The sequence below is a fragment of the Thunnus albacares genome, chromosome 11 (assembly GCF_914725855.1).
Source record: "Thunnus albacares chromosome 11, fThuAlb1.1, whole genome shotgun sequence".
NCBI lineage: Eukaryota > Metazoa > Chordata > Actinopteri > Scombriformes > Scombridae > Thunnus > Thunnus albacares.
The window spans coordinates 2849968-2922056 of NC_058116.1; the positions used below are offsets into that span (position 1 = coordinate 2849968).

Below are 72089 nucleotides of genomic sequence, written 5' to 3' on the forward strand. Positions count from 1 at the left end.
AATTTGAAGATATATTTGAATTAAAATCATTAAAAAATTGTAAACCATAACTATGTACCTAAATAGCCAAATATTGAAAAAAAAGGAGAGAGACAACACTCAACACAATGTGTTCAAAATGTCCACTACTGGTGAAAATGACATCATTTGACTCTGGTTACATGTTTTTTTGACAAACTATTTTTTAGTTTTAGAGCAGTGTTCTGTTTTAACATTAATAAACTAAGCTATTAACTTAATTTTACTATGAAACTCAATTTAAAAAAACTATGTATAGCTTAAGTATTTAGAATTTTGAAATATAAAAAAATTAGATAATGTTGACTCTAGTTGTATTTATTCTATTATTTTAAAACCAAGTGTCACTCAACTGAAAAAATGGACATGGCAAAAACTGTCAGTTTAGGAACATCATGACAATTTCAAGCTAAATGAAACATAGAGTGCACAGAATATTTGTGTGATGTTATAACATGACTTTCCTAAATAAATTAAATATATTATTGAAGAAAATAGTGAGTAAAAATATAATTATCATCAATGGACATGAAATGTACCCCCAGCTATAGAATGACTCTGTACAACAGGTTATTGATCCTCAAACAACAGCAGTATGGCATTTGGGCACTTGCATTCTTATCATATTGAAGCTACTGTAATGTCTGCAGTGCAAATGAAATAGCACATAAGCCGAGATTTCATTCATTACAGTCTTCTTCCTCAAAAAAACTTTTGAACTATGGTTTGTACTGTACAGTTATGTGTAGTTCAGACAAGTTTCTTGATCTTGTGCGCAGTGGGTAATAAGTCGTAACAGCAGGTCAAAACAGGTATTTAACTACAGTAATTAGACAAAATTATATATTTCACATAACTGTCGAAAACGTACCCTAAGCTGAATTACAAACACAGTGTGAAGAATTGCACCGTCCTCAAGTATCATGGCCAGTAGAGGCTGGGTTAGCACTGAGCTACCACACCTACAGCCAGTTAGCCACTTTGAACCCAAACAATGATACTTCCTTGGATTTAGCATTCCTCCCCAACCTGTGCTCCTGGACCCAAACAGGTCTGTTTTTGAAAGGTGCAAGCAGTAATGTCGACTGGTTCTTGGTGCCGTTCCATAAAATGTATCAACATGGGATCAGTGTAAGTCACCCCTCTGTTACCTCAATAGTTTTAAGCTTTCAAGACAGGCAGCTATTTGTATTTTCTGGAGAGGCTCCACATCCTCAGAACCCCTGAACCATCCAGCTCTGTGTATTTGCTGGGAATGCTCCACAGTCCCCCTGGACTGCACCATCATACACCATCTGCTCTGCACTGCTAGAGTTGCCATTATATTTGTTTGGCAGGCCAACAGATACAGGTGCTGTGGCTAGCAGTAGACACATGAGCTAGCTAGCTAATATTTGTCATTGCTGATGAAACATAGCAAATATCAGCATCTTTAAGAAAAACAAAAAAACATCCAACAGTATTTTAATTGTGCCATGTCTTGCTGACTGTCAGATTCAGTTGAAACTAGCTCCACCTCCAGCAGCTACAACAGTAACATGCTGCTCTAACACTGATGTTTCAGTATTAATAATTTAATGTTGTCATATATAATAATATATCAGTCAGAGGGACCAAACCACTGCTGGGGCAAGCAGTGTGGCACCACCTCACCAAAGTCAATTTGGGTTGGTGGTATGGATACCTCCAAGTGAAGGTTGGTCAGGTTGTTACACAAAATACTCAGGCCAGGTTAAAAAACACACTGGGGGGGATGCAAAGAGAGGCCACACTGTCGTATTTTCCTGCCACTGCCTACTAAAGAGACATAATTCACTAATAGCAACCCTCTTATCATTCGTCTGCAGAATGTCTCTCTGCCTCTTCTCTCTGTGAAATGCATCTCCTTCTCTGCAGAATAAATCTTCCTGTTTCCTTGTCTGCAGGTCCACCTGTTTCCCATTCGCTGTTTCCTAACTGATGAACTATCCTGTTTCTTCATTGTTCTCCAGTGAGCCTTGTTTCCTAGCCAGCTGCTCATCCTGTCTGTCCACCATCTAGCATTCCTGTTCCTCAGTTACTGTAGCTATCCACTTTTCCCTAACCAAGTCCATAGTCTTATTCAGAAAGCTCATTTGCTTCCAGATAGTTTCCCCCTCACCTTTCACCTAATATTAGCCAAAAAATGGCTTTTTGCAGAGATTAGCTTTTTCCTGCTCACTACAGCTGCAGCACAGCTAGAGAATGAGTTACACCAAAAGAGATCACTCATAATTCTCTCATAAGCTGCTTAAATTCTGGATTTTAAAACTTATTTTGCAGTTGATTGGCTAACAATTTGATTGTATTGTCTTATACAAAGTAAATACACTGTTACAGTACAGATCAATGCATGTAACATTATAACCTTGTGCATGTTATATTCATTGATGTTATTGCTTTAATTCACACTTGAGCTGTGGAGGAAGAATTATGGAAATGACTGGCCTCCCACATAAAACATAGTGTAAGAGGCTCTAGTCTGTTTCCCATAGTGTTCTTTAGTCTCTCTACACCTGCAAACACCTTTTGTTTACCTTTAGATCCTATCAAGCAAGTCATGTGATCCTTTTCACAAATACACACAAACACATTTCCAAAACAAGTCTTTTGTACTTACCTTACATGCAGACAGTTTGTTTCTTGCAGAGGGATTAAACGGAGGCAGAGTGGATGAAAGATACTGCTGACCTTTACAGTTTGTCCTTATAAAAGCAGGAACACAGCTGTCAGCACGACTTGGAGTAGAGTGACTTGCCTATGCATACAAACGTAGGCTGCAGCACGTACACGGTGCTATTTCTTTGTCACCTTGGTGACAGTGCTGGCTATGGCAGTAAACACTGCTGCTGGATGTAGCAAGAAGCCACACAGAAAACTATGTCTTCATTGAAGTATATGATTTTCAAAGCACATCTTTTTCTAGTTGTTGGCCCTCCTACCACATATCAGCCTTGAAACAGAACTTTTTAAAATGCTCATCAGAGTGGAACAAATATGCGAGGGAAGAAGAGCTTTTTGGTAAACACATGGCTTATAACCATCACAGATACGGTTGCATTCAGTGTAACAAACAGCAACATTCTGCCTCCATCTCTCTGTGATCGCTTAATTTGGCCAATCACACAACACAAGGTGTCATCAACATGTCTTACCGACACAGTGTGTCCCTGTGTTGTTCACTTATCTCTTGTTAAATACCAAATATATGTTAAAAAATCATTTTTTGAGTATCTTTATATCAAAATCCCTGTGTTTTGATGATCTGGAACAGTCTTCCAGTGAGTATTTGGTCTGCTGACACTGTTGCTGCTTTTAAATCCTGTTGTAAGACGCATTTTTACAGACTTGCCTTTTGCATGATAATTAGTCTTTTCTTTACATAACACAGCTCTATTGTGCAACCACCTGATTTTATGTTTATTGTAATAGTTTCACTTGTTTTTTTTACCTTTTTTTTAGATGATTTATTTGTAAATTTCTTTTATAGTCTTTTTAATTGTGTGCTTGTATTTAGCTGTTCTTGTGTTTGTTGTTTTATATTTGTGATAGTTTTTTATTTTGTCTATGGAGAGCACTTTGTGCTCCTAGCTTGAAAAGTGCTATACAAATAGAATTATTATTATTTTCTGATTCTCTTACATCCTCAGGGGTGTAAATTATACAAAAATGTATCCAGGCAAATGTGATTTTGGGCAACTACATATAAAACTGCACTTGACTACTTGTGGGTTATAGTAGCTAGCAGGACGGGTGAGGGAAGTGTGTGTGGAGGCCACGGTCCTCTACAGCTCAGTTTCTCTCTGTAGCTCCATCGCACCGTATTAGCTAAGCCATGCCCATTTTCAGACAGCTGTGCAGTAAAATTGTGATTTGATTAAGGGTCTAAATATAGGTCATTACTGTTAGCCTGGGTTCACAAGCAGCATTTTATGACCCTCAATCAGTCATTATAATATATTTGTGCAATGTCCATTTGCTTTCTCATATAGTCATTTAGTCTAAGCTAAATGGGTATCTACTACAGTACTGGACAGAAAATGAGACATTATTGGAAAATAGTAATTCATATTGTGTTCACATCCAAAAGCTACAGCTAACATGGCCAAATTCTTGGGACTGTGGAGAATGTTAACTGGATGACTAACAAAGTAATTGTCAGTTACAGTGATGAGGTCTTCAAATTTTACCTCAGAAAAAAGCTTCAGTTTTTCAAAGAGACTGATGAATGAGAAATATACAGAATTACAAGCGGGACAGAGCCTTGCAAGAGGCTAAGTAAGGGGGAGGTTTGAAAGCTTGGGGAGGCTATTCTGAAACACAAAATAATTCATCATTAAGAGTAGGTGCTGAGACCAAGCAGAGGATCTGACCAGGTCATATGTACAATTGACTGTAAAAATCTCTTGTGTATGATGAATTGTGCTGGAGCTAAGTAAATAAGTGAAAAGATATGACTCTTAAGAGCAGTATTTCAACTTCACCTTTATCCTTTTGAGAAGATCATTGCACTCAGGGCACAATGTCAAGTGCAGGAAGGGCAAAAGCATCAAATATGGTGAAAGAAAGGCTCTGCACACTTCAGTCCAATACCAGTACAGTGGAAACCACTTATAGTGATCATTGTTGCAGTCATCAACCGCTTATATGGATCAAAAAGCTTGGGACAGAATCATTCCTATACAAATGCTGTTAAAATAATTTCCTTATAGTAATCAAGTAGTCCGCTTACAGTGCTCATTTTGCGTCTTGTCTAGCAGTCTCCAGCTCGACTAGGTGGGAGTGCAGTTTAGCTTGCTGGTTAAGTGGTTTGCTTTTCAGGCTCTCAATGGTTAAGAGCTCTGCCTTGAACCCAGACAGCTCAGGATCTGTCACCATATCTTTGGAAAACACAGTCTCTCAAGAGGATAACCCACAACTGTATTTCAGACACTGCCTTGGATTTCTGACAACCAGCAGCTGTAATACAGCAATTACCATTAGCTCCACCAGCCGTCAGCTCTGCCAGCAGTGGCGTCCACATAGAAGCTGTCAGCGGCTCAAACTGCCAAGATCAGGCCAAGCAAATAATGATCAGTTAAAAAGACTTAAAAGTCATTAAAAACAGCATTCATTTCCTATATTCAGCAAGAAAACTTTTAAAAAAGTCAAGAATTATAATCAGAGTTTGGCAAAAAACCAGATTACTGTCCAATTTGGTGCACTGGAAGTTGGAGACCTGTACTGTGTTTTGAAACAGTCATTAAATTCAGTAAATAGCGATGCTGTCCATTTCATTACTTTATATTCATGTAATTAATATACAAATGCCTATTAGATGGCAATCTGCATGAGAAATAAAGACAAAGAAAAAAGATTTGGTTATAATAATCATCTGCTTATAGTGATCAATTTGAGCCGGACAGATGCGATCACTATAAGCGGTTTCCATTGTATTAAATAATAAAGTTGAAGTTTTATTGGGCAGGGAAAATGTTTGACAAAAGAGGAACTTAAACCTTTTAATGACATCAAATAGAACACACCTGCACTTTTTCATGCAAGTACACATGGGAAATGCAGTTCTGAAACGTAGTTCCAAAGGTCCAAATATATAAAAGGTTTTACTGATACAAAATATCACAAAAACTGAGGATGAATAACTATTGGACCTGTGCCCAGAGCCTTCCTTTCTTCAGTTTCAAAACTGTCCAGAAGTGCTTGTTGTATCATCCCAGGTGGCTACCATCAGCCCGCTGCCAGTCTTTCATCTCTGCTTGGTGCTACCACATCAGAAGCCCTCCATGACATTTAGTAGTAAAGTGCATGAAATACAATAAGAGTACACATTTGCACATGCAGTCTCAAATAAGCACACAGGGCAAAGTAGATAATTACGGCACAGTTTGCCATTTTAATTAATGAATGTATTTAAATATTAATCCAATGAAAAATGATAAAGAACTAGAAATGTCTTTAGGCCACATACGAGTTTGGAATTAACAACCCTCCTACATCCACCCTCAGTTTTTATAGTCCAATTTTCATTTTCCTTCCAGCTTGCTCACAGGCACACTGTGAGAGAGCCAAGTTGGTTCAGTAAACTTGGCTGTCTTTTATAGTTTGTATCATAAACCCCGCACTGGGTTGGGCTTTGGTTGGTTTGCTTTTCTGCAAACTGTTTTTGGTTGTCAGCAAAGGATGTATGGGGGATGTAATCCAGTTTATAGTAAATATCAAAGGCTTCAATAAAGATCAAGGCCACATGCTTAAAGCTCTTAAACAAAGTTGTTTACTGCTTGAACAATTCAGAACATAACCTGGAGACTTTTCCCCATAACAGTGAGTCACTATAGAGCTAACAGTGTCTTGTTAAAAACATATGGCTCTAGACTCAGTCTTCTAGGGCCAAATAAATTAAAACAAAATAAGAAAAAGTCTTTTTGTCATTCTGGTGCTGATGACACTATGACAAAAAAGGGAAAATAAGATCCACATTGAAAATGAACACAGTTGTGCTTTACATTTTAAACAAATCAGCATCATCTTGTCTGTGAGAGCCCTGTTCAACATATACAACAGGCAATGGAAAGGCAGGAATGTAAGTAAGCTTTGATGTCATTCAGTTCGTTCTTCCTCTGGTTTTCTGAAGGTGGGTGGAGAAAGAGATCACCTCTCTCCTTCCCCTCTCATCTGAACCCATAAAGTCATTGTACATGGTGAAAACCACCTTCCCCTTAACTGTAAAAAAAAAACAAGATAATGTCATTAAATATTTGACTCCTAAGAATGCTCTGAATGTATGCCACCAGAGAAAACTATTATTGTTTTGATACCACAAAATAACCTGTAAAGAACAACACTGGGACTGCAACTAGTGATTATTTTCATTATTGATTACGTTTTTCTAAATAACTAAATCACTCAACCCTAATTTATCATTTTTAAAATTAAGAAAAGCAGCAAATCCTCAAGTTGGAGACACTGGAACCAGAGAGTATTTGGCAGTCAATTAATTAATTAACTAATTGTTTCAGCACTAATCCACATATTCTAACAAAGTAAAAGAAAAATGTATGTGAAGAAAGTATAGCAATGACTAACTTAAGTCACTTACTTGAGCACCAGTCACAAGGGTGTCTCTCTTTTGTATAAGGCTGAACTGGTGGGACCTTCAAACTGCAGTTTGATGGCCTGTTTAAGATTAAGCTGGGGGTCTGTGGTTGTCATAGTGACCATAACATCCTCTGGCAAGGCACTACAAGGTGGGGCTGGCGTAAAACTGTAGCAAGAAGGTGACAAAATGTTCTTCTGGGGTAGAGAATCCCAAGCTTCCCCTTGAAGTGGGCTCTGTAACCTGTATGGGTAGCCAAGAGGGGGATTCTCTCTGTTTTTAGCACCTACTGCAGGGCTGTCTTGCCCTGGCATTATCCCCAGGGAAGCCATGACTGAGTGCCATTTACCACCTGTGTAAGTAGTCCTGTCTGCTGTTATTAAGTTTTGTTTGTTCATTTTGTCATGATATTCAAGTCCAGATGACAAGCCTTTCTGAGGCAGTTCACAGTTGTGCACTATGGCAGTCACTGTGCAAACAGTAGGGGGAGGGCTGCCTTTGGGATGCCTCTGGCTGCTTCCATGGAGGCTGCCCATGCCTGAGCCCCCTGGAGGGAGGGTAGATGGACGGCTACGACTGCGGGGCAGTGAGTGCTGTTGGATCTGCTGGATAAAGCTGAGGCTGTCAGCTGGAACTGTCTGCACCGTGGCTAGCGAGTGGCAGGTAGATGAGGTCTGGGAGCTCTGCATGGAGTGAAATCGTTCTGCAGTGGAGCCGGGAGAAGATACTGAAGAGGAGGAGGTAGCAGCTGCGGCTTCACCTCCATTACTCTCTGAGATGCCTGAGGAAGGGATCTTGTTGGGTTTTGCAGGGGAGACAGTACTGGAGTGAGGCAGCAGGCCTAGGTATGGCTTGGCTCCATAGTTCTCCAAAAGCCTGACAATATTGAAGTGCCTGTGTTTCCCGGCCACTTTGACTGGACTACGGCCATATTTATCCATGTGGTTGGGATTTGCACCTCTTTCCAGAAGCATTGCAACAATGTTAGCATGTCCCTCCTGGGCAGCGATGCTCAGAGCTGTTGCTCCCTGGTGGCAAGCAAGGTCTATATTGACTCCACTGGCTCCTAGGAGACAACATCCCACTTCAGCATGTCCTGTCCAAGCCACTGAATGCATTGGTGGTCTCCCCTCTGTATCCTGTGCATTGGGGTTCGCCCCATGCTTCAAAAGTAGGTCTACCATCTCCACACATCCCTGCCAGGAGGCCACATGAATCGCTGTACGGCCCTCAGAATCTCGGGACTCCAGGGGCACCCCCCCTTTCTCAATGAGGAGCATAGCCATTTCAAGACGATTCTCCAACACCAGGAGGTAGAGTAAAGGCCGTCCCTCAGCGTCCCGGACATCAGTGTCAGCCCCTCGCCTCATGAGCAGCTCTGCAACCTCAGCATGGCTCTCCAGCAGAGCAGCACTCAAAGCAGAATGTCCATCGTATGCCCTATGGTCAATAGGAGAACGTCTGTCCAACAACAGCCTGACAGTGCTCCAGTGACCTTCTTGGGCAGCCAATATAAGAGGAGTGCGTCCTTCAATGTCCATCTCTCCGACACGTGCCATGCTGCCTCGCTCTGTCAAAGCAGCACACACAGCTCGATGACCTTCACAGGCAGCAGCATGCAGTGGAGTCCAGCCGAGGTCATCCTTGTGGTTCTCGTCCAGGCCTCGGTCCAGGAGGGCGCGGACAACCTCAGTGCTGCCCCTTGCTGCTGCCAGGCAGAGTGCCGTCCTGCCTTCACAATCAATGGCGTCCACAGCTGCTCCCCAGAAAAGCAGCCGTGACACTGTCCTCATGTGGCCCATTGCTGCAGCAGCCAGCAGGGGAGTAACAGCAGCTGCAGCCGGGGCATTGCCATCAGGGCCAGCAGTCTCATCTACGTCAGCACCAGCTTCTAACAGAAGCTCAACTATGTCATCATGGCCCTCATAGGCTGCAAGAAGCAGTGGTGTCATTCCATCATGATCTCTGTGTCCTGGATCTGCTCCACGCTCCAGTAACCGACCTGCTACCTCCCCATAACCTTTGACCCCTGCTGCTGTAGGGACACAGAGGGCAGCAACTGACAGGGCAGTGCGCCCATCTCCATCAGCTAAGTTAACTTCTGCATTGTGGTCCAGCAATATCTCCACAGCTTCATGATGTCCCATATAAGCAGCAGCAATAAGTGGTGTGCGGCCTTTGCTGTCAGCTTTGTCAACCTGTGCACCATAGTCCAGCAGGGTCAGGACTGTTTCCTCATGACCCCCCCAGGCTGCAGCTCTGAGAGCAGTCCGGCCCTCACCGTCACATCCATCCACATCTGCTCGTGCATCCAGCAGAAGCCTAACTGCCTCGCTGTGTCCTCCCCAAGCTGCAGAGCGCAGTGCTGTCCAGCCTTCATTGTCGACATGCTCCATCATCCGCACTGCAGTTTCTGGCTGCTGGTTCTTGGCCCATTCCAGAAGCACAGACAAAACTTCAACATGGCCCTGCCTGGAGGCCAAGGTCAGTGGCGTTTGACCCTGATGATCACTGATCAGTGGATCAGATCCGTGTGTCAGGAGAAGTTTGGCTACATTTGCAGAACCCTCGAGGGCTGCACTGGCCAGCAAGTTCTGTCCATCTGTAGAACCAAACTGGTTTACAGACACCCCACTGTCCAGCAGCTTCTTTATAGAGCCCTCCCTTTCAAATGTCTGTTGTCCATTAGTTCCATCTTCACCTATACAAAGCACTCCAACACTTGGGTGTGCATTTGTAAAACAGGCTGTAGAGATGAGCCCACTCCTCATTAACAGCTGGAGGACTTCCTGACTGACCACAACAGGAGGCTGAGTTAAGGATGTACTGAGGGCACTGCTGCAGCTAGGAGTAACAGCAGGCACACCTGCCCACAGCATCCACAGTGCCAATAATGAAGGATTATCTTTATGGTGACCTGAGCAAACTAAATGTGTGGCTAGCTGGCAAGTGTCCTCAATGTCCAGGTGGGGTCCCTGCAGAGTCAGAGCCATGGCGAGCATGCTGTGACCCTCTGTTCTGCTACACAGGTACTTCTGTGTACAATATTTGACATCTGTCAGCCACTCAGCAAAGCTGGCATGAAAAAGTAGTTTGCTGCCCCCAGGGCCATCAATTAAGAGTGGAGAGAGTGTCCGGAGCTTGTTCTGGAAGTCCTGGATGCTGAGAGAGGTGTCATGTGTCCAGGCTGCTGTGAACAGCTGCTGGGGTGTGAGGGGCCTCGGGGCAGCTAAGAGCACATTAAGGAGTGGCTTTATGTAGATGAAGAGCCCCCGGGGAAAGAGTCTCTGGCACAGCCAAAGGTAGAGGCCATTGAGAGTCCCGGGGATGTCCCGGATCTCCCGCAGACCAACTAGGGCAGCTGCCACGCCGTCCAGCACACGCTCAAGGAAGAGAAAGCAGCCGCCACTCTTGATGTGCAGCAGATTCAGCATGTCAGCAGTGTCAGGGGTGAGCTGGCGGCGAAGTGCTGCTTCTTCATCCAGCCGGCAGAGGATATACTGCTGCACGTCGCGGACCGGTGGGGGCTTCCGCAGATCATCCAGACAGAGCTTACGAAAACCTACAACAAAGGAGATAGCAACATTTTTTTTAAACAGAAAGATAGTTTTGCATATTTGTCTGGTATAGACTCTTATCAGTCCTACATTATGCTAATTTGGTTTTTCAATCTGTCTCTCACTGATATTCACCATGTGATACTGTGAACAAATTGTTCAAAACTACCAAAATAAGAAAGCAGATGGCACAGGGAATGCTAAAATCACCAGAACCTACTGTATGAAATAACATTAGGATCTGCATTTTTGCTTTTTCTTTCCTCATTCTGCCTAGCATGGCCTTTCTATCCATTTCTTCATCTCCTGTACCTGTATTGACAACCATATAATGGTATTTTCATCTTCTGGTTTTTTTTTTAAGGCCATTACATTTTTTTCAAAATGTGGATGTGTACACAAACCTGCTTCACTCCACTGATTTAAGCCTTAGCATATAACTGTATTTTTTAATCAGTAGTTGCACAATCATTGGATGCATAGTTAATGTGAATGTTACAATCACCTGCAATAATGATTTTATCATGATGAGTAAAACAGAATGTGGACATCATGATCAGGGCTATCTCCCGTGTGCCTTGATAGTAATTTTTAGAGCTATTGTTTGTGTATTATATGTCGATCCATAGTTATTAAAAATGACTTGATAAGTGATAAAATTTGATCAAATAAGAAAACAATCATTTCAAATAGTGATTTCACCGTCTGATCATGACTGCCTGATATCTACCACATACGTGACTATCCCCTCACAGACTCATATTTACAATATATTATCTTAAAGTGCAACACCCTATAAGATGAGTCATTCTTTCTTCATACCTGAAAACATTTTGCAGATAGCCTTGTTGTGGCGGCGGACAGAGCAGACCAGCAGCAGCCAGCCAGGCAGCAGGTGTTGATTGGCAGCCAGGAGCTCTGCGATAGAGCCGCTCTTTCCATCTCCCTCTCCCATCCCATATCCTACATCCAGGGAGTCCACCACAAGCATCAGCGATTGGGCAGGAGGAGGAAGGTCCAACAGGGGTTCCAAAACTGATCTATGAACATATGAGAAAAGAAACAGAAACAGAGTAAGAGATTAAAGATTTAAAACATCCGTATAAAAAAATGCAGGAGTCGTGGACAGATGAGGGAGATGAAAGTCAAAAATTGGAGGTGGATGAGCGATATAGAGTGAAGAGACATGAACTGTTTTTTTTTTTTTTTTTATACTGACTGCAGTGTGATTACATGACAGATAAACACAGCAAGTCAAACCTCTCGCATATAAAGTCAGTGACACTACATGAAATCATTCCATCACTATGCAGGCAGCAGTTTTGCCATGACTTCAGGCAATTCCAATTCAAGCACAGACAGGTATTGTTGCCTTTTTACTTTCATTTTCCATTTAAGATATTTTAGAAACAATCTTAGCATACATCTCGGCCTTTTAGATACAGTCAGTGTGAATAGCATAAAACAACTCTACACAGAACTACACTAATTTCCTAATTCCGGTCGAACAAACATCACAAGAGGGCCAACTGACAATCAATGCAAGATGCTTCTATCAGCTATAGTTTACGAAATTAACAACTGACATTAGCCCGAGTGATGGCTTGAATTTGGCACCCTCCTTTTTACTGAGGGCACTGTGAGAGATTCTGTAAGAGCATTTACCTCAAACCTTTAACTTTATAAAACAACTATGATGTAAAATACTGTAATATCTTCTACTGCAATTAAACATTAGAACATGATTTAATTTATTTTAAAATGTTCCCCCATTTAAACAAGTAAATGTCTCGTTGAGATTAAAATCTTTTTTTCAAGACAGATCTGGCTAAGAGAGAAGCACTGAAACAGCCAAAAAAGAAGAAGAAGAAGAAAAAACAGAAACAAATGCTAAGTTTGGCAAAAAATGAAATCACAGTGTAACTGTCTTTATTGAGCATAATCAGCACCAACGTCCCGCTGTGATCTGATGGTGACTCAGGTTAATGGAACCTCTGAAATGTCCTGCTTCACCCTGGCCACACTCACACACATACACACATGTGGGTTGATGTGTACACAGGTTATGAACACACACACAATCTTCTCATACCACTGCATACTTTTATATCTCTCTTTGAGGTCCTCCCACAGACTACATTCATTTCCTGACCTTTAAATCCTAAACTTCCTCAGTGTGACATGCTCGAAGTCAAAGCTTTATTTCCTCTCACTTAGCTGTACACTACTGTAACTCCTTTTACTCCTGACCAAATAACAAAGATAATAATAGTAACTCATTTTATGCACAGTTGCAGCCTAAACCCGCTTCACAAACCAATTAAAACATTAAAACAATACAATAATTAAATAAAAACTTAATACATACATTGTATATAATGCAGGTGGAATTCACTGATTAACTGATTATCTTAGTTTACAGAATTGTCTTTCCTGCTTCTTGTTAGACAGATCCGGGGCAGGAAAGGCAGGGAGAGAGAGCGGAAGGACAAGTAATGCAAGTCCTGAATGTACAAATGAATGAATGAACCCAGTGTAGAAGCACAAACAACAAAGGGTTTCTTGGATTCCAGTTACACCTAGACTTAAGACCTGAGGCAAGTTTAAATGAGGAGAATGAAATCCTGCAGCTAACATAAGGTACAGAGCTGCTGGAGAATGAAAACTTCATCACAACATCATGGAAGTGTGAGTTGTATGAAGGAAGTGGGAGCTCTTGAGAACGAAGATAACGTCTGCCGGATGGCCACTGTTGCTGCAGTAGAAATGTGCCTGAGCCAAAACCAAAAATCAACTGTTTTCTAACACCTACACTGGTGCTGAGTATGCAGTAATCCTAGTTATTATAGAAAGCGCTGTTCACCCTGTCCTAACAAAGCTAAGCAGTGGGAGATCTTAGACCTGGTCAGGGTTGAGAAGATATAATTAATGGATTACTGATTCTAATCCTATAATGAAAACTAACATTGACTTCTAACATCCTCAAGCATCAAAGCTTTTAGAATGTAACAGATAGTGAAATATAATTGTAGAACATTGCTTTACCTTTTCATGAAATGAACAAATTAAGAAAAATCTTAAATTTCCTGATGTTTATCTTTCTTATTTGTTAGTTTCCAGTATTTCAGACATGGTCTCCAGTTCAGACATGGACTGACTGTCCATCTTGGTAGAGGTTGGTGGACTGTAAAAACACCACAGATAACAACGGAGTCCCTTATAAAATCTGATACGTTGCATTTAATGAATATATTAGTGTCAATAAACAAATAGACACCACTGTACCTACAGCACAGTGACATGCTGATTCTCCATTACAAACATCACATTTACTGACTAGAAAGTCAACTACATGTTTAGTTAATATATGTGCACCAACTCTGATTTAATTCTGTGTTCTGTTCAGCAGTGATTTGTACAGAACACATGCAGAAGAGGATCTTGTTTTAAAGGTGACAAACAGCAATTAAACCGTGACAGCAGTCTGGTATAAATGGGTTACATAGAGGCTGAACTCCCGTCAATTATCCTGCAATAAACACAGGGTGTGTGTGTATGTGTACTGTTATTAGTGTTAATGTCTATGTTTAAGAATGACTAAAGGGTCCAGTCACCTTTAGTCACCAAAAAAAGATTAAAAAGAAAAAATGAAACAACCTTCAATCTGTGAAAAACATAGTATGAAAAAAGACTTTTCAGCCTAAAAATGATCAACAGAGCATTTTGCATATGGGATGTTAATGCCTAATAATATCCAAATGAGCAAAGTTTCCAACTTTGTAAAAGCAGAATATGCGGTTACACTAGCAGGAAGGAAACAGCTCCAGAAGTGTTTATAAAGCGCTGGAAAGAGGTCATCTGAGCTGTAAACAAAGCTGCTATGCCAGAAATACATGAAAACGTTAGCTGGCTAATGTGGAAAGCTGTGAAACTGAAAGAGTAACTTAAAGCTGCAGGATCATCAACTGAACACGCTGAGGTCAATAACTACATATCAGTTTCAGGATTAACATGTACGTAGGGAGTAGGTACAGTAAGATGAGTCATCCATAATGATTAAGACTTCAAATGTAAATGATACTTCAATCAAATCGGCCTTGTTTGAGTTGCAATCAAAATTCTTACATTAGTAATTGCACCTCGATCTGAAAGACTCAAAGAACAATGAGGTCCATTCAACTTCATACATACAATTTATATATATGACTCCCACACACTGGAAATGTAATTTAATGTCACTTGTTAGGAAGAGCTGCATCATTTATTGGTGATAAGATATCACCAAGAAATGATTCAGCAGAGGCGGTGAGCCACCCATATCCTGACGCATCTCGTTTCACGATGAATTTAGTCATTGGATGACAGCCTACACAACAGCCACATTCTTTAAATATATGACATTAACTATGTGATATATTGCCTCTGGGCTTTTCAGCTGAAGGTTAATATATTTTACTTTTTTTATGATGTTAGTAGAGGTGGTCTTTCAAACCAGGTAGCCCACCACCCCTATAAAAAAACTAAGGGAACCACTGTGGTCATTTCACACTTCCGATTAACATTTTTTTAAATCTCATTGGGGCTACTTGGCAGCATATTTTCATTACTGATTCATCTATTGATATGTTTTTTTTTATTGAAACAAGACTAGGTCAGAACCTAGTATATGGCTGGACCGTGTATGGTCAATGTGTGAAATTGTGGCCAGTGTGTTACAGGGACAGTCAGTGGTAGTGTCAATAATGTGAATTCCTGGATATTAAATGTTCATCTGTAATTTTCTGTTGTGGTCTCAGTAATATTTATTGTTAAAGTGTACTGAAGTAACATATCACATGACATGGTTAAGCTACATTTGAGTCAAAAAGAGGTTATAAATGCAGTTGCAAGAACAACACTTTCCACTCATATCTTGGGATGTTTGATTTGAAAGAGAACTGATTTTACTTCTAATTATAACTATTCTAATTATTATTAACTCCCCCTGCTCTGTCATCTGTTTCACTCTGCGGATGTCTCTTGTTTTTCACTCTGTATTGAGTGTTTTGTTAGAGTGATTGTTATTTGGGGTGCTTTAACTCTGCGCTCTCTCTCATGCCTCTGGGTGCCTTTTTTCTGCCTCTTTCTCAGTCGAGTGGAAATTATAAATTGGGCGCAAATTCAGGAGGCTTACCTCCGTCCAGTTATCGCAGTTACAGTAAAATCAAGCTCACCTTCAGAGCAGCCGCCCCTCACTAAACTGAGATCAAAGTAACTTCATCATTCACTTAGTCACTTACTCAAGGACATGCGTTATAGGGTTGGCCGCGCTGTTGCGGTCCAGCCAAAAACGCCCACCCCAAGCTCCCACATTCCAAGGTAATGTCTTTAAATGGCCTGTTTTATGCGACTAGCAGTCCAAAATTCAAAGATGTTCAATTCACAATGACGTAAAACAGAGAAAAGAAACAAATATTCAAATCTGAGAGACTGGATCCAGCAAATGTTTGACATGTTTGCTTAATTTATATGATGAATTAAAATAATTTACTTTTTTCAGTACAAAACATGATTCATCCTGATGTATAGTATGTTTCTTTAGCCAGTTACTTACACATTAAACTTCTTTAGAGAATATTTAAAGACCAAGCCTTAATGTCAGTGAATCATTTCATTACTTAAACAACACAATAGCCTTGACTTTTATCATTGAGCATATCCTGCAATTAAAAGCAGCTTTAAACCCTGCCCTGGGTCACAGCTACTTCTGGGTCACAACAAGCTTATCATACCTCTGTTTGCTTTAGTCATCTGATTAAAGTGACACTCCCTCTCCAGGCATATACTCAGTTCTACAGAAGAGGAAGTGAACCTTTTATTGCTGTTAGAGGTTTTCCTCTCCATCTAGCCCACATGACCCTGATTGTGGGTTTGTGGGTGACCCTCAGCTTTATCTGGACTTGTGCAGAGGTGCATGTTACAATCAAACCTCCTGAAATAAGGAGGCTGGCTCTCTGCCAAACATATCACTCAATTACTTAAATCACTTCACTGGCTCCTAGTGCAACACAGAATTAACTTTGCCCAGTTTATTTCTGACCTGCTCACTGACTACAGCCAAGTCACACCTCTTAAGTCATCTTCTAACTTCTAACCTAGAATTAGACCCAGATTACTTTGGTCTTGTTCTCAAGAAACAAAAACAAAAGCTTTTCTGTTTCCTCAGACTCATGAAGACTTACTGTTTGTGTGCACCTGACTGTATATGTGTATCTGTGCAAGTCTGGTTCTTTACTGTATTTGGCTGGGTGGGGGGGTTGTCTTGTATCCTTTCTTCTTTTGTAACTGTTGCTTTTTCTTGTAATTAATCTATTATATTCTTCTATACATGTTACATGCATTTTAAGGTTTTATATACATAAAATTGCATTGCTATTGAGCTAAGTTCAGGAGGGAAGATCAGTGAGAAAACTATAGATTTGTTTTTATTTCTTATTTTTTACAGGCAGAGATGACCTGGCAATGAAATTCCTTTTTAGCAACACTACACTGTTTAATGATATGCATGTGTTTTATTATTCCATTGTTATTTGAACTATACTTGACCAGGAGAGCCTTATTCAGATGAAAGAAATCTAAAAAAAATCTATTTTTCAAAAGTGCTCTGGTCAAGATAGGCAGCACTAACAATGAGTCACAGACTAACAATATAAAAATACTAAAAGTAAATGTCAGTTCCTTCAATTTGTGCAAGAGTTTAAATAGAATAGGAATAGTGATAAATATATGTATGTGATTGGGGGGGGGGGGACAGTCTTAGGCAGTGACCTCATTTAGGATCCTAGTAGCCTGAGGGCAGAAGCTCTTCCTGAGCCTCTCAGTGCTGGCCTGATGTATCCGGCACCTTCTTCCCGACCGCCGCAGGGAGAAAAGCCCGTTATCCGGGTTGGGATCCTTAATAATTCTCTTAGCCTTATTCTTGCAGCGCCTGGTGTAAATATCTTTTAGGCTGGGTAGAGCACCGCCCATTGTGTGTTCAGTGGAATGAACCTTTGCAGGGCCTTGCAGTCCTGTTCGGTGCTGTTTCCGTACCAGGCAGTGATGTTCCCCGTCAGGACGCTCTCAACGGTGCAGTAGAAATTCTTCAGTATTTGAGGGGATACCTGGAATTTCCTGAAGTGTCTGAGTTGAAACAGTCTCTGCCTTGCCTTTCTCACCACCGAGTCAGTATGCAGTGCCCAGGTCAGCCCCTCGGTGATGTGGACACCAAGATACTTGAAGCTGTCCACCCTCTCCACTGAGGACCCGTTGATACTGAGGGGGGCATAATTCCTTCCCTGCTTCTTCCCAAAGTCCACTATCTGTCATATTGTAGTTCTTAGACCTTGACACATGCTTCTGGGATTGCCCTCCTGGAATTGTAGTTCCACTTTCTTCTCGTAGTCCCCTTTTGCCTCCTTTACTGCTCTTCCTACATTGTAGGCTGCTTTATAATTGTCCATCAGTCACAGGCTGCAGTGTGTGTGTTTATGGCATCCCAGATGGATTTGGTAATCCATGGTTTCTGGTCCTGGAATGATTTAACTGTAGTTTTTTTTACAGTTGCTTCTGTTGTTTCACAAATTAAATCCACCACAGACTCAGTGAATCCACTGATGTCATCGGTGACGTCAACAGTGGTGTCCTGGAACGTGCTAAAGACCGCTTATGTAGTGCAGACTGTAAGGCAGCCGCTGACTGGCCTCCTCATTTCCTGACCTCTTGCATCACTGGGGGCATGCATCATAGTTTGATTACATAGTTTGACCTCAGCAAGATGGCTGCATGGTCGCTTTTCCCAAACGCGGGTAGCAATTCTGCTCTGTAGCCATTTTTGAATGGTGTGTAGCAGTGATCCAGAGTGTTTACTCCCCTTGTGGCGCAGTCAATATGTTGATGGAAGTCTGGCATAACCTTCTAAAGGTTAGCCTGTTTGAAGTCTCCAGCTATAACGAGCGGAGCATCAGGATTACCAATCTGTGAGCAGTTCAAGTCTCGGCAAAGATCCGACAGGGCAGCCTCTGTACTCGCCTGTGATGGGTTGTAGACCACTGTGATCACGACTGATGTAAATTCCCTTCGTAGAAAGTGCGGTCTGCATTTGATTGACAATAACTCCAGATCAGGTGAGCAGGAATGGGATAGCATTTCAATATTCCTACTGTCACACCAATCTTTATTCATCATAAAGCACACACCTCCTCCTTTTTTCTTGCCAGAATCCTCTGTCAAATACAGAAAAAGAGTCACCTGGTTGAATGGCGCTGTCCGGTATTCCAGGATTTAGCCAAGTTTCAGTGAACCAAAGGGCATTACAGTTCCTGATATCCTGTTGGCAACTGATCTGTGCACGGAGGTCATCTGGTTTATTATCCAACACCTGTACAGTGGCTAGCAGGATGCTTGAGAAAAGTTCCATGTGGCCAGAATAACAGCTTGTGTTCAATCCCTCTACGTTTACCTTGGTGTTTCCTCCAATGTTGAGATGGATGCAGAGATGAACACAGACATGGTCCAGCTTGTCTGTGTGGTTGGGATCATAGCTGGTGTTCATACACTCCACCTTCTCTTCAATGTTTACATTTGAAAACCTCGTCGAGCCAGGTAGCAGAGTTGGCAGGAGGAGAGTCTACAAAATGGTGAGTTTCACACCTACAGTAACATGTTAGCTGTAGCTCAAACAAAATCTGGTGCATTTGTCTGTTTGGTTTGGTTCATTTAGGCTGGTGTGATAGCTGTTAAAAGGAGAACACCACCAATTTTACCCATCAAAGTTTGTTTACAGGTCTCAAGGTGTACTACTGCCTAAAAGTTGTATAAAGCCTTTTGTAGCTCCAGAGGAGATGTAGAAAATCTGATAACTTGCATCATTTGGGGCTTAAGATTACAAGTTTGAAAATTAAAATTTTTTTTTAAAATGTCGAGGCGTGAAGTTAGAAAGAAGTGAGGTTGCCAGCCCTCTGTAGCCTGCTCCTCATCTCTGCTTGAACTTAGCACTTGAGGCTATATTAATCACTACGAGCATAACACATCCGAATCACCAATCAAACTGTCAGCAGTGTGGGTAATGTAGGCGCCAGGATTTGACAAGGAAGAAGAATGTGCGGAATAAAAAAGACTATCTTTAGTGTTATAGGAGACCAACGCTGAATCAGTGGAGTACCCTTTTAAGCAAACTCTAGTGCAAATCATTTGTGGTGTGAAAGCTTAATAGTCCAACTACCAAATTTTATGATAGTAGATATGTGATTTTACCATTATTTAATCAACTGCTGTGAAGTTAAAAGAAAACCATCTGAATAAGCAATCTATAAAAATATGAAAGATCACATGGTAGCCATGGTATCAGATATGTATGTCAGCACATGACTGTGAGGATTTTCACATCACTATTTATCACATACTGTACAGTAAGAAATCCAGCTGTAGTCTTGCCAACTATGCTCATAATCAATTATTTCTTTGCAAGAAAGAAGCTTCACAGAATGAACCAGATTTACCAAACTACAGTATAGGTGTGAAAGTGACCTGTATCACACCCAAATCAGCAATCAGAGGAGAAAGCACAAGAGTTTCTGCCATTATGATTTGAACTCCCAGAAAGAGAGGAACCTTTTGAACTTTAAATCTAAAGGCAGAAGCTTCCAGGCAGAGGGTCAGGCATTACATTAAAGTCCAGTGAAGGGTTAACGAGTTGGTGACTACAGAGAGCTACCAACGGGCTCAAGGCATACGGCCCATGTACGCCCTTTCACTGCCAATTCAAGCCTGTGTTTCATCAGTTTGTCAACGGCTGTTCTCACATGACGGCGTTTCGCCCGCAGAGCTCCAAACACAAACAGCTGCTGGCTGTGAGCCAGTCTGAGGGGAATGTGGAATCCAGCTCGGTACTTCACACCAGAGAAGAGCAAACACGGGAGGAGTGTAAAAGGGCTCCAACTCATCGCAGAGTAAACACACCGGGAGAGAGTGAAAAAGTCCTGGTGAGGAGGGTGACCTCACTGACTGCAGCTGAGACAGTCACCGGGGTACGGGAGGCATTTTTCACCTCTTTGTTCTTTTTTTTCCCCCCCTCTCTGAAAGGATGTTGTGTCGTAAATAACACTGTAGCATTCATTCACACTGGAGGCCCATTGTGTGTGCAGTGAATGGGCTGCATTATGAGAGGAGGAATAAATATAAGACGAGGAAGAATAGGTGGTGCAGTCTTTTTTCCTGTGACTGTCTCTGCCTGTCTTTACTTCGCTGATAGTGAACCACATGGCTTTACATTGACAGCTTGTTGACAGTCTAAACACCTGCAGAGAATCACCTCTATTTAGAAGAAAATGGTTTCAGCCTTAAAGCTTTTATGGGTTAGGAAAGTGTTCAGGCTTTTTACCACGACATGAGCAGGAGCTGCCAATGTGTTTGACACTCACTCACTCATTTTTCTAGGCAGAGAGCAGAGCTTTTTATAATTATCTACATGGGCGTTTTATTGCAGTGTTGCTGATACTGTGGCTGATAATTAATCTGTTTATCAGTTTTCAGTGGAATTTGATCATTAGTGTATACATATTAGTGATGTCAAACTGTAAATAAAAGCTCAAATTATTTTAGTTTTACAACAACCTACAAAAAAATTTTCATGCATCAGTTTGATTGATTTTATACATGATTTTTTTTTTTTTTAATACATTCTCTATATGTTAATATATACCAGTATCTAGGAGCAGGTCATATGGATAAAAGCCTCCATGATATGTGTTAATATGTGAATGTGGAACAAAGGAACATTTTTTGGGCCGATTCAGCAAATTAAATACCTGACACATGTAAGTATAAATGTTATAGCAGAATCTCTGACAGTCGACACCATTTCTCATAGTGTATAGTGTCATATTCGATGGCCACTGAAAATCCAGGATTCTGATTGGCTAGAAGGTGTGGATTAACTTTAAGAAACTGCTCAGTTTAAGTGTAGACCTATGAGGTAGGTGTTTGTTTGCCATTCTAAATTAATGATAAAAGATCATTTCAGCTGCAACAATCATTCAATTAATTGATTAATTGCCAACTATTAAATTACTAACTATTCTGATAATCAATTAATTGTTTTGAGTCATTTTTTTTGAACATTTCCAAATTCTCTGATTCAAGCTTCTCAATATTTTCTGGTTTCTTTAGTATTCTATGACAGTAAATTGAATATCTTTAGGTTGTGGGCTGTTGGTCGGGACAAAAGTAGACATTTGATGACATCATCTTGGGCTTTGGGAAACAGTGATCAACATTTTTCACAATTTTCTGACATTTTATAGACCAAACAACTAATCAATTAATCGAGAAATAATGATAGATGAATCAATAATGAAAATAATATAAATAATAATAATAAACAAATAAAATGACTGATATACTAATTTGATAATAACTAGCCATCATATAAGCAGGATAATAACCGGCTGTGTTGTTTTATGACTTCATTAAATCATGGAACTTACGCCTCATCGGATATTATCAGTTACATATTACCCAACAATACTGATAGTGTAAAATTATTCTTATTGCGATACTGTTTTAAAATATCTCCCTACTTTCAACCGTAGTCAGTTAAGATTTTCAGGTGAGTGCATATGTAACAAAACTGGGTCATCAAAGTGATCTCGGATTAAAGCTGACAATAGATGAGATGACATCATCATGAATTATTTATCATGTCTATAATGACTACAAACACCGGACGTTTTTGGTCACAACACTCGAATGTTGAAAACAGACCATTTACAAAACAAGAACTTGTGGTGCAGGTTTTCGGTGATACTGCACATTCATTTTGCTGTATCAAGCTGCTCTCTTGAACATGCACGTACACGCCGTGCACCTTTGGCAACTTTCCTCTCTCCCTCTCATTTGACAACCTTCAAATTTCCCTCAAATCTGCTTCAATAAAACCTTATTCAAGATCAAGCTTGTTACTGTCACATCAAAAAAGGTAGAAATGACATCCTCATTTTGAGAATTTTGGAGTGAAGACTTAAAAAATATGCAAACCTCTTGAAGGTGTCATCAGGGTTTCTTTGACAGGCAAGAGGCTCCAGAGCAGAGGATACAGATGGGCTGTTCAGGATCTCTTTGTACTCAGGAGGGAGGAGAGGTGAGGCCCTCAGCTGCTCAACCAGGCCCAGGACAAACCTCCACAGGACTGTACTCCTTTGATCCTCCCTCTGGCAGAAGTGGGATGCCAGGCAGCGAGATGCCAGCCCAACTGCCAGCCCTGCCTTTGAGGTGGGCCACACCACCTCGGTGCACAGGGCAGTCTTCCCAGCACCGGGGCCCCCCGTCACCAGCAGCCCAGGCATCTGGCCCGGCATGGAGCGGGCATCCAGGCAACGCCGCAGCTTGTCCAGGACCCATTCCCGACAGTAGAAACGCCGGCCCTGAAGCAAGCTGGAGCTGCTGCCAAGTCCGCTGCTGCTCATTGATTCCTGGGCGTCTGACATCCAGGGGACAACTCAGTGCTCGGAACTCCACGTCCCATACTCCTTCAGTAATTTTACTCCAACTTTTAGTTTGAGCTGCAGCTGGTGATAGTTCTAGTTTGTGACAGCTCTGGACAAGACCTGGATATTTCCTCAGTTTGTCAGTTCCCGAGAGTGTTGCATCAGGTGATTATTATCAGTAGTTGTCCTTCCCCTGCAGGTCTAGAGGAGTAAGGCTGACAAGAAGAGGAGTCAGCGAAAGGTTAAGTCAGCTAGTGCTTCACCTCTTCATTTGGATTTGTCTTGACTTTTTTGTTGCTGGGTTTGACACGGCAAAGCAAAGAGGAGGATTCACAGTTACCACCATTCATGGAGCCTCTCCTGGAGATCTTGTTCTGTCAGTAATCAGAAAGACGGGGAAAGAATGAGTCAAGAGAGGAACTGACAGCATGTTATTCACAGATATAATGACACTGTATCTCACCCCTCCCCTGCCTGAGTCGTCCTCTGTCTTCCAGTTACAGCTACAGTCTTCTCTCCTCACAGTTTCTGTCTCACTCCTCTTAAAGATTTCAAAGCATCGATCCCAGACTGCAGCTTCAGCATGGAATTCCCCTTTCTTTCTCATGTCCTCGGCTCTTTCCCTTCCCTCTGTTCAAACCCCACACCTCCCTCTCAGTCTTTCTTTCTCATGCTCTCCGGTTTTTCTTGTTTTTTTTTTTCCTTGTCTCCTCCCTCCCCTGGTGTTTCTCGGCTTGTCAAGACATGTCCGAGAGAGAGAGAGCGAGAGAGAGAGAGAGAAAGAGAAAGAGAAAGAGAGAGAGAGAGACAGAGAGAGAGAGAGGACTGGTGGCTGGGAGCGATTCCACAGTTGACAGGTGGGAAGGTTTACCTGGGGTCAAGGTTCAGCCACAGGGCAGTATTACACCTCCAGCTTTAGTTTTAAGTGATTTATGCAGGCAAAGCCACATTACACTCATTAATTGGTAAACTGAGTATCTTTGGGTTTTGGACTGTTGGTCAGGCAACAGAAGCAATCTGAAGACATCACCTTTAAGTTATGAATTTATTTATTTATTTATTTATGTCTGAATTTATTTCTAATTAAGGGAGTTTGGTGCAATTTATTTTTTCTCACCCTAAATATTTTTAAATTTAATTGCATTTTTTTTGGTGGACTGCGACAGCAGGGCCAGCCCTACAAACACGTCTGTCCCTGACTGACTGACTGACTGACACCAGTGGCTGGCCAAAGGCCTGCCAAACCTATGTATCCCATTTCGCACCAACTGTCAGCAATGGCAGAGATTAATATTTTGTAATTTTCATTGTAGGACTGTTAATATGTCACTCTATTAAGTTTTAATAGTTTTTCAAAGTAACCATTTAGATTCCCAATATGTGGTCAGTTTATCTAAATAAGGCCTCTTTGGGAATTTGCTTTCACAGAAGGGATTGCTGGATGGGTGAGACCAGATGTTGTGATCAATACAGTTATGTGATGCAGTCACATGACCATCTTGCTTGAGTATAGTTCAGTGTGAACAGTCTGCTGGTAATGGCATACTTAATTGTTCAGTTAGTAGGCAGTATGCAGTACATATTGACTGAGTATGTAGTAGGCGGTACGTTAGTATGCGATTCCAAACACAGCCAGTTGGCTTCAGTCAAAGCCCGGTGCACTTCCTAGGGACTTGGTCATCTCATGTCGCCACTTCCTTCCATTGTTTCAAATTAAAAGCCCTCTAGCGTTTCACACACTGTCTAGCCACATATTGGGTTTTGACCTAGTCCTGTTTTTACATCCCCCATCTGCTGGATTTAAAGATACACCTATTCATTATAATTTCATTTCATCAAACAGCATGAAATCCTTGCTTTCTTTGCCTTAATTTCATGTTTATACTTTATATATATTTTTTAATTTTAGTTATAAATTTCCCTCTTGAAAAAATCCAGACTTCAAGAAACTGGGGCCAATTTCAAATCAGAAAAGATTTTACAACTCCACATTTTTTTCCCACTATATAATCGGCTGTTAGTAACTGCTCAATTTCCACATTGTGTTGTATTTTTAGGCAAAGCCCATAATTGTATTTCATTTTATCATGTATCCAGTGTGCACACACTGATTGGGACACAGGGTGTGCTGTAGATGAATCACACAGTTATAATGAAGGAATCTGATAAAAGCCTGCTGGTGACGTAATAGCAGCATTCATACCACTCAGAGTTACCATCACTTTTATACTATGAGATCATTTAAAGTAAAAATAGGGAAACAAATGAAAACTAACTTTTAAAATGGAAAGGGAAAAGCCAAACAAGATGGTTTGACTTCTGATAAAAAATCTTTGAGAAATCCGGACGAGGACTGTCGGAGGCTTCAGCGTCAAACTTAACATAGCCCCACATTTCAAGCCAGTGACTGATCATACATCAGATAAATTAAGCTGAATCTGTCAGATTATGACTTCTGTGCACATCATCTACAACATGATGGCCATGTGTAGCATTTAGCCTGTATGGTTATACCATTCTCTGACCAACATACACCCTCCTACAGGTGGATGACACATGTTGTACGCTGTTGACTGGGAAGTGCCAAATACTGAAAATGAACTGGAAAATGAAGAGATGTGTTGTTTTAGCAAGGCACTGATGACAGTAATGAGGAGAACTGGCACCAGGCAGTGAAGTTGTCTACATTCTTTTCATTACTTGTGGTATTTACAAAGCCCTCAAAACCTGGCATGTAGTCTGTAAAGACGTTGGTGCAGGAAACACAGCCAGCAGCAGCAGCAGCAGCAGCAGCAGCAGTGTCTTTATGGAGCTTCACTGATATGCTGTCCATGGAGGAGTCATATTTATCTAACCCACAGTCACAGTTCAACAGTTCACAACAGTTTACTTCCCATTTTAAGTAGTTAAACTGTAGCCCACAGTGCTGCTTCAGCAAACTGTAAGCAATCATTCAATACTTCACAAAGTACAAGTCATCCATAATAAAATGGAAAAAAAACTAAGAACATTTTGGATAAGTCACAATATATAACTAAAAATTTTGAAGAAGCAGTGATATCATGACTTACTTAGATGATGCAAAGCAACAGATCCATTGTTTTTCTTTCTCAGATTCAGTTTGTAAAACTACTGATTTACCAACAACTAAGGCTGCCATTAACAATTATTTTATTATCAATTAATATATCAGTTATTTTTTGTCTATGAAATGTCATAAAATAGCAAAATAAAAAAAGTCACAATTTCTCTGACCTCAAGGTGACATCTTGATTTTTTTTTTTCAGACCAACAGTTCAAAACGGAGAAAAAAAAATGGAGAAAAGCTGCACATCCTCACATTTAAGAGGATGGGACCAGTAAATGTTTGTGTCAGAGTTGGACACTAGAAGACACATTCATCTACTGAAAGGGGGAAGTTTCAAAGGGTGTACTCATACTGAAGGTGCCCTTTGGACTTTCTTGTACATAAAGAACGTTTTTTTTTACATTCAGTGTTACTGAATGTAAATATAAAATACCTAAAATCATTCTGTGAATTCTTTAAGTCTGACAAACGTGTCAAATCCATTTCATTCCTCATAAAAACATTTGCAAAGCAGATTTTTCTTATATTAAATCATAGTTGATTATGTGACATCACAAGTTGTTTGGAGCCAGTCATGATCCAGTGTGCAACTTACACAAGTGAGGTGTGGAAACTTGAAGCCCCCAGGACACTGAGAATGGACTACACAGTGAAGTAGGAGACACCTTGTCTCCAAAAGTGTTATTTTAAGCAGAAGTCACAACATAAGCACTTATTAGGAGTTGTGTTTGTTGAATATTCACTTTTCTTTTAGCTCTGTTTTGGTCTCCACCGATTAAGCTTTGCTAAGCTAATAGCCTCCAAGCTTCAGCTCCATTCTTAACGCAGACATGAGGATGGTATTGCTCTTCTCATCTAATTCTCAGAAACAGAGTGAAAAAGTGTGTTTCCCCAGACACTGAACTTTTCCATATGGAGCTTGTGCCAGGTGGTGACTAGATTAGCTTAGCATACACTGGAAAAGGGGGAAACAGCTAGATAATAGGCCTACTACCAGCCCTAAAGGTCACTAATAATCACATCTTGTTTGTTTAATCCATACACAAATAGTAATGTAAAAACAACTATATGTCATGTTAGGGGGAGTCAGCCCTATACGTGCCAAAATGTCAAACTATTCCTTTAAATGTTAGTTTTGTTTACATATTATTAAATATATTTATATTTTTTAAATATAATTTCATATATCTTGTGGCATTTATTTTATTTTTTAAAGGGATTTTACATCAGCATTTATTAAGATTCCTGTGTGTCCATCTAATGAATATTGAATATTCACAGTCTTTATAGCTGTTTCCTCTCCACCAGCTAAGCTATGCTAAGCTAACAGCCTCCCAGCTTCAGCGCCATACTTCAAAGATAATCATATTTTTTTTCTTTTTGTCAACAAATCTCATGTGCAGAGCCAAACCAACAATGAATTGATCTACTTACAAGTATTGTGTGCACTGAGTGATGTTCCTTCGACCCTGAAGGCAATGGCTACTGTAGTTTGTTTAGAAACAGCTCCAAAGACTAATAACAGCGATCACATTTTCACTCTCAGGAGAGCAGTTCCTTGTACGGCAGACACCACTGAGGATGTGCAAACAGCTCTGTTTACAGAGCTTTGCCAGCTTGTTGTGCTACATATCACAACCTCTTGACTTTGTAGGTTACTACCCTGTAAATTTCTCAAAGGACTTTGTTATTAGTCTTTGGAGCCGTTTCTAAACAGACTGCAGTAACCATTGCCTTCACGGACGAAGGAACCCAGTGCAGCGTAGTGGCTGTTTGACATGTTTTTAATAGTTTTTGGACAACGACGGAGGTCTACGCACAGAGGAATAAGATCATCACACACACAATACTTAGGCTATAAGTAGATTAAATCATTGTTGCTTTGGTTCTGCACATGGGATTTGTTGACAAGAGGAAACATATAAATCACCAGCCTTATCCTTTAATGCACACCAGTGGTATTGCTGTTTAAAAGAATGATTTTTTCGATTTACCTTTTTATTTACTTCTAGGCTATGTTATTTTTTTTTATCCACGGATCACCTGCTTCATGCTTTTTAAACATAAATTACTCATCTTACTGCAGGCTAATATGTATTATTTTACATAAACCTCACAGCCAATCAGCTCCTGGCTTCACTATTGTCACATTTTTCACACTATCGGAATCTACAGGTGATCCGCTGCAGCCCGTCAGCCCTCCACCTGTCTGATCACACACGAAACTACAGGCGCAATAAAACCATCATCTATATGCTAATGTGTGTTTTTACTGACTGACCTCGATAATCAGACGCAGTATTCGACGCCATTGTAAACAAAAACAGAGAGCACTGACTAAATACTTTGTCAGTTTGTTTAGACCCCGACAGACGAGCTCCCCAGAAAGTCGAACATAGCTCTAATTACCCTCAACATGCCGTGTTTGAGTTTTAAATCCAGCTAACGTGATCTTACCTGACAGGACCGCTCACATCTCTGTCTCCCTGCTCGACTCCTTGCCGACAAACCGCAGCACTTTACCGGATTCAGTCACGTGTATCCTCTCCCACAATCCTCCTATAGCATCACACTGAAGGTTAAGAGACACTTCTGGTAGAAATGTGTTCTGTGCATCTCACAGACTGATATTTTGTCTCATTCCGTCTCTCAGGAGATCTACTCTCTCTGCTTCCTGGCTGACTATCAAAAAGGATGTCGCTGACAAAAACTGAAGGACGGTGTCTGATGGCATCCTCTGCAGGGCAGGACTGACACGGATATGTTAGACTGGACTACAGAACTAGTTTTACTCTCAGACAAGGAGGTCCATGCTTATGGACCCATTCATAACAGGATATTACAAAAATTGATGGTTAAAAAAAATGTAATTCTCATGGTAAATCAAAATGATAGAATAGGCCTACAACGTCAAAAGAGTGCAAATTTTGGCTTTCCTAAGTTAAACGTGATATAAATCAAATTTATGAGTAAGCAGGTTATATTGCTTTCTAAATCAAAATTTTGGTGATTTATGTTTAATAAATATTATAATTCTGATTTAGTAATTTTAATAATTTTGACTCAGTCAGCTATTTTTAATTTATGAAGTCATAATTTTGACATGGTATTTCAAGATTTTCAAAAGTCATGTTTTTATTTTATACCTCTGAGTTACTATTTCTTAATTTGGATTTATAGCCTCATAACTCTGATTTAGTAAATCTAAATTATGACTTTCTAAGTTAAAAAAAGTTTCTAAGATTATAAGATTCTAATTAAATCAATATGTAGATTTCTCAATTTTTTCGATTTACAGTTTTTTTTAATTATTTTTTTTTTACTGTAGAAATAGGCTTCGGTTTACTTTTGTTTTCTGATACTGTAGGTTTGTTTACATTTGTAAATACTGTAGAGCACATAAATGGGAATATATTTCTGAATTTTCTTATTAGTTGAGAGTCACATAAATGCATAATCAATGTGTGGATGTGCCTCAAAATTATACTTAAAAAAATATCAACTGGGCCTTTATATTCAAAAGGTTATTCCAGGACATTGAATCACCAGAAAAGGAAAACATTGCTCAGTTTGTAATGTACTAATTGTGGTGTGAGAAATTAGAAGGAAGAAGTGTTCTTAGACCAGTAACACCTTGGAAATATACAGTATACCATGCGTATTCCTTCAGTCTAAAGTTACTCAATTTTCCCAGTAACACCGTTCCTTTGTCAGGAGTATTCTTCCTATTAATGCAGCTGACTCCACAGCTGATGTGGAGGGACATGTGTTTGGTCCAAACCATATAAAACCCTGCTTTAAGCCACTCAGGACCCCAAACTGTCCCACGATCACAACTGAACTCACAGTGAAATGAGAAATGACCTTTTCACCCTGTTGGCCAATTCTCCACATTCTGGCATACACTTATTGAACAATAAATAACACAAATCCTTTCTTTTTTAAATTCACAATGATTTCATTTTTATTTCCCTGAAATGGCGTAATGTAGTTATTTGATTTTTGGCCTTGTAACTGTCATACAGTACAGTATACACAGAAAAAATCCAATAAGTAAAATCAGAGTGTTATGATAGTTTCAAACCTTGCAAAGGCGAAGTCCCAGAAACAACAAACGTTGAATAGAGAAGTTTACAGTAAGTAAAATAGTCTTAAATCTTAAACAAAAATCCAAAAGTATTACAACCTGTATTGTGTTAGCTCTCATATGTGAAGCTCAATGCAGGATCTTATGTATTGACCTGCCTTGTTTCACTGTGTTTGCAGTAGAGACCTCTACTGGATATCTGTGGTAACGACAGACTTCTGTTACAGCTATTTAGCTGAAGATGATCAATCACACTATATACATACAGCATATATTTATCTATTTTTTTTAAAAAGTTTCACAGAATATGCATTTCAATAAAAGGTTTATAGCAGCCTTTTGCAAAAAAAGTTGTCACAAATTGATTATTATAATTATATATATATATTATATATTATAATATTTTTTTCAGGATTTTACAGATATCTCACACACATGCACGCTCATTGATTAGGACATGACATAATAACGATGTTATTTCCTTATTTACAATTTTTTCATTATAACATAGAGAGAGAAATACAATTTAGAGCAAAAAATGTACACATCAGATACAGAAAAAAAATGAACAAACAATGAAGAGGGTGTCTACATTACAGAGAAAAGTGATCAACTTTTGAAGGGTACATGTCTCAAAAAAAAGTTCTTATAATCATATAGTGAATTTAGATCTATGTCTAGTTGGACTACATATTAGATATATATTTTACTTTTATCACTCTGTATTTAATGATGTCAAAAAACTCTGCTACAAACATCTTTTAAGAGAAGAAAAATACTGGAAGCACACACAAAATATCACTGTGAGTTGAGTACTTCACAATAACACATTTTCATAAATTAAATGAAATCAAAATATGTCAGCTAATAAATTATTTTCAACCTGATCTAAAGGAACTGAATGATTGTTAGAGTCAAATAAGTGCTCAGTCGGAATTCCAATACATAATAAATCAAAATATTAAAAATTCTTGTCGCCAGTTTTCTATTGCAAAGCAGTTTGGCTTTACACACTTTCCAATTTGATAAAATCATTCTTCTCCCAACCAAAAGTGCCTTGCTTTTTTTGTTACTTTTTTGTCTGATAATTATGGAGTCCTCAGACCCAGTATGCACATCTTTGAGCATGTAGGAAGTTGTATATTTAACATCAATAATGATGTCATGTAAATTCACATTAATAATAATCATGCATGATACTGAAGAAAAGCTTGACATTACAATTACATTTGTTGAGGTTCATACTTACTGTTGACTGTGGACAGAGCAGTTGAGTAAAGAATCTCATCGCAAGGTTAATTTAGTGGCTGCTCTAGAGCTTTTGATCATATCAAATGATCTTCATCAGCAGATGAAGTGTGATCAGCTTTTAATCTGACATGGAAGAAAACGGAAACTTGAATTTATAGAATCCCATGACAGCTGGACAAACTCCATCTAACCCAATCCTAACCCTGAGGAAGATCATGTGATATGATTGAAAGCTCTGGAAAAACTACTGAATGGACCTTATGGTGAGACTGTTTTCTGTTTGCATAATTTTAGAATCCATTATCTGAAAATCAAACAGTCAAAACAAACAAAAAAAAAGATGACATTGTTAGTCAGAACATTAAAACTTTGATTTGCTCTTGAATGCTCTGCCAGTCATCTTACTGAACCCTGTATTCATTTACTGAAATGCAATGAGAAAGGCTCAAGCTTGGTGAGCAGAGACCTTGAAAACAGCTCACATTGACCCATGGGCACTGAAGATTTTTTTATGTATACAGGGAATAAATAAAAAATTTTTTTTGTCTCTCAGAGCTGTACTCCTACGTCTCCTTCTGTTCTGTCTGCTTCTATCTCATCCTGTCAGTGCATTTTTTATAGATAAGAAGTGATTGTCAACAAAAAAAATCTCTCCACCATCATGAAGGAGAGGAAAACTGAAGCTGACATGACTGCATAACAAAATTAAGAATCAATAACCCATTAAACACATTCAGTCATTCATGTCACTATATGTTCCTGATGTGGTACATTGTAAAGGAAATACTTCATAATGCGTCAGATATGGGATACATTTAATGCCTTGTTTTGAGGCAATACAGATAAATCACAAAAACAAGTCATCCAACTGTATCAGAATATGTTGTTGTTACATTGTCAAATGGCATATATGACTGTTTTCTGATCTTTCACCATAATAGTTAAATATTCCTTCCAGAAATGTTTTAAGATGTATGTAATATACTCTACTTTGAATAATAATGTGTGTCTGATATGGTTTTTCCACCAAAAAAGTGAAATTATCTTGTTAAAATCCTTAAAATTACATCTACTCTTTCTCACTCATTAAAAATTCCAGAATCTGTCAATATGCAAATATTTTTAATTTCCACAGTTCAACTGATGGACACAAGATGTCTCCTATTTCACTGTAGTCCACTCTCTCCATTCTGAATGAACTCAGAGAAACTTTCCACTTTCAGCAGATAAATGTGAAAACAAACTCTGTGAATGCATCATTCTGCACAGTGACGCTCAAACATCCAACTGTAGGAACAAGAAGAAAAACATATTTTTGAGTGGAGGGGGACTTTAAGGTTTGGTTAGTTTAAAACAAATTGGTTAAGGTTTGGGAAAGATGGAGGTCTTAGCTTAAAGAAACCAACATTCCAACCTCCGCTCTAAGAGGTTGGGGTGCCGGTCTATAAAAAGACATTGTCCAGAAAGCGTTAACATAGGTAGTTTTAATTGTTGGAAAGAATTACCAATGCTGTTGTAAGTGTACATGTTAGTGTAGCTAACGTTAGCCTGAAGAAAGTTCTGCTGTTGGAAAAACTAAGATGCAAATTACTACTCAAAACTAAAACTAAAAAAATTAAAGAAAATGAGAACCTATTCAGATCTACATATAACACGACTCCAAGCAAGAAAACTTTAAAGTAGTTATTTTATTTTCTGTGTTTGAGGAGATGAGGTGCAGGACACAATATTATGGTGGTATTACAAAAAAGTGCAAGAGATCCTACTTACACATGAAAATTAATCATAAACAGCCAAACTTTTTAATTCATCAAGCCTTCATCGCTGTCACCATCATCAAGAATGGCAGAGGTCATGACCAAGACCCATTCAGCAGTGATTAACTCAACAGCCAGAACACGTTAGCATCAGTTAGAGAAAGTTGCTATATGGTTTGCAGCATAATTATGTTACGAAACCAAACACTGAATCAGCAAACCGACACAAAGCAGAGTAATTAAGAGGGAAACAAGAACATAACAGTAATGTACAAAATATCCATGATTTTATGTTTAAACTCATTTAAATGTTATTGATAATTCTTGGACATAAACGTTAACTCATAGGCTACTATTACAACTATATTTCACTGTATGTTTAACCGACAATAAATACCAGACTTTGTAATCAGTTTGTGAATATCATATTGCAAGACATTCAATGTTATATACAAAGTACAGGAAGAGATGCTATTAAGATTAATGTTCACTGACTTTATTCACATGAACACCAAATGTACAGTTTTACCAGATTATTATTATTCTGACTATATGACAGCACACAGTACACCTAATGTGATTATGATGTATAAAATGAGATTTTATGAGGATTACAAAGTCAAATCAGAGACATTTTAAAAAGAATTTCACTCATCTGTAATCTTTGACTTTTTCCATCATCTCATAACTTTATTTGTTGTGGTTTGTACACTTGTGTTTTTATATATCACTGTTTCTTCTCATTTCTGTCTTCTGTGTCTGTGTTATCAAATACTCACACATACACACACTCAAAGCAAAAGAAGTTAAAGATTTTAAACAACTGTAGAACTTCATTAATGACAAAACTACTGAGTACAATCAAGTTATCGCATTCCGCATGTCAAGATTTGAGAACATGCAGAACAGATTAAAAATGTGCTCAGGATGCTGTCTGTGCGCGCTCTCAAAACTTGTTCTGCTGTTACAAATCTGTCCAGAGAGCTCTATGTGCAGATTGATTTTCTCTGCCTCAACAGTTTTGCCGATAATGATCTTCTATAAATTACTAGCTCTGATCTCAGAAGAATGAAAATTCATCTGCTTAGAAGATTTTTTTTTTGCCTCCAAGGCCTTTTTCTATGTAGTGAATCAATTTTAAATAACTTTCTAAATTATTTTTTCAATTTACTGCAGGATATCTAAATTTGTGCAGTTGATTTCTGGGTTCAAATTTAAATGATTAGTCAGTAGTTAGTGCACGTTATTTGGCTGGTTACTAGTGGTGGGAACCACTAGACTGACAAGTGATGAGAGACTATCATGGATCAGCAATGCTGGTAACAGGATATGCTGATATGCTGATACACGGGCAGAGTAAGAAGTTTCTGAGAAGTGATGGCAAATACCTGAATATGTCTCTCACCCATGTGACTTTTGGAGGGTAGATTGAGGTAAATCAAGATCTTTAAGGGCACGAATGAAGGGAATGACAAGAATTACATCTGTGTCTGCAGAGGACAAAAATGTGACTGACTTTAAAAAGATGACAGTGGTTTATTATAACTTGGGTCTTATTTTGTAGTTTTGGCCTAGCCTTGATGGTTTCAAACTTCTGAATTGTTGCTCACATCTCCATTTTTTTCCAGTGATTCGAGTAGGTCTGGTGTTGTGCTTATTGATCAGAGCTTTGCACTGTAGGCTGACATCATCTTTCAGTGCCAGAAAAAAAGTGCCAGAAGAATGTCTGGAACTCACCTGCACTCATTAAGTTGAAAGGCATACCCTGATTTTTCAAAACAAGTAGAAAAGTTTATGCTTTTCATCCCAAGTTCCCACATTTCATGCTGCATCAGGAGTGTTTTCACTACATTTTTACAATGATCAGGATCCTTTCAGAGCAAGATTAGCTCAGTTCATGCTATCACTATAAAGAGAAAATGTAGCTGAAACACCAAAAAGCTACTGATTGAGCCACAGATCAGCTAAGCACTTCTGACTGACTGAAAAATAATCAATACAACTACAGAATGTTAGAACAAATTTTATCATGATAATCCTATTTACACATACATTTTTGCTGCTCTGGTTTTTTTCACCTGACTTAGTATCCAAAAGTTCCCAGAGAAACAAAAAACAACCTAAACTCTAATCAGTTGAAAGGGGAGCATGTGTCCTGCAATGACTTTTCACATATTTAAAAAAAAAAAGAGCAAGACAGTGTTGCTGTTTATTGAATGCAGCGCATGCACAACGTGACTAACATGGAAATTATATGCCTCAGTCAAGGTTAAGGCCCTGGGCCCAGTCAACACTCTGATTGCTCCTGTGTACAAACCTCTATATAGTATCATTGCCCAACATGTTTGTGTAGTTCTGTCCCTGACTAACATGGCCCCTTGTAACACTCGGTAAACACTTAAAAAGAAAATTCTAGACAGTGCAAAACAGGTGCAATAATAAAAAAAAGGTGTCTCGGTTCCACTGTGACTTGTTTACACTGTGATATCCTGTAATAAGACACCAGATTATTATTTCTCACGTGAAAATATTGCAGCTTTCCTCCAACAAGGATGAAAAATACAATTGATTTCAAGATGAGGAAAAAGAACAAAGAGAAAAATGTAGACAGAGGTAGTAAAAAGGTGAAGTGATGACAAAGAGAGAAGTACAGGGAGAAGGTAAGCATTGGAGAGAGGAAGATAAAGAGCAAGGAGCATAAAGAAACATGAGGGAGCTTCTGGAACTGGAGGGAAAGCTGGAGAGAAACAGGAGGCAGTTTCTGAAATACCTACAATGGAGCTTCCAGAAAAAAACCCACTGAGCTGCAGTGAAATAAACTGAGATTAATTTAAACACACACATGCATGCACACATTCTGTAAAACATTTGCTTTATTACATAAGTATTTGCTAACTTGTATTTGAAAATATATCTTACTATTTATTTTATATGTGTAAATCTGAAACTAAAATTAATTCAAATTAAATTAGATTAATTTGAATAAAAATGTACATATGACAGATTGTTGTAATAATATTACTAGAAAATAAATAAAAATAACCAGTGGAGAGTGTGCTACTCTGCTTAAACCAACAAACGGAAATCAATAAACTGTGTCAATAAAGTGAGGCTCTCTGAATCTTACTACTTTCATGATGCATTGGAATTACTCATTAGAGATGTTCACAACTACAGTTCATGCAAAGTTCACACAAAGTTTGAACAATCACAGGTAGGAACAAACCAGAAATATTTCAAAACAGAGTAGCTCTGGCATCACTTTATGGGTGGTTTCAAGTATTTAGCTGAAATCTACCATCAAATTACTGTAGCCAAATAAGCAACACAAAAACAGCCTTTTATTTATAGTCAACAGAGGCTACTCTATCTCTTGATTTCTCCTACACTGCTTGCATTCCAGTACTGTGCCCTCTTTCATGTAAATCAACCAAACACACGCCTTCGCCTCTCTTTTACTGACACAAATTGCTGACAAACAGCTCTGAGGTCAATGGCATCGAGTTTTTCTTGATGGCAAGGCGAACAACAACAACATTATTGAGGCACGTTTGTGAAATCGTTGACCTGAGCTAGTTTTTCAGTCTCCTTAGTGCACTGAAGCTTTGTTCGGCTTCAGCTGAGGCAAAAGCAGCCAACAAGAGTTTCAACCTCATCAAACAAGCCTCTAACCTGTGCAGCTTCACTGCTGGACCAGTACTTGTTCTTTGAGATGAACATGGGTGACTTTCAGATTCTTTTTGTTAAGCTCTGGGTATTGACAGACAACATCATTTCAGTTCAGTTCATTTCCCCAGTAAGGAGAACATTCTCTAGTTTGTGCAAGGCCTGTGAATCTGATAACACTGCTCTTTGAACTTCAATTCCACAGTATCTAACAATTTGTAAAATAGTGTTCTTCTGGTGATTTTGGCCCGTGCTGGGTTCCTCCACCAGTGTACCTATTGGTGGTCTATCTTTGGTGAGGGATTTGATTAGCCTCAATATTCAAGGAGTGCACCATAGATGATGCCTTGTCAAACACTCCCTGAAAGTGTTTCACATATTCCGCTGCAGCCTGCAATGGTCTGTGTTTTTTTCTGCAGCGACCTGTTGAAACATTCTAGCTCCCTGATCACCTCTGATGCTAGAAATGGACCAGGAACAGTTTTCCCTTTCTGGAAATGGTCTAGGAGACCATTTGCACTCATTCCAGTGTCTGAACCACAACAGGCCATCTCCTCCCAGCTTGACAACACACTCTCATACTGACCGTGAACAGCAGTAACAGCCTTCTCCTGAACCGTCCATATGGTCACACACAGAGGTTTCACTGCCCCTCAAATACTGCCTTGAATTTTCCTGACTCGTTACTGAGAGTTCCGAGCTCATGAACTGGCTGTAAAGAGTCCTGAATTAAATGAGATGCATTGCAAGCATGTTGTATGATGAGGTTTACACAGTGTGCATCACAGCACACATAAATGGCTGCTTTCTCTTCACTGTTGACTTTGCTCCTGTATACTATGATGGCTGCACCATCATAAATTTGACCACATAATCCAGATATGGGATGGTTCAATCTCAAAATGACATTGACGGCTATTTCTGCAATCTCTGCTCCCAATCTCTGCCTAGTCTAGCCTAGCCTAGCCTAGCCCAGAATATAAAGCTTCTGAGACCAGCAAAGGACAGTGTAAAAGTTATGTCTCCAAAGCCAGCAAAGTCAGCAAGCTGCACACAGTGTGGTATCTCATTGAGAGGATAACACAGCTTGAAAAGAAGATTGAAATGCTGCATCAAATACGTGAGAGCAACTAATTCATTGACTCTGTAGCAGCTGCTGTACAAAGTACAGAGTTACCAAATGCTAACGGACAGAGGCAGACTATTATACATAGGATTGCATCAGATGTGGAGAATCTAGTTGGGGACTTAGCTGACATGCTCCCCTGGATATGTCATAACACCACTGGATTAGCTGTGGAGGCTCCCTAATGACACTTCATACTAGCACCACATCGGTGCTAGACTGAAAGCATCAACTCTAGCCAGGACTTGGTCTGACATTGTTCACTGCCCTGGATTAGGTGTGGAGGCTCCCAAACCAGCCCTCCCTGCTGCTTCTTACTGTCACAGCACCGGTGTAAGACCAAAAGCATCAACTCCTACGACTTGGTCTGATGTCAGCTTCCCCAGACGCAAGTCCAGCAAGACATTAAACAAGAGAGCACCAACACTCACGCCACCACCTGAACCCTCATTGCATAACAGGTACAATCCTCTGACTGATACTAACGATGTTAAACACAGGGAAGTTAATCACATCACTAGCATTAAGACTAACCAAAACCCAAAAAATAGCACCAAAATCAATGCTAGGCCGAGAGCCAGGAGAAATATGGCTAACTACGTTGAGCACAGGGAAGCTGATCACACCACTAACATTAAGGCTAACTGGAACCTAAGAAATAGCCCAAAAACCACTGCTAGGCCAAGGGCCAAGGGAAGAAACGCTGCTCAAGACACTATCCTGATGGGGGACATCTGTCAGGGAGCTAACAGAGATGTTGCCAACTATCCTCTCTGCACATCCAAGTGATATGAACATTATTATACACACTTGAATCTTCCAGCAGACTCCTTGGCCTGAATACATGGCTGATATCAGTGTGCCTCACCCATGAGATATAGTTTATTCACAATTTCCAAATCCTTTGTAACCATAAAGATTGCTTTAGACCTGATGGGGTTCATCCGAACATCACTGGATCCAGACTCCTTGGCGCCAATCTACGTCATGCCCTTGGGACACTAAACGCAAACAAAAATGTGGGCATGAGCGCAACGAACAGTGCACACAGACAGACAGCCTGTATCTCTCCCCCCTCCCCCCCTCACAGTGCACACAGGACAACACACACAGGCAAACAGCCTGCATCTCTCCCTCCTCACCTGACCCTCTGCTACATATAACTCAAGGAATTTGGCGGCTGTCCCTGAATGCTGTCCTCCAATCAGGGACCCAACAACCTCCCTTTCCCTCCCCTCCACCACACTCTCCACTAAAGAAGTTAGTTGAAACTGCCAGGCTGAAGTTCAGTCAAATTGATGAACTGTTGAACAGCAAGAACCACAGTCATCACCACTCAGGTGTTCACCGGAGACGAGACAGACCCCATGCCTCTTAATTAAACATAACAGTAATCTTAAACAGCTGGTGGCATGGTCAAACACATCGTAGCAATCACAGACCATCTGGTACCTGTCTCAGTAATCTTAACTTGGTCAATGTTCAGCCACAACCAGTCTCCTTTCCTTTCACAGAATCCAAACAGCTGAAATTCACTTTTAAATGTCATATCATTGGCTAACAAATCCTTCTTGGTTAATGATCTGGTAGATGAAAAGAATTTGCACTGTATGTTTTTAGTTGAGACCTGCCTGAACAGCACGACTAGTGTAGCAACACTGATAGAGGCTTGTCCTCCAAATCATAATTTCTATCAGTCAGTCGGGCTAAACAGGAGAGGAGGAGGGATTGCAGCCAGTTTCTCACAGTTTGTGTGTGATGATCAAGCGGGTAGCTCCCTGCCTGAAAAGTGAAGCCAATGCAGAGTTACCTTAAACCTGCATTCTTTCTAATGGCCATCAGGGGGCAACTCCACTGGCTGCAAAAAGAGGTTTGATTGTATGGAAGTCTATGAGAAAATGATCCTACTTCTCACTTGATTTATTACTTCATTAAACAGTTTCCTAATGAGTTTATGGTCTCAATCACTCGTTTCAAGTCTTCTTCAATACAGCATGATGTTCATTTTGTAAATTATGGTCCCATTTAGAGTAAAATAGACGATAAAGCAGCGTATGCTTTAGGGTGTCTTTAAAGAGTCTCTTTATACGGCTCTGGGTCAGCTCAACCCTCTCGTCCAAATATGGTCACTTCTGGCTCCAAAAATCAAACATGGCGATGGTCAAATCCAAGATGGCGATGATCAAATCACTAAACTCAAGGCTTCAAAATGGCAGTTTGGAGATTATTTTATTTCGAACATGTTAAAATAACAAAATAAAATATATAGGCAATGACACAAAACAAAACAAAACAAAAAACCCAAAAATAACAGCAAAGTTTCAGTAAGCCACACAAATAATAACCTTTCAATGTTCGAAAAGGGCGTAGAATGAAGTAGAGAACTTTTCTAGTCCCCCCCCCCTTGATTTGATCAAATCAAAGTTCACAAACCAATGGGTGACATCACAGTGGCTACATCCGTATTTTTTACAGTCTATGGTGATGACATTGATTTGGGTAAATTTACAGCATTTGAATATTTTGCTTTGGAACTCAAAGCAGAATTAACTGTACTTATCATTACATTATATCAACAACCAAGATATTCATCACTATTCCTAAAGGAATTCTCAGACCTGATCTCACTTGGTGTCACTAGATATGACAGGTTAATCCTGTATGGAGACCTGAACATTTGTATTAACAAAAATACTCCAAAGCTATGGAGCTTGTAAATCTACTGGACAGTTTTGAACTCACCCAACATGAAAATGAAGCCACCCATCAGCATGGTAACACTCTACATTTAGTAATAACAAAAGGGCTAAACATTTATAATGTCTCAGTATTTCAACTACCTGTTTCTGATCATCACTGTGTGTTCTTTGATACCAATGTAACCTTAACAAAGACTAAAAGGGAATTTTTGGTTCAAAAGAGATTCCTAGTTGACAAGGCTGAAACAATGTTAACTAATGTTATGAGATCATTTGAGCCATACACTTATGACAGCTCCTTAAATGACATGGTTGAAAATTTCAACAACGCATTGTATTTAAACTACTTTAAATACTGTTGCTCCACTAAAGATTAAAAAGAGTTTGACTGACAGAATCAAAAACTGTGTTAATGACACCAAGAGAATCAGTCAGGCAGCTGAAAGAAAATGGAGGAAAACTAGACTCACATGTCACTGTAATATATACAAAGAAGCCATGACTGTCTATAACTGTCTACAAACAATACATCTGGCAAGAAAGGATTACTTTTCCAAGATTATTACAGAGAATACTGGGAACTCCAGAATATTATTCTCCACTATTATTAATATTATATTATATTATTATATTATATTACTTTTATATCTTTCTTGATGTGAAGCACTTGGTGCATGTCATTTCTTTTGATGTAAAGCACATTGAGCTGCATTTTTTGTGTGAAAGGTGCTATACAAATAAAGTTATTATTATTATTATTATTATATATACTTTACATACAAGTAATGCATCATGCATCAAGTTTATCAGAGCACAATTAATTATTGTTTTATTGTTTTGGGTTTTTTTCAGATTTTTTTTTTTTGGCTGCCTTAATTTGAGGAGTGTGGCAGGACAGGGGGCAGGGGAGGGAGACATGCAGACGTGCAGTGGGGTCCCTGCATGGATGTATAATCAGAGCTGGATAGGACGCTGTCGCTCAGCCTTGCAGCCAATTTTTCCCAGTGGTCACTTGCAGTATTGCAACAAAAAATCTCCCTGCCGCCCTAAAGCATTTTCCTCATAGACCACCATTGTAAATGAGACATCTGTAAAACCTTGCACTGCAAACAAAGTCAATTATGACTTTCTTTTATGAACTGTGTTTCCTGCAGATAATTCAATGATGAGTTGATGTATAATGTAGACAAATTAAATCTAATGACTTTCACTATTATGGCATTTGAACAGTAGCTCCAATGTCGAGTCCATGTCTGTTGATTTAAGCTAAACAACTGAAGAGTTTCATGCTGTTAATTCAAAGGTGCATTTTTGACAGAACCACAGAAAGGCTCAATCATTAACCAGTCTCCTGCTTCTCTATCACAGTAAACCGACAAATCAATATTCCAGTGCACACCAGGATTCTAGGTTCGACACTTTTTATTAACATATTACATTAAAAACAAAAAGAGGTGAACTACACATTTCACATGTGGCTTCGTCAGATTCGCTCTGTGAGCGAATCTTTAAACCATCTCAAAAATGTATAATAGTATGTATTTTGTAATCACACTATGAACTTACAGCCAGACATTTCACTATGGCATTCACAGAAAAACTACTTTGTTTGTGTTTGTTACAAACTGCAAATAAAGTAAATAATGTATATGATTATACAATAACTCATTGAATAATAACAACTGATCCACTTGTGAAAAGGCAGGTATGGTTACACAAGAATACTGATGTCAAACATGATCATTGTTTGTTAAACTTTGATTACAGAGCATTCTTTTTAGCTTGGCTTTTTAGGTTTTCTTAAAAAAGGACCTGATCTGACCCCTCTTTCTCTTTTTAGGGAACATTTTTGACTGCAGTAATAAATTAGTTGATGTTAAAGTGATTGCATGCACAGAAATTAGCAAACCAACACTAATAAGTCTAAATATAAAATCAATTGTTAGTTATATCCAGCAAAGACATTTTTTAATTTTGTTATGTGTCAGTTGTATAAAATGGCAATAACAACAATTTCATATTCACCATCATTCATTCTCACACAGTGCAGCAACTTGCCAATGATGTCTAGCCTGAGGGTTGCCTGATCATCTGGTTAAGGTTCCCCCCCATGTCTTGGTGAAAATGCACAAACCTTAGAACTCTTATAGATCTTGCAAGTTAATATTACATTGTTTGAGATTGCTTAAAAATATTGGTAGGGCCAATTCACTTTGCTGAATTTACATCAGCTTTTTAGTTATTTCAAGAAATATTGAGCTTCTTCCAATTTGATAATCTTCACCCTTTTCACTTAAATGTTATTCTGCTGTTCTTAGCACCTTTAATTAGTTTGTGTGTTGTTGCCTTAAAAAAAACTGTAGTGACATAATAGTGACCTAAACAAGAACAAGAACATCTAACTTATTTTCTCCATATAAAGCTGTTGTGGCTAACATGTTAGTGGACAGTTGCCTATTTACACATCCGACAGACACAAAGCAACATAGAATTCAAATGGGGTTGTGTTTGTGTCCACCAGCATGCGGCTGCTGCAAACACTTGATGTACTGTTAACTACAACTAGGAGCTAAAAGGTGCTAAAAAAGTTCTGTAAGGCTGCATATTACATATTCTATAAACAGGAATTATACAGACAAATACTTTTGTAGCATGTACGTGCTATCCAAAGTGGAATACTTCTAATTTCACTGATAAGTATTACATGCAACAAGGCCCACCTACTATGTTCTGTTAATGATCACCATACAAATATTATACAACATTGATTTGGAGGTTTGTGAAGTGCAGTGGTCAGCAGTTTTTATTTATTTTTGTTGGTGAACTGGGTTAGTCACCTCTGAGGGTTGGATGTCCTGGATGCAGATCAGGCTTGGAAGGCTTCTAGAATGTTCTGTTTGTTATAGATTAGGAAACAGATTTCTATGAGCATGTTTATTACAAATGTTATTATGTTGAAATGGCTCATACAGTGCAGTATATATAATTTTTTCTTTAACAGTTTTTCATATCACAGCTAAAAACATCAATCTTCAAAGTTTTTTATTATGCATAAGATCCTATTATATATAGGATATTTATTTTAAATTTTGGGCACACATATGCATCAAAGGGAAGCATACATATTCTCTACCGACAGTAGGTCTTACTATTGCCATAGATATATTTGATGTTGATCTATGATGCATTACATCTATTAACAATTAAAAAAGCTCTCAGGTTGTTGTGTCAAATGTTTAAAGGTGACAACAGCAGAGTTACAGCAGAGTTCCTTGATACACATCTATCGATCACATTTTCATGGTGAAATGGGAGCCTTCTGATTCTATGAATCTTTGCTGCCCCAGGATTCACTTTCCTAGTAGCTGGTCTGAGCAGTGGGATGACTGGTGTGGAACTCTGTGGGTGTCAGCTTTAGTGCACGTCAAACATTGTGGGCGTCTTTGATGAATGCAGTGTACCAGCACATTATCAGCCCCTCCTCCTTTGGTAGCCTACCCAACATGATGTAGCCCACGCAAACTGGGCTGTAATATAAACGGTTGCTGCAGCAGCAGCCAGGGTACCTTTTGCTCAGCTCTGCTCTCTTTCTAGGCCTCTCCAGTCTCCCCTGGACCAGAGGACTGCTCACCATGAAGCTGCTCGCACACATCCTGTGTCTCAGCCTGGCTCTGGCTATGGGATGGGCTGACGCGTAAGTAGCCTTGCACTTTACCTGAAGGGACTGCACCAGTGGTTGTACATGCGGTAGACTTTTTAATGTTTTTATGTATTCTTTCTCCCTCCATGCAGCTGCTGATTTTACTTTATTTCAGTGCAGACTTAAAACTTGCTTCTCGTATGTAATCCATCACAGTGAACATCATGTTATGTCACTGTTGCTTGCTAATACAGTCTAAAGTTCATAATTGAGCAATCTGTACTGCATTGTCATGCATCATTAAGTATATGTATGACAATGGCTGCCTAGAAGGAAGGAAAACATATTAGTAATAAAAAGCAACTACTGCACACTTTTTATTTTAAATACAATATCAGGCTGATTTATGGGGAAACATAAAATGATGGACTACATGATAGTTTTTAAACATAATTTTACAGCTATTTAGAGAGAAAATATGACGGAAAAAATAGTTCACAGCTTTATTTTCAGTCTTCAGAAACTTTAAAAAACGTCAGTCACGTCGCTTTTTTGCTATTAGATTTGGGGCTACTTTTTGCAGCATGTCTAAAACCCAAATGTGAAGAAGCTTTTACTCTCTACAAAATGAAATGCAAATCATTATCTTTTCCTGTTCTGTTCACCCAGGCATCACGAACATACACATGAAGGTGAGTTGATGTAGGGCATTCATACTTATTTTAACATCACTAGTTTGACATCAGGGCCATTAGGGAGACACATCTCATCAGGTGATAAATATTAACATTTTATATAAAGCTTTCCTGTCAAATCCTCCTAACCATGATACTCTGCAGCTGAACCTGACCGCTGTAAGGGCCTTGAGATGGACGCTGTTGCGCCGTGTGGGGACGGAACACTATTCTTTTTCAGCCGTAAGTCTAAATGTTTAAGAATCACAGGTTGCATTAATCACATGACTTATATTCATCTTATGTCCTCAAAATACATTAAACATGTCAATTGATGGCAGCACACCAAGTCACTAATACAAGTGTTGCTTTCTGTGAAATCATTCCACGTTTTGGTTTCACCTCATGAAGTTTCAACTCACAAGTTAAGAAGGAAATGTGTATTGTTCCATCTGAAGGTTGAAGCTTGTATTTCCTATCAGATGACCACCTGTTCAAGGGCTTCCATGGCAAAGCAGAGCTGTCCAATGAGACCTTCCATGAGTTGGATGACCATCACCACCACGTGGATGCTGCTTTCCTCATGCACTACGAGGACGAACCCACTGAACACCAACGCATGTTCCTCTTCCTGGTACAGTTCAGCCTTTAACTCCTCTGATCTATCTCAATTATCATTCCTTCCGAAAAATGCACATGGGTTAAGGATTTGCTGAGCAGGGGCCCCAGAACATGTTACGGATTATAGATATTGGCTGTGCACAGCTGTTTTTGAGCTGTTGTTGTTATGAAGTTGTTATGGAGATGATAGACTGACTTTAATATTTTCTGATCTCATCACTGCCCACTCATTATTGACTGTTGTGTAATAAAAGTTCATGTCCTAGATTTAACCATTTCGCTAAAAAGCAGTCCTAATTGTATGATGTTTACTCATCTGTAACCAGATGTAAGAATAGGCTGTTTTATGAATGACTAAGCCTTTGTATAATCTCTCAGAGAAAAGCAGGGACACAAACACACAACATGCAGTGAGAACAAGTACAATAAAAGCATGGTCATGTTTGGCAAGAGGTAGGCAATCAGATCAGACAACCAAGTCCTAAATGGGGATAGGCTTGCTTACAGAAATCCAATGAGGCCAGCAAAGGTGAAAAAACAAAGCAGGCAGGATAACAAGACTAAACAGGCTGGAATGCTACATCTAAGATGGCACAACAGACAATCTGGCAGACTAGTGTGGCCAAAGAGCAGGTAAATGGGGTGTCACAATTCTCCAAATCCATGATTCGATTTGACTTTCAATTTTAAGGTCATGATTTGATTCAATTTTCAATTTAAACTTTTTTTTTTTTTCTCATTTTCGCTTGTGCTTCCCTGTTACAGATTTCCTTGAGATAACTGTGTAGTTTGGAACACTTTATCTGTGAGCTGAAGGCAGTGGAGAACCATTATTCAAAAGAAATATTATCCAAGAGTTTTGTCAAAAAATAAGAGCTAGACTTTTACAAGAGAAGATTAAGCACGACATGGTCTATATTTAAATCTTATTTTCAACTCTTATTTTCAAGAATCAATTTACAATGAAAACAGACTGTTCTGCTTGCATCCAAAGGCTACTGTGCTTATGACACACTTCAGTACTAGGGTGATATTTTTGGTTGAACAAATATTTCAGATTATCACAAATTCCTGGAGCATTTTTTCAAATGAAAAACTTGGGTTGAGTACCCTAACCCACACATACACTCACCAGTCAGTTTAATCTGTGGTGATACTTTGATGCAGGACGACAAGGTGCTCAGCTATCACGAACACAAGCTGGAGGATGGCTACCCCAAGGCAATCTCCGAAGTCTTCCCTGGAATCCCCGACCACCTGGATGCTGCCGTTGAGTGTCCCAAGCCAGAATGTGATGAAGACTCTGTCATCTTCTTCAAGGGTTAGTGCACATTCTCACCGACTTGAATGCAAGAAAACATTAAATATGTCTTACATGCGTTGATAATTACATTTGGCCCCCTGATGTCATGCATATGTAGTGCAGTCTGTTTTGTTGTGCCTCTGTAGTCTGCACTCCTTTACATTATATTTGAAGTGAAACAATGACTATGAGGTTAAAATACTAACCCCCCACCTCCCGCAAGTCCTTCACTATTCACCCAATATGAATGCTAAACACCTCAAACACCCTGAAAGTGTTATGCCTTAACACACCAAAGCCAGTGCTCAGTATTAATGGCATCTGCAGAATATATCCATATCTTCAAAATATACCTCAACAATGTGTGTCATTTTTTTCTCTAGGAGATGACATCTACCACTACACCGTCAAAACCAAGGCTGTAGAAGAGAAGGAGTTCACGTCAATGCCAAACTGCACATCTGCTCTCCGCTTTATGGAACACTATTACTGCTTCCATGGACACATGTTCTCCAAGTTTGACCCAAAGACCGGCGAGGTCCACGGCAAATACCCCAAAGAGGCACGTGACTACTTCATGAGATGCTCTAAGTTCAGTAAGTAAAACATCAATAACATTTATTGATTAAACAGACATAATTTAAACAGTTGTATGTATTGTTTTAAGCCACCAATATATCAATGTATAATTGATGCGATACTTTGATAAACTTATGAGACCATGGTGGTGATGGCTACCCTCCCTCTCCCTTGTGTGTTTTTCTTCACTGTTTCCATTTGTGCCTTATTCGTTCCACTCTCTTCCATTGCCAGAAACTCTGAACGCCTATCTGTGTTTACCATCATCTGTTCTTGGCTGTAAAAAAAAAGGAAAATACTGTACAATAAAGCATGTAAGCTTGTTTGAGTGGGTCTAGAAACCATACTGGGCCATGTTAGACAAAGCTGATAAATATAAATGTACAAACTAATGTATCTCTTGTTTGCTGCTTAGGTGAAGACAGTGACCATGTGGAGAGAGAGCGCTGCAGCCGTGTTCACCTGGATGCCATCACAACTGACGACGCTGGAAACATGTATGCCTTCAGAGGTGAGGCCTGACAACACCTGACTAGTTTTGGGGAGGAACGGCTCCCCATTACTTTTAGATCAGGCATTATAGTTTTATGGAAAGGTATGTGCTGGAACAATTTCTTTACGAACTGCCGCCCAAGTCACTGCATCTGGATGCTGTTCATCTATACGTTTCTGTTAGTATTTAAACAAATGAGATGTAATGTGTTAATTATTGTGCTGGAAGGTGAATTTTTGAACTTTGGTAATTGTATTTCCTTTTCTTAGTTGTGTAAAATCTGATAAATTTCCTCAAGTGATGTCATTTGTGGCAGTGTTGGTTAGGGCTGAAGACTACAAGTTTGAAAATGAAAAAACTCTGGGGTTGTGGAGTGAGAAAGTGATAACAGACCTCTGTAGCTCTCTCCTCATCTCTGCTCGAGGCTAGCAGCTTGAGGCTACATTAGCCACTACTAGCATAACAAGCTCTGACAAGGAAGAAGAATGCATGGAATAAAAGAGACAATATCTGTAGCTCTGCTACAGCGATTTTGATACCTTATCTTTTTGATACAATTTATAGTTGATAGTCCGACAATGTTACAGGGTGCAATCCTAAATTGATGGAGTACTCTTTTAATATGTTTAATACCGCAGTGAGAGCATTCCAAGCAGCTCTGTTCAGGGGAAATGCATCGTGAATTGGGTCTAAGTATACTTGGGTCTATTTAGACCGGGTCTTAACCTCCTTGGGCCCCTATCGGATTTTGTCTTTTTTAAAGAAAAAATTTACACATATTGAGTTTGGGTAGGTATTACTTTAGTGAAGACCTGAGAAAACAAAAAGCTTTGGATTGTCTTGCAGGCCACCATTTCATCGAAAAAGAAGAGGGCAATGACACACTGAAGGCTGACACCATCGAGAGCGACTTCAAGGAGCTACACAGTGAGGTGGATGCTGTCTTCACTTATGAAAGTCACCTTTACATGATTAAGGTAAACTACAGAAGCAACCACACACACACATCTTATATCCTGTCATCGCCTTTTCCTCAAAAGTAAAACACAACTATTTTTCCATTCAGGATGAAGAACTTTTTGTTTACAAAATCGGTGAGCCCCACACTCTTTTGGATGGGTACCCCAAACCTGTGAAGGAGGAGCTGGGCATTGAGGGTCCCATTGATGCTGCATTTATGTGTGGAGATCATCATATTGCACATGTCATCAAAGGTAAAGACACAGACAGCACCTAAAATAATACACAAAACTGATTGCTTCGAGTTGACAACCCATGAATGAATTGTGGGATTGTTTTAGTAGGCTGGGATTGTGGAGGGAGCTGCAACAGCAAACGACATTCGTGTAAAGGTATCAGCAGAGTAGCAGCGAGAAGTGTTCACCAGCATGAATATGATTGGATGCTACTAGTCAGCTGGTAGCCAAGCAGCTGATGAATGAGACAGTGATGGCTCTGAATGAAGCTGACTGGTAATGGTTAGGTGAAGAGAGGTCTTCAAAACCATGTTAATTTTGGTTGAAATGTGAAAGTCTTTTTTTTCAATGTCTGGCATATATTATTGGGATATATATTGTTTTATATGTTGTTTTAACAGCATTCCAATGACTGTAGCAAAGATCTGTTTCACATTGAACCATTAGTCTTTTAAAAGCTGTTGAAACAATGGTTATATCTAACCCTGAGGTCTAGAAAAGTTTCAGATGTCTTTTGACCTACAAATTTCCAAATCAATGCTTACTGGGAAATACTTTGACACTATGACAAAGACCAGGTCAAAGCATCACTTTTATCGTACTGGATCCTTCCACAACTGATAAATAGATACAACACCCACTCACATCTCTTCCTGCTTTTTGTCCTTTAGGTGATCATATCTTTGATGTGGATATGAAGGCCAGCCCTCACACTGCAAGCGATGAGCGTCCAATTGCCCTCTTCAAGAAGGTTGATGCTGCCATGTGCGGTGCTGGGGGAGTTAAGGTGATCGTAGGCAGCCACTTCTACCACTTTGACAGTCCCATGTTGCTTGTTGCTGGCAAGGCCCTGCCTGAGCAACACAGAGTATCCATGGAGCTGTTCGGCTGTGACCACTAAGAGGCGTGCTTGACAGGACTGAATCACATACAACACAGTAAAACTTGGAAAAACAACAGCACCAACAACATCGTGCAGGAGGCCTCTAACAACAAGTCGCCAAGCTTTTGACTACAAGTGCTTACAGAGGATGATGATACTAGTTGTTCCCCTCCTGTGTCTTACCTCAAAATAACCCTTTCTCTGTTTTTTTTCTTTTTTGAGGGATTCTTTTCATAATTACGCTCTGTGGTGAGTTGTTGATTCAATTTGTACAGTGTTGATGTGAATAAAGATGAGTGGCGACAAACAACATAATGTGTCTACTTTGTCTTGCATAGAGGGACACTGATAGGGTATTTGGTGAGGCTTTAGTTCATAGATCTGTAATTTCCATGGAAGTTTCCTAGAAAGAACTATGTCATTTGGTAGTAAGTTCTGTGACAGTTATTTGAGTTTTGATTAGTTTAGATTTTAATAGATAATAGAGTGTTAACTTGTTTTTGTCACCTGTGTGCACAAATAAAAAAGAAACAAATCAGACAGGCCACTACAGTACCAGCACTAACAAACAAACTAATAGTGCAAGAGGACATCAGTATAACTCTAACTCTATTTATTTATACTTTTATGTTTGTTAGTTGTGTTGAGTTTATGAGCTATTCTTGATGGAGGGGTTTCCTTGAAATAACTGCTCCACTTTAATTCTAATCAGGAAATCTTTCTGTCCAGTGTATTTCATTGTATGCTTGCTTGTAGACGATTTATTATTATTATTATTATTATTGTTATTTTTTATTTTTTTAACATTTTTTCATGTTCTACTGACTTGCTGAGTAGACTAAAAGGCTCTATAGGTTAAGTTAGCAGTTCATTGAAATTAATTCATTTCAAGTGCACTGATTGACCACTGTCTATCTTCCCTAAAATAATACAGGTAAATAACAATACACCAAATGTAGTCCTTTAAAAGAAGCTTATCATGAATTTACTGTTATATATCAGTTCCTTTATAAGAAAATCTAGACAACTATCAGGCCTGTTAAGTAAACCTGTAATTTACTACATGTTGAGATATTTACAATTCCTACAGAATTTTGAGGAGCTCAGGCACACATAGTATTTGCAGCCAATACAAACACCCTTTCTAACTTTTCACCAGTAGAGGGCACAAGAGTTTCACTTCAGGAACTTGCTAACTTCTGGCTTCCCTCTCGCTCTGTCTCTGGCGGTTTTCTCTCCAGCAGGGCAGCACAGATAACTGCAGGTGTGATATCCCCGTTCATCTGAGGGATACTCTTAGACTGAGATCTGAATTTACCACATGGAGCTTTGGTGTTACTTTAAAATGCAGGAAATCTCTATTCTACTGTCTGTGAGTCACAGACCCACAGCAATGGATAGGAACACAACATTTGGTTGACAGAAACCAGTACTTTCTATCTGGTGAACAGATCATAAGCAGTTGAAATATTCAGTGCATGTTTCTGCCAAATTATAGTGATTTAACCTCTTTAACTCTGAAGTAACAGGCAGTAATCCAATCTTTTCAAACATGTTGTGTGGCCAGGAATTGTTCGAACCCATGTACCTTCATTTTAACTTCTAGTCAAGATCCCGGAGTTTCAAAAGATGGTATGTCAAGCTGACATTTTGAGATTTTTATAAGAAATTCAAAGGTACATTCAGGGAAGTTCAAGGGAAAAATCAAAAGTTTAAGAGGTAACATCTTTTTTTCCAGAGGGTGTTTTTGTTTGTGGTTTTATATGATCAGAAAATGACAAAATTAACAAATGTCTTTACTGTGGAGTGAATACATGTGAAACAACAGCCATAGGATTTAGAAATTTAACAATCAGAATCACATTTCCACAAATGAATGTAGGGGCGATTTGAGTACAGCAAGCTGTGTTTGATCATGGTCCTGACAGGGTGAATCAAACCATTATGCAAAGACGACGATCCTTGTACATTATCCAGAGATTTCATATTAGACACTAAACACTGATTCAATATGAATCTCAGAAAAGTAAGTAAAAGTTAGTACATAAATATAACCCAACAGAACTTTAACCAGAGGAATGTGTGCATCCATGAGCTACATGGTAACATCACCATAATCATGTAGCATCTAATGATACTGACATTCACCCTCTATCCAATAATCGAAATACTTTAAGTAACATTAGAAAAATCTTTCATGTTTCTTATCTCAAATTAGGGGTCGTCTAGAATAATAACAAAGAGTCATATGTGGTTGCCATGAGGCTGAATTGTTTTTAAATCTTTTAGAGTAGTCAAGTCAGAGCAAAGCTGAATTCACATGTCCAGCCTTACATTACATCATACATATTGCAATGAACTATGGTTAATCTTCCAATGAATGTTTGATGAAGTCTATAAGCAAAGTCTCAAGGAAGTCAAACCTCAACACAGTCAAGTCTCAAGTCCTTATTTTAACACTTAAGTCTGATTCAACTCTCAAGTCTTCAATGTACAGCTCTACTCATAAGCAGTGGTTAAATTGGGCTGGAGCCCATGGAGCTCAGCTCTGTCTCCTTCACAGTGTTGCCAACTCTCACATATTTGGTGTGAAACATCCACTTTCAGGCACTGTTTCATGCTTCTTTCCCTTGAATTTATTAAATAGCTGTCGCTGTCAAACAGCAGCAGCATCTGTAGTGTCTCCAAATTGGGAGAGGCGGCTGTGCACAATTTATGCATTTGGCACAGCGATGGTAACTTCATTAATTATGTAAATCTTCTTCTGACGATAGCCCTATTAACCTAATGCTTTTCTGTGCAGCATTCAGGTAACCTTTCACACACTGATTCCAAGTTTATACAGTGAAATCATTGGTAACAAAATCCAGCACCAGCAAAGCCCCCTCACCTTTACAGTTCAGGTTGATTTTCTTATCCAATTCTCTCTAAAATGTGTCCTCTGACTGTCCAACCAGCAAAATCCAGACGACAGAAGACCTGAGATGATATGTTTATGTGCTCATCTGAGTCGCCCTCACTTATTACAGTGAGCTCACAGCAAGAAAAGAGAAGCAGCAAGTGCTCAGAACACTGTTTGCCCTGAGTTTCGCCTCTCAGGCTAACATACAAGCTGCCCTGCATTATTGCTGGAGGGTGTTGGTGCTGTATGCAGCCTGAAAAGGAAGACTGCGGACACTACTCAGAGCTGAAGAAAATTGTTTACTTCCTCTGCATGATTGTAAAATGTATTTTTAATCTATATTTTCATACCAGTTAATGTTCTACTAAAAAGCATCAATCATACATTGATATACATTGATCATAGAAGGGCAGTAAAAGCCAGTGCTTAGATTCTTTACCACCAGCTAGCATTACTAGCTATATTATATTGTCATGAAGTATTAGGTCATTTTCAAGTAGTTAGTGCAACAATATAGAAGTTTAAATGACAATTCTATTTTTTGTTATATTACCCTTCATATAGAAAGCACAACGACTACTGATATTTGAACTTCATTGTACCCCCTCCGCTTCTGAAACCAAACCTACACCCTCGGGTGTATTGGCCTATATATTTGAGGTGTTGTATTATTGTCTATTGGGACTTCACAGTACTTCAAAGGTGAACTTGCTTCACTCTAATTACAAATGAATAAATAAATGAATAACTAAATGTGATGAAAATATCTCCCTAGTGCTATCTGAACATTTAGATTCAATTTGAGATTTCTGTCTCTGGTATATTACTCAATAGTATGGAGCTGAGTGGAATTTATTTTATGGTTCAGCATTTAAATGATATTTAGAGAATTCAACAGTAGCATCTCTTTCCCGAAACAGAGTCATTGTTACTCCACACAACATCATGTCTACAGTTTTCATTGGAACTACTTTCTACTGATGAAATAGTCCCTGTAGACTGTAGACAGTGTGGTCTTTGGAAACCACCCACTTGTACTCAACCCCTCCTTAACTCCCCCCCCTCACAGATCACAATTTAACCCCTGCTCATAAAGTAACAGATTTGAAATCAACATATGAAATGGTGGTTTATAATGAATTCATTTGCTCATTTTCAGCAAAACAAAGCCTGTATAACAGTAAGAGGTACTGTGCCATCAGGACAGGGGAGAGAAAGGAAGGAGAGAGAAAAGCAACAACAGCACAAGCTGTGGATTGAACTTTGGGGTTCACCCTTCCGTCCTCAGTGACCTGCTGTGCATCATTCAGCTCTAAACTGAGGCAATGGGGTGATGTCAGCTTCATGACCGGGGCTGAAGTCTCTGATAACAGCACGCTTCATTGGATCACACAATCCCTTACTTCACCCCACTGCCTGCTGGGAAGACAAAGGAGGGAGAAACACTGAGGCCCTTCACCAGCGCTGATATGATGCCACAATCAACTACAGAGGCTGCCAGCCCAACAACACGCATACATCACATCAGGGTAATGTGTCTAATGAGAAAAATATGTTTTGAGATAAAAAGTTAATGGCCACTATAATTATATTATATACACTATTAATATTTTATTAGTCTGCAATTGGATTCAAGTATCCAGTGTAATCATGAACAGGCAGTGCAGTGCAGACTGGAGAACTGTAACGGCTCAGTAACATGGGTGTGGACTCCTGTAAAACAGATAAAGTAAAAGTAAGGTTTACTTGGTCAAAAACAACAGTGGAGGCAGTCAGAACAGGCAAAAGGGCATAAACAAGCATGCAAAAATCTTAAAAAGCAGGAACTATACCAGGACAAGAAGGCTGCAACACTACAGTGAACAATAGACGATTTGGCAAAAAGCTGACTAAAGGACAGCGATGATGAAATTTTGACTAAAGGACAGCGATGATGAAATTTTGGCAAATAAATGGATCAAGGGCCTTTTCACAACAAACATTTGGACTTGTCAAAGCAGGAAAAGCTCAGGTGGAATTGATAACATTAATGATGTCTGCATATAAAGATACCCAGCATTACAGTTGGTGACACTCATCACGGTCACATCTGACGACTCAGATCTGCTTAAACAATCATCAGTAAGTTTGATTTCGACACATCTTTGGTTGCAGCCTCGTGATCCCTCGTGTAATGTGATAAACCTGTGAAAGTGTGTGAATCATCATACAGCAATCACCTCAAACCATCTGTCACCATCAACCCTATCCCGCTCCTTATAGTACAAACACACACACCAACAAACAAAAAACTGCCTTTATGACTACCTATGTGTCTATTCTTTTGCTCTTCAGTGAGGACAAATAGCCGTTGGACTGTCCGGCTGTCGGCATGCTTGTGCGTGTGTGTATGTTGTCTCCTCCCTGTTTGTGATGCTGCTTAATTAACTGGACTGGGAGGGTTGACGGACATCTGCTCTCAGCCTGTCGTTTAGGGTAGCTTGACCCCAGTGTGTCTGTGTGTGTGTGTGCGTGTGTGTGTGAAGAACAAGCAGGTATGGACATTGGCCAAGACTGTGCCAGATAAACGTTGGATCTCATGACCAGATGGTGCCAGCTATAGCGTCCCCTCTGTAGACTGGTGACCGCTAAAAACACTCCCTCAGATGTAACCCTGGTGCCCTGCATCAAACTGTCAGAGAGAGCAGTGAACCAGTCTGCTAAAGACACACAGAAAGGACCAAAACACACACACACACACGCCTACACAACCAAATGATATGGACAAAGCTCAGGGAAAAGTCCATTTAGACCACTCAACTGTATCAGTTACTCTTTCTCATTATTTTACTACTACTATTTTACTACTCATGTAGTTTGTTGTATTAGACATGGCTTGTTGAAGAGTATGAAAGGAGTTATCAGTTAAATATGAGCCATTGGTATACTAAACACTGTATTTATTTGTTTTTTCTTGTCAGGAATTCTAAATGTGTGATCTGTTCCATAAATTTAAAGTGCAGCTTACCACCTGTTAAGTAACTGATACAGCACTTCTGAGATACAACCTTTGTGATTATTGTTTATCCTTCTTACTCCTTCTCTATCTCGTCCCTTCTTTGTTTTTCTTATCTTCTTCTCTAACCTTTTTTTCACCTTTCTCTCTACCTCTCTCCTCTCTTCCACTCCTCCCTCCTTCATCTGTGTCTACTTCTAAACTTTTTCTCTGCCTTCGTGTCTGTCTCACTCTGCAGTTGGCGTTGTGCCTGGACTTTTCTCTGTTGCTGTTTTTTGCTGCCTTGCTGTGAGCAGCCTCAACCTCCTCCCCTCCCTGAAGTTGCTACCACCTCCACATCCCCTCCTATCACCTCTCTCCTCTCCTGTATCCCTAACCTTCCTCCCCCTCTTCCTCCACCACAGTGTCTTGTGGATTGGGTTGTGCGGAGCTGTCAGTCCCTGGCTGGGCCTGCCAAGCTGCACGTCCTGGTCAGAGGGGAAGCCGGGGCAAATGGTCGGGGCGTTGTTGTGGGTCCGGCCGACCTCCCACCACTGAGCGGCGGACCCCCTCAACAGATTGAGCCTCCAGCTGGCCTGCACGGGGCCCGCTATGGCCCCATGCTGAGAGCACACATGCCACAAAGCACAAATTCCCACTTGCACACAAACAAGCACGCACACACACACATACAATCATGTGAATGTACAGAGACACATACTTGCCTCCACATAGACACAAGCACAAAAATGGACATATAAACACCAATCTGTAGTGTACTCACAATGCACTCATTCACTTCACTTCAAAGAAAAACATTCTCAACGGTACAAGGGTATTTGTCATCTTTACACAAACTAAAAAATTCTTCAGCTGTATTGCAGTGCATTTTTGAGTTAGCTAATCATTCTTCCTATTCTTACAATTTCATTTAGCAGACGCTTTTATCCAAAGTGATGTACATCTGAGAGCTGATACAACACAAGCAGGGATCTAGTCAGGAGAGAACAACACAAGTAAGTGCTATAAAGCTAAGTTTGAGTCCGATAGGACATAGATGCCAACAGGCGATGCACAGAGTGCATAGATTGCACTTTTGTTTTACAAAAATTAAAATGAAATTTGCAGTGGTTTTTCCAAAAGAACGTGCAAAGATTTTCAATAATGTTTATGCTATATTGTGGTGATAAGTCCACTTTAAAAAATGTGACTCTTTAGAGAACTTATTAATAATCATAATATGTTCCAGCGAGAGTAAAACTATAGGAATCTACTACGGTCTTGTGAATATCCTGTTCATGAATGTTTCTTAATTAGTGTCATTTAATATGCTTTCAAAAATTCCTTTTTTGCCTGTGGTAATTATCAGACAAAAACTACTTCTTTCTGTAGTCACTAACCTGTGACTTCCGTTTTTTTTTTGGACTGAATTAATTTAGTAGTTCCTACCAAATTCCTACAAGTTACGATTATGAAAAAAATTGTTAATAAGAGATGTTTAAGTTTTCATAACTTTAGTACAAGACAAGCTCAGGGGAAATGTGTCCCTCCCATTTTTTGTGTTTTGCTTGTAAAAGAGCTTCTTTATTGGATTCCTCATGCGGAAAATTGCAATGATTGAAAAAACCAGCAAGCATTCTTTCAGAGTGACCAGTGTTGTGGAAAAAAATGTGAGAATTGGTTGAATTTGTACAATTAATGAAAACATATTTCACAAACTAAAATCTTCCCAGCAGCTATCGTACTTTAACTTTCTTAACAATCTCATGCATACATGCATGTTATTTCAAACTCTAGCATTTATCCCAAAGATTCCAATTCTGAATATATATACAAGGATTAACAAGATGTCTAGAACTTTCTGATTTATGTATTAGTGCAGTCAAAATAGCATGGCATCATGGCTCTACATATGTCACTCAGTGTTAGTCTCATAATTAATCAAGTCTCGCAACAAACAGAAACTAAACACGGTATGTGATGTTGTCATACAGCTATGGAACAACGGTTTTCTAAATTTAAAAAGAGTGTAAGAAAAGACAAATGGGAAGAAATGCAAAGCCACAAAGATGTTAGGGAGGAGATCGAGGGAACAACATTGGAGGTCATTTAATTAGGAGGACTTGGTTTGAGCAAGTTGGAAGACTGGAATGAATCTACAAAAACAAGAATTCTGACTGAAACTGAGTGATGAAATCATGAACATTGGGAGTTATGCTCTGAGTATGCTCTGTCACTGTGGTATGTGTTTTTATAAACATAGTCATACCTTGTTAGCAGCCACTGTACCTATCTGCACAATTAATTCCCAGTTTGCCCTTACTGAGTTCACTACCTCCCTCTCTCTCTAAGCCAGGTAAAATTCTCATCCTGTCTTCATTAGCTACACTTGCAGTGGGAGGTTTCCTGCCTGCCAAGGTCCTCCAGGCCCCAAGGCACCAGTGCAGAGGCCTCCAGGGGCCAGAGGAGCCAGGATGCACACTGTCGGTCTACAGTCTGTTCTCCAGTTGTGACAGGGAACGCAGCCTTATGATGACAATTAGTGGCTGTTAGGGAGCACAGATGAGCAGGGCGAATGTGAGGCAGTAGAGAGAGAGAGAGAGGAGGAAGAAGAGGAGGTGGAGGAGGAAAAGAAAGGGAGAGGGAGGGGGGAGGGGCAGGTGGTGCAAAAAAGCAGGACACAATTAACAAACATGGGAAAAATACCCACTAATGAGGACGGGCAAAGCTCAAGGGACCTGGTGAGATGGAGGGGTGAGGAAGGGAGGAGGGATTATGACTTTAACTCTACATCAGGGAGCTGGGGGGGAGGAGGAGGGGGCAGAGCAGGAGTTACTTTGTGACAGCAGCGCATATGTGAGGTTGAAATAACAAGAGAGGACAGATACTCTTCTTCATGGGTCTTTACAGGTCCACTCAGTTTGAGATCTGATCTGGGACTTGAGTTGGGCCGGGTCCAAATTATATTCAGTCTGATAGGGTTGGATAAAATCTATTGCTGCGGGACTCAGATCTGTGTATCAATATGAGTAATACCTAGGCAGATCTGGACAGACTTTCTATCAGCTCTGATCAGGTGGTGCATCATCATTGCTGGAGAAAAATGTGTCTTTTTGAGGTAGATGGAGATGGTGAACTGTGAAGAGCAGGGAAAAAGACATGTATTGGTACTCTTTATGCATGTTGGGTGTGGGCAGGTTTTCCACTGGTATGTTTCAGATCAGGTCCAAAATTTTGCAAGTGAAGACCTCGACTCCAAGATTCATGTAATACATTTTATTGAAATTAAACAACAAAATGCATTGTTGATGTGACAGTGCTGTTTGATGTCACAATGATTTGGGTTAAAATGTGTACTTGTGTTCTTAGAGGATTAAAGCATATTTATATCCATTGCAGTGGCGGTCAGATGAGGGCCAAATTATCCCTGCACCCACCAGAATATCTTCCATGAGAACTTAAAGGACAGCTTCACAATTTTTCAAGTCTGTCTTTCCCAAATGAACATTGAAACATGTTTTTCTTGCTGTAATCATTCCTCCTGTTCATACTGACCATTAGAAGATCCCTTCATAATGCACTTACAATAAGTAAGTGATGGGGGGGCAAAATCCACAGTCCTCCTGTGCAAAAATGTATTTAGAAGTTTATCTGAAGCTAATATGAAGCTTCAGTCATCCAAATGAGTCAAATGAAGTAGATATTTTTCAATGTTACAGTCTTTTTAGTTGCAAAGGTCCTCTTGTTGTTACAATGGTTCTCAGCTCAACAGGGAAACACTGTCCGAGGAAACACAAAGAGGGAATTTGATGCTAAAGAGACTGTAAATGTAGCAGATATCCACTTGATATGACTAACCCAGACTGCTGAAGCCTCATATAAGCTTCACATCAACTTTTAAATGCATTTTTGCACAAAATGACTGTGTGGACACACTGTAGATTTTGGCCTCCATCACTTACACTGAAAGCACATTTGAAAGGGATCTTTTAATAGCCAGTTCACTAATAAAATACCACGCCATTTGAACGGTATAAAAAGTAGTTTTATTTGGATTGTCAAGAGGGTTCAGGATTGGATGAGAATAGTGTATGGTGGGCTGGATGGGGGTCGAGGAGAGGGATGAAGGGGGTCGATGGCATGGGGAGGACCAGGGAGCGAATGGAATCACAAAGAGGCTGGAGTGTCTAGGAACTCGGGGGTCGAGACTCAGGGTAGGGGACATGTCTCGAAGAGCTTTCTTCTTCGTCATCCCCCAAAGTTAACTTCATTGGACTAAGTGAGAACGGGCTCTTCGAATGTCGCTGAGGTAGGTATGGAATCTTGGGAAGACTAGCGGTCGAGAATTTTATTTATTTAATTTTAACAGGTGGTCTGGGATTTCTTATTTGGAAGTGGTTGAAGTAGCTCCAGTATGGAAGAATTGGCCAGAGTACAGTTAGAAATGTGGCCTGACTTTGTCGACGTGGGGAGACAGGTTGCCTGTGTGGAGAGTTTGGTAGTGGGCCAGGAAGTCTGAAGTGAGGGGTGAACGTTTGGCATAAGATGTTGTTTGGACTTACAGATAACATGCTGAAGTGTGCGTGAAACAAGGCTAGGTATGGTGCCCCTGAGGACAGTGGGGAAGGGAGGAGAACAGGAATAGAACAGAAGGACATGGAGTGGGTCCAGTAGAGGGAGCACCGTGGCTCGATGCGACTGAGGCTGAGGTAACAGCAGGACCAGTAGTGGCTATGGGAAGAAAGAGAAGAAAAGAACTGCGGGGGTGGGTGGAGCCGAATGCGCTGAGGTAGCTGCAGCTGAAGGAAGGGAAGAGGAAAGGATGCCGGGATGAGGGGATGTATGTGCAGGGGTTGATTGTGCAGCCTGCGGACACGGGGATGAGACGAAAACGAAAACAAATACAAAACAGAGGGGGTTAGGAGGGAGGGAGCTCTGTGGCTTCCTTACGTATCAACTAATGATAAAGAAAACCAGGCTCCCTGAAGCTATGAATCGATATGAAGCGATTGCAATGAAAATTGTTCACTGTGGCAAAGCAGTTGATACAGTCAGTCGATGTCACTGAAAATGAGGGCATGCCCTCAATGATACCTTGAGATGTTAATAAAGGTTGAATGAATGAAAAGAAGCAGGTGAGTTGAGGGAGCTACAGTAGCTGTGGCAGGAGGAAGCGAAAAGGGGTGCTGTAAACAAATAATCGACAGAGGAGAGCTAGGATGATTCATAAAGGACAGATTGAGGGAGGGATGAAGGTATGAGGGTTGAGGGTTGAGGGGTGAGGGATGAAGGGATGAGGGTTGAGGGTCGAAGGGTGAGGGATGAAGAGATGAGGGTCAAGGGGTGAGGGATGAAGGGATGAAGGTGAGGGATGAAGGGATGAGGGATAAAGTGATGAGGGTCAAGGGGTGAGGGATGAAGGGATGAGGGTCGAGGGTGAAGGGTGAGGGAAGAAGAGATGAAGGTCGAGGGGTAAGGGATGAAGGGATGAAGGTCGAGGGGTGAGGCATGAAGGGATAAGGGTCGAGGGGTAAAGGATGAAGGGATGAGGGTCGAGGGGTGAGGGATGAAGGGATGCGTGTGAGGTGGTAAGATGTGCGGCTCATAAATGCAGGGATGAAACGAAAACACGAGGCAAGTAAGACGTAGGGAGCAGAAGCAGTCTGTTGCCACGCTGTAGTGGCAGCAGGATGGACTCATCGGTGTGCCAGTGCGGGGGACGCTGGGTAGGGAACCCGTAAGCGAGTGGTCGGCTGGAGCGGTGTTGGAACTGGAGGCTGTGCAGAACTGGAAAGCCTGGCTTTGTAGACCGTGGAGGCGTGGAGTGGCGGAAGCCAGACTGAAAGTGCTCGCAGGCACAGTGTTAACGACGGCTGGAGCGAGGGAATTGGTGGCGGGGGGGTGCTGAAGACACAGAAAAAAACATTTGGGTGTTGGGGAAGGGAGGGGAACAGGGATAGAACAGTAGGAAATTGCAATCCACTGTTGCACCATGGCTCAGTGCAACAGTTGTTGTGGTAATGGCAGGACCAGAGGCGGCTGAGGGAAGAAACATAAAAGAAGGAGCTGCTGGAGCGGGTGGAGCCGAAAGCGTAGACGTAGCTGTAGCTGAAGGAAGGGAAGAGATTAGGAGATGTATGTGCAGGGGTTGGTTGTGCAGCCTGTGGAGACAAGGATGAGAGAAAAGACGAAAAACATGAGACAGATCAGACAGGGAGGGAGCAGGCACAGGGGAAGATACGACCTGGCCCTACGAGAGGGCTGAAGCAGTTGGCTGCATCGTGACGTCATCGACGTGCGGCGTATGGGTGGCGCTGAGCGGGGAACCTGGAAGTGAGTGGCCGTCCGGAGCGGTGGTGCAGGTGGAAGCAGAGAGGAGCAGGAAGAAGCTGGCTTTGTTATCGGTTCGGTGAAACAGGATTTGTACCTGGAGTTCAGCTTGGCCTTCAGCCAAGGCTGAAGAAGTCTGGGCTCTGTTGTAGTTGGCGGCGTTGTGACATCATCAGTGTGCGTCGGCCCGGCGGCGGACAATGAACCCAGAAAAGCGGGAAGATTTGAGCTGCCGGCGAGAGAGTTGATCAAAGTAGAGTCTGCATAGAGTTGGAAAGTTTGTCTTTATGATCGTTTCGTAGGAGTGGGATGACCGTCTCCTTGAGAGCTCGCCAGAGGTGAGCAAACATTCAGTTGAAGATGTTAATTGCTTGGAAAAGAGCCGCGTGCGAGTGGGCCATTGCGTGGATGCGTATGGAGTGTCTGGATCCCAGCTGATCAAAAGCGTGGCATCTGGAGGAGAAGGGTTCCATGTGGATGTGGTGGTGAAGGAGATATCACGTTGGTACTTCTGGACCTAGTCATGGGCGATATGTTGCAGAGGAACGTGGATCACGGAGCACAGGCAGGAGGTAAGTGTTTCCGATGCAAGCGTGTCGTAGGTCGTGTGAGAACTGAGACGAACGGGAGAGAAAGGGGTTAGACACGCTTATATAGGTATGCACGGATGATTGAATTAGTGAAGCACAGGTGATTGAATTTAGTGAGAGAGAGCGGTGTGGTCTTGTTCCTGAACCTTTGTTATAATAATAACTCCATTATGAACAGGAGGAATGATTACAGCGAGGAAAACCTCTTTCACTGTTCATATGGACACCTGACTGCTGTTAAGACAGACTGGAAAAACTGTGAACCTGTTTTTTAATGTTGAGATCATGGCAGAGAAAGCAGCATTTGCATCAAGATCTATTAGTTTCTCTTCAAAACCTTCCGCCATTGTTGTTGTTTGTTCAGTCTCCTGCTGACTTTACCTCAAATATTGATATACTGCACCTACCATTCATTTTTCAATGCATCTTGTGGATGCATACAGTTCATTCCTGAGGGCAGGCACAACCAATGCTCAGGATGAACAAAGGATACGTGGGCTAGCCAAAATGTGCATGTGAACATGTAGTAAAAAACAAGTATATCAGTGTTTTTAGGCTGCCAGCAGCACATGATTAGCAGCTGTACTTGCTGTTGGGTTGATAGCTCAGTAATAATAAGCAATAATAAGAAATCATGTCATTTATTTGTTTAAAAAGAAACTTGTAAATCCATTCTGAAACCAATGCACACTTTTGTTATAGCCTTTGCAATTTTTGAAAGAAATAGGACATTGTCATATATAAACTTAGCACAAAAAGTAAGGAAATTTGTGTTTGATAGATTATTTCTTTGTTGTAACAATGTTTTTTGGCAATAAATCTTATACGATTGGAAAGCCTGTTTATTTCCCTTTTAAATGGTGCCACGTTTGTAAGGAACATGCATTTGTGGGATGAGCAGCAGAGCTGAGTATGTGGGTTGCGCCCATGAAAAATTTGCCAAATCTTCTCTGCCAATGCCAAACAGCTTATTCTGCCATTGACTCTTGTTTGGTGTTTGGTGGATTGGATGATTGAAGTTTGAAGAAACAAGACATATTGGCAATTTAACAATTTATTCATTCAACAAACAGGAGCCTCAGTAGCGTCTGGAAGAACCAGACACAGCCACAACAGCCTGGCACCTCCTCCTCATGCTGGTCACCAGCCTGGTCACACACTGCTGTGGGATGGAATCCCATTCTTCAACCAGCATTTGTCGGTTTGTGGGAGACTACCTAAAGAATTTGGGAGTGGAGAGGATGGATTGGCCTGCCAGCAGTTCTGACCTCAACCCAATTGAACACTTGTGGGATCAGCTTGGGCGTGCTGTTCGTGCCAGAGTGACCAACACAACCACGTCGGCTGATTTGCGACGAATGCTGGTTTCCTTACTTTTTGTGCTAAGTTTATATATATGTACATACATATACTTATACATACACATACATACATACATACATACATACATACATACATATATATGTGTGTGTGTGTGTTATATAACACTTTACACACAACACAGCTGATCCATAGTGCTTATAAACAATTTAAAAAATGAAACTTTGCAGTGACATAATATGTTTGTAAATTCAGTATCCACTGACTCTGGAGATAATATACTTATAATACAGCACTGAAAAAGAGAGGTATGGATGTATCTAGAACACCTAGAAAGACTTAAAGGTATTTTTCTCTTTTAATTAATCATTTAGGAAAAGAGATTCTGCAAACATTTTGGCCTGAGGCAATCATCTGTGTCATTAAGAGGAACCTGTTTACATGTAAGCGAGGCTTGTTACTCATATTGGTAGAAGACTCCCTGTGGAGTATTAACACTTCCATAATTATACTACAACACAGTGCAGTTGTCACTGCAAGTCATCAGTAACTTCTCCATTGAGTCAGAACTCATCGATTCCTTAACAATTTAAAAGATTTTACTCCAGAGTTAGGATGTTAAAATTACTCTTATTAACTACTAAGAAATGTGTCTCTTCTACTACAAGTTCCTTGCTGGCAACTAAACAAATTTCACATGTTCAAGGTAACACAAGGCTTTAAGTTGCTTATTAATGTCAACTTAAAAAACTACTCATCAAGGATGTTGTGTAACTTGTTAATTTTGTTTTGAATAAAATGAATAAGTGTGCTTCTGGTTCATATGATGCAAATTTATTAATTATTAAAGCCCCACATTAGTACATATAATAATGTATTTCAAGATCCTCCCCAGCTTTCATTCAGAAGATATGCTCACATCTTTGTGGATTACCGACTTTATAACAGTCACTATATAACTATATAATAGTTATAATAGTCACTCCTCTACCACATGTTATTTATTATTTAGATTTACTGGAGTCTTAAAGTGTACTTTCTGAGGTTTGTAGTTTTAGCCATTGGTTATTGGTTATGATAACATTGTACTCACCTGCATGATTGTTTGACTACTTATGCTTCTTACTCAGTTGGACTTCTTTTTATATAACTCACTCATTTAAATTTCATTAAGGTTTAAAGTTATGCATAATTAAGGGCGTGGCCGCTTTGAGTGACAGGTCACTACCATGGTGACTACGTTAGTTAGGTAACATAACCCTGGCATAACCCCATATTTAGTATATGTGTAGCTGTTGCTATTTCAGTGTGTTTTCAGCTCATGAAAATTAATTGTAACATTTTGGTTACCTAAAAAAGTCTTATTGTATGGTTGGAAGTTCAGTTTTTTTTCTGGTAAATACATTTTGTTTTAATACTTTTTTAACTAGCAAAAATTAGCATTAGCATAAGCATTATCACAGTTAACCATAGACTGTAAATGCACTGTAATAACCAAGCTAGCAGCTAGCATTAGGGTCAGCGTCACTGTCTGGTCCAAATATGGTAACTTCTGGCTCCAAAACACCAAGATGGCGACGGCCAAAATGCAAACTCGAAGCTTCAAAACAGTCCACTGATGTCACAGTGGCTACACCCGTTTTTTTTTTTTTTTTTTACATTTTACGCAGCTAACACACTAACTCTCCATTGTGGTACAGGCCCCTGGTCTGCCTTGTAGGTAAACCTAAAATACAGATTCTCCCACGATGCTGTCCTTTTCCCATGACCCACATCCAGTCAGTGTGTGAGCAGTGCATCATCACGCACTGCATCTATTGTCTGCCAGGCAACAATGCAAGGGTTAATAACTGGCTAACCTAGTGAGACATCTAGCTAAAACAACAACAACAACAACAACAACTCACAAAGCCGTCCCTCCAAAAAAAAAAAAAAAAAAAAAAAAAAAAAACTGTGACAATGATGCCATCCAGGGAGCACAAGTCTTGCATTGTTGAGGGCTGACACGCCGTATTGTGCCTGGCAGACTACATTGCCTCATAGCAGCTGGGATGTGCTGGCAGGGGAAACAGGCCTGACTGTCATCAGCTGGGGGAGATACAGTGTGATGCAAGCAGCATTACATCACATATGATTCTTCAGGCGATCGCGTCTACACCGCTCAGTGCTGTTTACTGACCTTTGACTAGTTGTAAGTGATTCTATGGGGTCATCTGAGGACTGAAAATACAACTTACTTGTTTGTTTTTTTTTAAATCCTCAAAACTTAGTTTTACATATTTCTGAGACACACAATGTGACTGAGTGAATTTAAATACCAAAGGTTTTGAAGTACATGGTGATTTTTGGGGGATATAAGGGCTTTTCAAGGTATTTTTTGTGATTTTGCTTATCATAATTTTGTACATGAAAAGGAAAACTACCTTAAAATGTTTTTCAAAATCAATAAGGTGGCATATGGACAGATTGGTCACTTTAAAGTGTAAAACAAATGAATTTGATCCTTGAAAGAGTAAGTAGTGTAATAGTAATTCTAACTTTTTGTACACTAATGCAAACAGCATTTTTTCCCAGTTCGTATTCACCAGTAATTGTGCTTTATCACTTTGGTGCTATGCAGCAATTACTGATAAGTCTATTGATTTTTTTTTTGTCCTCTGTAGTTTTTTTTGTTGTTCCAATACTTTTTTACTGACGTGCAAATAAGGTGAACTGGCAACTGTAAATTTCCTATATAGTAAGTATATATGAATCAGTAAGCAAATGGGTATGTCCAGTCCCCTGCTGTCCATAGGTTTCAACCCACCACTTTCCTCCAGGATAAATGGGTATAATGCATGGATGGATGGAATAATCATCAGTTCTTTTCCTCAAATTTATGCACAAATCTGTTTCTTCACTGTGTAAAGAGTGTGTAAAGTCATTAGATTACAGTTACTAATGCTCCATTGGTGGAGTGTTGATATCAATTTGGTGTCTGTGCGTTCAGTGGATAGACTGGTCTGGTACGTGCTAGCTTGGTGCAGGAACTAGAGATGTTGGTTTACCTGCCACCAAAAGAGGAGAAATGCAACTTCAGGTTACTTGAATGTTGTTACATGTTGTGTCTTCTTAGGTGACTTGCTGACTTTAGCCACTGGTAGGCTTCATACAGGAATCAGCTGGTTTAGATCAGAGTTGGAGGCTGTAAGAACAGCTTCACTGAGAGAACTGTACTTCATACTGACTGTGGGGCTAATGTTAAGCTAGATGTTGATGGTCAGTAAATACCTTCCAACTGTTGGCTGGCTGTTGGTAAAACTACAACATCTCCTTTTCTTTGTTACATGTGGCGTGGTGGTGTGGAGGCTCTAAAATTGTTTAAAGGCAGCTTTGTTTAGTCATACAACTGAGCCTTATATGAGCCTCACTATTCACTTTATAGACAAAGACTGGAATCTTCAGAGCAAATGCCTCCAAACAGCTTAGGTTCCTGAAGGCCACTAGGGCAAAGTTATTTCCCCAGGAATGATTAAAGCACTCACCTCTTGGGGGCTGAGTGAAGACAGACAAGTATGTATCACAACTGATAGCAGGTCAAACATAGTAAAGGCTACTTCGTTCAACAAATGGACATGGCTCCAGTGTTACTTATGGCTGTTGGTAAGTTGTAGCCTGCGTTCTTCAGGGGAGGAGCATCAAATGTCTGTAGAAAGTAATAAGATTAAGCTATTTTGGCCTATTTTACTGGCTAGCTGTAGTAACAATAATGACGTTAATAAAAAATAATAATAAAAATAAAAGAATTTTTAAAAGAATCAAATCAGTTACCTTCTTTATTGTTCTGGTCATTTGTGCTTAAAAGTTAAATAGTGTTTACATGCATGATGACGCCATATTTGAAACTTAAATACATGCAATACTGATCTATATATACTGATCTGATATTTATATGTTCATATGTCTGTTCAGAATGTTTTTCTAACTTATTGTGGATTCAGTAAGATATTTTCTTTCATATTTTGTCTTTTAATGTTATCAAACGGAGAGAAATGTACTCCCTTCATACTAGTAATGTCCTTGTACTCCCTCATGCTACAATTCTACATGTAATATAAACATAGGCTCTTCTAAATTGTTTCATCTGATTTCGTGGGGAATCTGACCCGGTGGCTGGCATTGAGAATAACTATATAGAAATAGCCAATCTTTTTTGCTGATGGATATATAGAGGCATCATGAGACTGTTTCATAACCAGTTAAAAGTTCCTTGTAGTAACTTTAAATTGCTCTAACCTGTATGAAAAATACTGTCAAAGTTTGATTGATTAATTGAGTGAAAACTTTTGACTACAAATGGTTAAAACAGCTGCAGATCCTAGTAATGTTTTTCTTAACAGCATTTGAACATGTTGAATATTACTAGAGTTAGCAAACAAACACATAAGTAAATAGAAAATACCTCAAGTAATCAAGTAATCATTTACAGTGTTATTTGAATTGGATATTATATTTACACAAGCCAATGCAATGATAGAAAAGTTATTTATCTGGGCAGTATCGGTGTATCAGCATGTGTAAAAATGCCCCAGTAGATACTTGTCCTGATTAAAGCCTTGTAAAATACACAGAATCTAATGTCTACAAGTCATGATGCAATTAAAATAATGTCTTCCCATTATCGGTATGCAACAAAATTAGCTACAGGGATGTTCTGTCAGTTTTGAACTGATAAAAATGTTGACCTAACTGCTACACTTACCACACACACACACACACACACACACACACACACACACACAAACACGCACAGACAAACAAATGCAAACACACACACACTTTTCTCAGGCAGGTCCTAATTGCCTATAAATGTCAGTGTGAGTCAGTGTGCGATTGTCTTCTGGTAAATTAACTGTTGGGACTGGCACCTCCTCATTAGACAAGAGATACACGACACAGGGAGAACACAACACACTGGTCAACACTCAGTCTTCAGCTACTGGCTACAACCCTGAGCTCCCCTGGGATTTTATCAAAGACAGAGAGAGGTGGTGTGTGTGTGTGTGTGTGTGTGTGTGTGTTTGTGGCCAAATGCAAGTCTGTGTGCATATGTCTGTATGTGCCTATACATTTCGTATTCATGCGATTGTGGTTGTGTGTGCGTCTGAGTCCTCCTGAGGGAAATTAGTTGTCTCTACCCTGCCCTGTCCCCAGGTTCGTCCCTGATGTTTTCTTTCTCTGCCAGGACACTCCCACTCCCATCGGGCCACACTGCGGCTAATTGCTAAATACACTGGCTGTTGTTTCAGATGTTGGCAACAGTCTCTGCAGAAATGACTGCTGTGCTGGCTAATTGGGAAACAATATTCAGACATGTATTGTATATAGTCTCTTACAGAGGAAGTGCTGATCTGTCAGCTACGAGTTGAGATGATCACATCAGCTTCACTCGGTCTTAGATATTGAATCAAGGTCCAGATTTCTGCAAAGAAGGTTGTGTTGTTGGGCCATTTAGTTCACTTTTTTTTCTTTTGGTTTATTTGCAGAATATCTCAAAAAGTATGTGATTAAAGTTTGTGGAAAATTAGGTCATGACCCAGTTAGAACAATGACACAGGTTGGACAGGATCAACATTTTTTTTTTAAACCATTTTCATTATTTTCTCATGAACTATTAACCTCATTTGAATAAAAAAAGAGACTATTCTCTCAAGAAAAATTATAGCATCAACAATGTTTATGTTCAAATAACAAAGCCCCCAAATGTCCGTCAAAAGCAAAGGCGGAAATGGTATGACATTGTTATAGGGGCACAAAGTCCGCAGAGGGATGAGATCGGGGTGGTTGGATGTGTCAACATGATGTTGGACTTGGATATCACAGACCTGTTTTTATCTTGTTTCCTACTAACAGTCAATGTTGGTTTCTTTTAACCATGACCATGATTGTTCCCTGACTGTAACCATGTAGTTACTAGGGATGTGTAGAGAGCCCAGTATTTGTATCTGTATTTGTTGAGGCAGCAAAATTATTTGTATTTGTATTTGTATTCAAATAAAAGTGGAGAGAGGCTTAAAAATACTGTTTTTGTTTTTATTACACTTTTAGTTTTACAAAATTAAAGTGTTACCATAAGTGGTCGTAAACTATCTTATGAAGGAGGTCCCCACAATAGGTCTCGAACTGGAGTCTCCCAGATCATAGACGACTGCGCTGACTACTGAGCTAAAACTTTACTCATTGCCTCATTGCAGACAGACCTCTACCTATTTATACACCCATAACACAGAGACAGCACACTGTGTAACGTATAGAGAGGAACTTCAAAGGCGATTCTTGCTTTGCACTTTTCATTTATTGCCTATGTTTTACAACCTAACTTTGAGGAAAGGAGAAGGGGAACAACAGGTTATGGAGTATGGAGTGTGTCAGTTGCTCAGCTGCTCACTGATGTCCATATTAGGAAATGTGTGTCATGTAGTAGGTGGATGTGACTCCTCTCGTTGAGACCTGCTGGTGGATGTGGAGCAGAGGAGAGAGACTGAGACAGTGATGTAACCAACCTGTGCGCTGCTATTTGACATGTTTTGGGTTTTTTTTCTTCCTGAAAACAAATAATTTTTAAAATATTTGTATGAAACAAATATTCGTAAAAAAACCCACTATTTTTGCTTTGCCAATAATGTATTTATATTCGGGCACACCCCTAGTAGCTACTATTATTTATGTGTTATTTTAAATCATGGTGACAAATGTCCCCCAACCTTAACTAAGTCATTATTTTAACCCAAACCATGATCTTTCTCTAACCTGTACCAAGTCATTTTCATGCTCAAACTTAAACAAACTTTAACCACAGTGTTGCTTTAGTTTTGCAACAGTGATTTGTAACAGTATTGGTGGCCCTGACAAATTATTTCATTCTGCTGACAGGGGCATCAGTTCAATTGAAGGGCAATAACAAATGTATTTTGTCATTAAATTTGGAAAAAAAAGGCATATAAGTAATATTACAATTACAATATTTCAATAACATGTAGAGGATTGTGTGCAGCTGTGGCAAATGTATGTATTCTCACAGTACACAACATCATTCCAAGCCTACAGTATGTTTTTTATTTGCTTATAGAAGTGTTACAATACATGTGGGTTGAGATGTTACACATAACACAACACAACAATATGCAAGCTGATACCAGAAGATAAGTATGACTGCCGTTAGGAGTATTTATAAAAGTGGACTTCCCAGCCTATGGCTCAGTCTCCTGCGTTAGCACACTTCTAGGCTGGCAGTATACTTCAAAGTAGTGTGTAATATGCTCTTGTTTAGTAGTTCTCATGCTAAAGATGAAGGAGCTCAAGAGTCAATAAAGAAGTGGCTAAAAAGTTCCTTAAAGGGGACATATCATGCTTTTTGTGATTTCTGTTATTTTTATGCTGTTATGATGTCAGATAATTATGTTAAGTGTGGTTAAAGATCTAAAACCTGAGGCGAACGTATGTAAAAATGCTGCCTGAACATCAATATCCAAGGCTTCAGCCTGCTCTGAACACTTTGTTTGCAATGTCATCTTCCTCCTCATGATTATGTCAAATTGTTTGTGCATGCCCATAAACAGCCATCCGTTCCATAGCCTTTGTTGATAAGGTTGTTGCTAAGGTTTTTCCATGTATTATTCATGGTGTCCCCTCGCATATTGTGGATCAGAATCGGGCTCGGTGGATGTATTTTAGAAGTTTCC

At 39.9% G+C, this 72089-nt stretch overlaps 2 protein-coding genes across 4 annotated transcripts; one reads left to right on the top strand and one right to left on the bottom strand.

Annotated features, from left to right (window-relative positions):
* Positions 1-5902: 5902 nt before the first annotated feature.
* ankrd50l (ankyrin repeat domain 50-like) lies at positions 5903-29016 on the bottom strand. Of its 3 annotated transcripts, none has more exons than XM_044366171.1 (5): positions 28735-29016; positions 22741-23563; positions 11509-11726; positions 7133-10691; positions 5903-6756 (listed from the first exon to the last, which is right to left on the bottom strand). In XM_044366171.1, the coding sequence occupies exons 2-4, from the start codon at positions 23187-23189 to the stop codon at positions 7144-7146; spliced, it is 4215 nt and encodes a 1404-aa protein (XP_044222106.1). In that variant the 5' UTR covers positions 23190-23563; positions 28735-29016; the 3' UTR covers positions 5903-6756; positions 7133-7143. The 3 variants fall into 3 exon arrangements, with proteins under 3 accessions (XP_044222106.1, XP_044222108.1, XP_044222107.1); XM_044366173.1 differs by lacking the exon at positions 28735-29016 and adding an exon at positions 27712-27868; XM_044366172.1 differs by lacking the exon at positions 28735-29016 and adding an exon at positions 23653-23869.
* Positions 29017-44427: 15411 nt separating this feature from the next.
* hpxa (hemopexin a) lies at positions 44428-50564 on the top strand. The gene is made up of 10 exons (XM_044366197.1): positions 44428-44557; positions 45173-45195; positions 45343-45420; positions 45660-45811; positions 46966-47119; positions 47485-47697; positions 48096-48191; positions 49020-49150; positions 49240-49387; positions 50041-50564. The coding sequence occupies exons 1-10, from the start codon at positions 44496-44498 to the stop codon at positions 50268-50270; spliced, it is 1287 nt and encodes a 428-aa protein (XP_044222132.1). The 5' UTR covers positions 44428-44495; the 3' UTR covers positions 50271-50564.
* Positions 50565-72089: the final 21525 nt, after the last annotated feature.

Coding starts and splice junctions, on each gene's coding strand:
- ankrd50l (XM_044366171.1), bottom strand. CDS start 23,189: ATGTCAGACGCCCAGGAATCAATGAGCAGCAGCGGACTTGGCAGCAGC. Junction 11,727..22,740: donor CCTGATGACACCTTCAAGAG/GTTTGCATATTT, acceptor ATATGTTCATAG/ATCAGTTTTGGAACCCCTGT. Junction 10,692..11,508: donor TATCTGCAAAATGTTTTCAG/GTATGAAGAAAG, acceptor CCTTTGTTGTAG/GTTTTCGTAAGCTCTGTCTG.
- hpxa (XM_044366197.1), top strand. CDS start 44,496: ATGAAGCTGCTCGCACACATCCTGTGTCTCAGCCTGGCTCTGGCTATG. Junction 44,558..45,172: donor GCTATGGGATGGGCTGACGC/GTAAGTAGCCTT, acceptor CTGTTCACCCAG/GCATCACGAACATACACATG. Junction 45,812..46,965: donor AACGCATGTTCCTCTTCCTG/GTACAGTTCAGC, acceptor ACTTTGATGCAG/GACGACAAGGTGCTCAGCTA.